The following is a 72,089-nucleotide window of genomic DNA, read 5'->3' as shown; positions in this document are numbered from 1 at the left end:
CTATGTTGTGAACGACAAATGAACTGTAATAAATCTACAATGAGCTGTAGTAAATCTACACCAATACAACACTCTGCACATTACTTTGAAAATCTGCACAACAGTCTGAAACTCTACACAATAATCTTTGATACTGCACATCAAACTGTACTTTATATAAACTCTGCAATTTGAATACTCTGCATAGTAATATGAAAATCTGCAATACTAATTTGCACAGTTTGCACCAGTCTTTGAAAACTACAATGAAATTTCTGCAAAACTGCTTCAGCAACCAAACTTCTTGCAAATCTACTCCAAGAACTTCAATATTTAGAAAAATAGGGCAGAGATAGAGGCTTAATAGATTAATAATTAGAAATATAAGCTCTCTAATCAGGATAATGCAAGAAATACACTAAAAACTAGTTGCTAAAATCTCTGTAAACCCTAATCTGAAAATCAAGAAAATCTTGAAATTCAAGAAAATCAAGAAGTTAAAGAACTTCAAGAAAACCAAGGGATAATGTGGATTAAGAGTTTTGAAATTAGGGATTAATGCAAATTCAAAAATTATTATCACATATTTGATTGCTAATCTTCTCAGAGATTAAGAAAATAGCAACTTTAAAAATTATGTAAAAAAGAAAATAGCAACTTTAAAAATTATGTAAAAATCAATTCCGAAAACGATTAAGGGTTTAACCACTCCAAAACAAAGGATCCAAGCAAAGAGCTCTGATACTAATTGGAATGGAGTGATCATAAAGCTCAGATTAGAGACAAATCATCATAGATTAATACAAGATTAAGGATAATCCCATACAATGGCCATGATGCCTAAGTGAGTTAACCTCCCACTAAGAGGATGGAAACAACCTTCCATAGGCCTAGGTTGAAAGCCATGAGGCTCCAAGAGTCATGAGATGACTAATGTCAAAAGGTATCAAAAGATATAAAAAAGGTATAAAGGGTACAATGATAGTCCACCACGAGCCAAAAATAGGTACCTTATCCTGACACCTCTAACACAGCGGATCTGAAGGAATCTTATCCCATGAAAATTAACAGTAAGATAATTCACGACGTGAACCATTTATGTTTCATGGCATGAACCATTCATCATTTCACGACGTGAAACGTTTCCTGTTTCACAGTGTGAACCCTTGCTTACTACTTCACGACGTGAAATTTCCTATGTGGTTTCACGGCGTGAACTGTCACAAATAGATCTAGTTCACGAACTAAGGGTTGTCAGACTAAAGTTAGGGGAGGACCTTAATTTCATAATTAGAGTCTAACTAGCTAACTAGCTCAGATCAAGGTGACATTGACCTGAAATATCGAGTGCCTATTTAACACGTGAAAGTGCAGAAAGAGTTCACGACGTGAACCATTTACGTTTCATAGCGTGAACCATTTCCTACTTCTTCACAGTGTGAACTATAGTCCGCAGTTTCACGACCCAAAAACTTGGTTTGACAGAAACCTATGAAAATCTAATTGCGGTAGTGATTTAACCTGTCAAATCACATTCTCATACACTTGAGGTCTGGTAAACTCATTGGAGACGATCTTACCCCTGACGAAAGTGCAACCAATCACCCAGGATCTTCCTATCAAAGGAGTGTTGGTTCAAGCCACTCGGCAAGCATTCAATTGAGTGTTTCAGCTCAGAGGGATCTGACCACTATTGATATAAGTAGTGAAGAGTCCATGGAAGAAGGGTTACAACTCTCTGGTTGTGGAGAGGAAGAAAAACCATCTTCCCCTACAAGATCCAGTGGTATCTTTGATATAGCCATGGGATTTTTTGGCTTCCAACCCAGCACAGAAAACGAAGCGCAATCTGTAGGTACAGGCCCGTCCACCAGCATCATCAGACAAGAAACAAGACCAGAATTACCAACCCAACCTTCTGGTTCCATGTTGTCTAACACTGTTAGGATTAGTGAAACTCCCAAGGTTAGGAGAGATAAGGAAAGTGCGGCCAGGATAGGTCAAGTATTCTTCCCTACATCAGAGGAAATAAAAATCAACTTGAAGAGGGTTCCATGTTGTCTAACACTGTTCGGATTAGTGGAACTCCCAAGGTTAGGAGAGATAAGGAAAGTGCGGCCAGGATAGGTCAAGTATTCTTCCCTACATTAGACAAGAAACAAGACTAGAATTACCAACCCAACCTTCTGGTTCCATGTTGTCTAACACTGTTAGGATTAGTGGAACTCCCAAGGTTAGGAGAGATAAGGAAAGTGCGGCCAGGATAGGTCAAGTATTCTTCCCTACATCAGAGGAAATAAAAATCAACTTGAACAGGGTTGAGGCAGAGCGACAACTGATGCTCTGCGATTATTGAACTTAAGGAAACAAGAACTCGGTATTCGAAGAACAAGGGCTGAACAAAAGGAAAGGGAGGATGTAAATCCCTTCCAAACACGTGGCAACAAGGAACCTGAAACGTCTAGAAACACCACTGATAGTATGGGGATGGGTATGACTGAAGGAGAAATCCCAAACCCATCAATGAAGAGCCAAGGGGGCGGAGAAAGTCTTTGATACTCAAAATGAAGGTTCTTGCAGGGCATATAGCTCTTAATCCAGCATAGGCGGGCTGAGGCTGCTAATAATGAGCCAGGCCATGATGAGTTGGCCAGACCTAGCCATAGACCTAAATTGCCTGGAAGAGCAAATGCAGGAAGAGGAAGAGGTATAGGTAGGGGGGGAGTAGCTCCTCAAAGACCAATTGTGGATCCAAATGTTGATCTTAACACAGTCACAAGGGCTGATCTGTTGAATATGGCCACGGGGTGAAAATGGACCGAGGAATGGATAGGGAGCTGCAGGCACGGCTCTAGAAACTAGACAATCCCAAATGAAGCCACATATCATTTCCAAACTTGTACAAAAGTTCTCAGGGGATGGGGACCCGATCCAACATATTGAGATCTTTGAGTCAACTTGCGAAACCTATGGGCCAGTGAGTGATTTGACCATGGTCCATGCCTTCTCATTGACCCTAGAAGGAAAGGCACATCAATGGTATCAAACCCTAAAGCCAGAGGATAAAGTCAACTTCACTAGGCTTAAGAATGTGTTCGTGTACCAAGCTTTTCTCGAAGTGCTGACAGATGGAGTCCTATGGCTCAGCTTCACAATATTAAGCAAAAGGAAAATGAATCTATGTGAGACTATGTATCCTGGCTCAAGCACTTGAATTCAAGATGTAAGCTACGGGAGAGGCTAATTGATGATCAACTATTTCCTTGCTTTCAGAGATGATTCTGAGATCATAAAATGCATGGTTATCTAGTATTAGCCTGACTAGCTACTTTAGATGCATGTGTTGGAAGCTGGCAATAGAATATAAAGACAACATGCTTGAATTACCACAACATGAGGATGCTAAGGCATCATCAGTAGCAACAACATCTCGTGAGTCTCAAAAGTCACCAAGGACATAGGATCCTGGAGTAAGCAAGTTGGAAACATGACTGTAGATGAGCTCAGAAATGCTATACTACATAAAATAAAAGTCAAGGATGGAAGAGAAGCATCAGGGCATGCTCACCTCTACCCCCGGAGGGATCTGGTATGGTGCTCCCTTTGCAAAATGAATTACACCACTACCGAATGCCCTCAATTAAGAGTAAGGCAGTTACTTTATTGTGATCACTATGTGAGATTAGGGAACCATGACACTTCCATGTGCAGGTACCCAAAGGCTCCAGCCTCCTGTAGCACAACTATCGGCACCTAGAGTGCCACTAGCCTTACCAGCACCACCAATGTAAACCACTACGGCTGTGCAGGGAAGCCAAACCCATCCTACTTTACCAAGAGAGATGTTCCAGATACAGGATACGTCGTCCTTACCATCCTTGGAAGGTAAACAAGAGGAGAAAATTATACCACCAAGAGCCGGAAACGCCCAAACTTACAAAAGCAAGGTGATGAAAATGGAACAAGGCTTTGGCTGAGGCCAAGCGCGCAAGGCTAGAAAGGCAATGGCTCAGACAAAAAAAGAGGATGAAGTTAAACGAGACCTACTCTCAGTGCCTAACCATTTCAAAACTTACACTATTGATGACGAGCAAAAAGTGGTCCAATTGATGGCTAAAAGAGTAAAGGAAGATGGTCTATCCACGTCATATGACGGTCCTGCTAGCCTACCATATGTCTAGAATTTTGAATGGAGAACCTGCAAACAACTGGTGTGGAGGATGACATTCTAGATGCTTGTCTGTTCAAACTAGACATGGTGCCTGAGTGGAGTGAGAAAATATATGACTATCTAGCTCATAGTTTTCCACAACAAGAACGACCCGTGAACAAGGACAAAAGCTGGCCACCCACACCTTATCAATTGATTGCTAGAGAATTATATAAGTTAGGCAAGGATGATCTCCTTAGAAGATGTGTGCAAGAAGATGAATTTGTCTCATAATACTAGAGGAAGCACACTTAGGTATAGTCGGAGGACACTTCCGCTGGAGAAGTTATAGCTCGCAAGGTGCTTCAAGCATGCCTACGTTATTCGGGGACGCCATAGAGTTTGTGAAAAGATGTGAGGAATGTCAAAGATTCGCTATTCCACAACAAAGAGACAGGATGCCGCTCACGCCTGTGATTGTAAGACAACCTTTTAAGAAGTGGGGGATTGATTTTGTTGGACCTATTAGTCCAGTAGCACATCCGTCACACAAGCAAGATATGTGATCGTAGCCACAGACTATTTCAACAAATGGGTAGAGGAAAGAGCCTCTAAGCGAGTTGATGCACGCACCACAGCTAAATTCTTATACAAGAAGATCATTTTAAGATTTAGCTACCTACTTGAAATAGTCAGTGTGACTAGATGGTCAAGCAGAGAGTACAAATAAGATTCTATGTGCTATCTTTACTAAAACATTAGAGACCAATTGCATGGATTAGGAATATAAATTGACTGCAGCTCTATGAGCGTATTGTACATCATGGGCGTATTGTACATCGTATAAGGTGGCCATGGGGTATACTCCCTTCCATCTAGCTTATGGCGTTAATGCCGTAATGCCTATGGAGTACTTAGTTCCAAGCTTGCGAATCACAGTACAGGAAAGACTTACTGAAAATGCATTAGCCAAGAGATTGGTTGACTTAGAGAAACTTTATGAAACCCGGCTAATTGCATCGCATGGGCTTATGGTACTACAGAAACTACGAAGAAAGCGTTGGTTTAACCATAACCTGAAACAAAAAAAATTAGAAACGGGGGACCTCGTCCTCATGTATGGTGTTGGAAGCACCAAGAAAAAGAAACTTAAATATAGGGAGTCAGGACCTTTTAGGGTGTCTGAAATCACACCTCAAGGGTCGGTTCGAGTTGAAACCATTCAGGAAGTGCAGATGCAAGGATATATCAATGGGAGCAAACTTAAAAAATACTACGAACCACTGACCCAAGAGATGCTCACACAAGAGCATTTACTGAAACAAAAGAAAGAGCTGGCCAAAGAAAAAATCAGACAAGCTCAAGAAGAAGCCAAGGGAAGAGAAGCAGAGACTCCAAGAAAGAATATTGCATGTGAATATGACTTCACTCACGCTTCCTGATAAGATTGACCTAGACATTGAGCTAGCACGTCTTAGTGTCAAAATCTCTACTAAAGAGTGTGAGCATGGAAACAAGCTCTAGTGGAGCATGGGTTAGGACTAACCTTAAGGGTTAAGGTTAGGGTCAGGCATCCAAGGTTCACACATGGGAAATAGAGAGTCAAGAGTCACTCGAGGATCCTCCTATATAATAGGGGGATGGGGCACACTCAAAGGAGGCTTGAGGCTTGGGGGCTTGGAGGCTTAGGCTATGGTCTCTTGTGTAGAGGTCCATATCTACTCACCTACCATTTCACACTATAGCTTCATGCTATTGGATTGGGGTTATACCTCTTGATGGTATGGGACATCAAGGTAGAGGTATGATGTATTTCATTATATTTCATGTGTGCATCCCTTGGACTCAGGGGTGGTTGGGTGGTTGAGTTTATGCTTGATTTATACACGTTTATGCATAACAATTATCTAGAGAGATCTTAGGGTTTTAATAGTGGTATCAGAGCAATCTCTAGTTAATTATTGTTGATTTTTTTGAAGTAAATTTTAATATTTACTAATAAAAATATTATTTTATTGATTTGTGTTGATGATTTGCACGTGGATCATTGATATGGCGATTGGAACGCGTGTTACTACAATTCAATGGACGAATCGACGTTGCGGGGGAATTCCGTGAGTTTAATGCTATTTTTTCTTATTTTTTATGGTTTAAGCATTAATGGAAATTTTTACAAAAATACCACATAGTTTATTGTGGATATTTTTGGTAGAATGGATTCCCTAAATTTCTAGAATTTTAAGGACTTTCTTCCTAATTTTTAAGGAATTTTTTGTGTATTTTTATAGTTAAAAATATATTTTTTATAAATTTTTGCGAGTTTTTCCGCGGGTATGCGATCAAATTTCTGTTGATTTTCTGTTGAAATGCAGTAGGGGAGAGGATGTTGATGCATGAAATGCTCTCCCGTGTGCGTGGGACCCTCTCCGCGTCTTAATTCTAATTTTCCCGTGTGAATTTCTCTTAAAAGGGATTTTTAATTAAAAATTAATCATAATTAATGTTAATTATGATTAAGTAAAGTTTAATTAAAAACTTTAATCAAAAGATTAAAGTTAATCTCTCTGTTAACAGAGAGAGAAGAAGGAGTGGGAATTGAGTAGGAGAAGATGGAGAGGAGAGAGATGGAGTGGAGATGGAGAGGAGAGTTTTTCTCCATCTTTTCTACGCACAGGCAAGGGGGGGGAGGGGGGGGCGCAGCAGTCTCGTCGGCGAAAAGAACGCCCCCCCCATAAAAACTTTCAATAAGCTTTTAATTAAAGCATAATATTGTTTTTTTATTTTTAATGAGTTTTTTTATTAAAAAAAAGCTTTTGAAATCTTTTTCAAAAAAGCTTGGAAAAAAGCCAAAAAATGTGAAATTTGAGATAAACATTCTTTGAAATTTTTTTGAAAATTTCTTCTTGAAACCTTTTGGCTTTTCATCTTCCGGGAAACCTCTTGGCTTTCCGTTTTCCCGAAACCTTTTGGCTTTCCGAATTCCGGGAAATCTTTTGACCTTCCGGAAACTTTTGACCTTTCACATTCCGATTTTTTTTGTCTTTTCATTTTCCCAAAACTTTTGGCTTTCCGTATTCCGGCAAAACTGTTGGGATTCCAAAAATTTTTGACCGTTCGTATTCTTATGCATTCGGGGTTGATTAAAAATTAGTATTCTTATGCATTCGGGGTTGATTAAAAATTTTGAAAAATTAGTGGAAAATTAGACAAAGGTTATTTTAAATTTCAAGAAAATGTGGGATTGGTGTTTGGCATGTGGTGTGTCCATTCGGGCGCCTGTGACCATTCAAATTCCTTTAAAAATATATTTTTTGACCCAAAAAATTAAAAAATCTATTAAAATTATAAATTTTCATTAGATTTGAGAATTGTCGGGCAGAATTGGAAATTTCGTGAACGATGGGATTCTTAGGAAAAATTAGGAATATTCTAGAAATTATTTATAGAAATCCTAAAAATTGGTATTTTGGAAAAATTAATTGCTGAAAATTTTCTGGAAAAATATAGGTTTGAAATGCCATAAGATAGATTTGGTGGAATTTAAAATTATCGTATTTTGAGGCCCTATAAAATTAGGAAAAATTAGAAAAAAATTATGATAATTCTTTCTCTCGAGAATTTAATATTTTTGAGAGTTATTTAATGTTGAAGTACGTTTTCTTGTGCTAACATTAGATAGATGCGAGTTATTCGCATATTATTAACACGATTGTACCTCGTATTAGTAGTTATTTCTGTTTGGATTAATTGTAAACGATATTTTCATGATTTTTCAACCTTTGTTTAGCCATTCTTTTTGGACATATTCCTTAAGTTTTTCTTTTGATGGCTATAATTTGCGTTCAAAGTGTGTTTCACCTTTGACACTTTTTCATGATAGTTTATTTTGCACTTATTTAAGTGTGGTCTATGCTTAATTTCTTAAGCCTAAGATAAATTCTATCATGGGTTAGTTGATCGGTTTATTTTGGTGGATTTTATTGGATGTTTTCCAAGTTTTATATGGACTCATCAGGTTTTGCCTAGATCACTTGTGTCTAGGGGTTTTTTATTGAGTGTTACACACATATGTTTCACTTGCTTACTTTGGAGTTTTGTTTGAACAACACTACGTTCATATACTCCGGATTGATGAGTTAGCCACCAATTTTAATGCTTCTTTTGACATGATTAATGACCATTAGATGGTATGCATTGATTTTTATGATCAACTATGGTTTTCATGGATTTGAGGAGCTTCTATGCTTTTATAGTGTGAAATGGTAGGTGAGTAGATATGGACCTCTACACAAGAGACCATAGCCTAAGCCTCCAAGCCCCCAAGCCTCCAGCCTCCCTTGAGTGTGCCCCATGCCCCTGTTATATATAGGAGGGCCCTCAAGTGACTCTTGACTCTCCATTTTCCATGTGTGACCCTTGGATGCCTGACCCTAACCTTAACCCTTAAGGTTAGTCCTAACCCATGCTCCACTAGAGCTTGTTCCCATGCTCCCATGCTCACAAGCCTAATGTGGGTTAGCCTCCTAGTATATGCACACATAATGTGCATATAACATACTTCCCCTCTCTCAAAACATTGCACTCTTGCAATGAAAAGAAGGAGAACTGCGCTAAACAATCTCAACCGACTCCCAAGTCAAATCCTCTATTTTCCTATCTTTCCACCTAATTTTAACCTCAAGGATTAGTCAACTTGAAAGTTTCCTTTCCCTGAATTCAAGTACCTTATCAGGTTCATGTGGAACATAGGATAATTCTTCAACTTCAACGAGTTCTTGAGGAGTAACTATGTTATCCTCACCTCCCAGATTCCCTTTCAATCTATTGATATGAAAGACTGGATGAACTCTAACAATTGGAGGTAGTTTTAGTTCATATGCAACCGTGCCAATCCGATGTATAACTCGAAATAGACTATAATATCTAGGAGATAAATTCAAGCATTTTCCTATCGACAAAGTCTGAGAATCTTTAGGAACATTAAAATAAACCAACGCTCCTGGTTCAAAAGACCAAATTGAGCGTCCTCTATCAACATAGAACCGTGCCCTATCCTAAGCACTCCTAATAGAATCCCGAGCTTCGATCAGCATTTCCTACATATCATGCAAGAAATCCCTCGATGCATCAAGCTCGATGTCCTTAAGACCGACATCAATAGGTGCCCTAGGTTGATACCCATACATAAGTATGCACAGACTAAAACCAATAGCCGTATATTTAAAACTGTTATAGGCAAATTCCATTATTGGAAGATATTTTTTCTAATATGATGATTTTCTAGAGACATATGCACGAAGCATATACTCTACAATCTGATTCATATGCTCTGTTTTGCCCCATCAGACTACCGATGATCAGAGCAATTCACATTCAAAGTAACTTCCTCGTTGTAAACCATCTGGAATAAAGTAGAAAAACATGGCATTATAACAGTAGAAACCAGGGAATCATCGGCGCCCCGACATACCCACATCTGCATATGGAATAATCGACGTCCCGAGTTATCCATATCAACATAGAGAGGCATCAACGTCTCGATGAGTCACATATGTTCATCCGTAAACCATCAAGTTGACTGTATAAATCACCTAAAGTACAGAACTAGAGAAAGAAATGCCAATAAAGGAAAAATCTAAATTTCCTTAATCCGAACACAACAAGATAAACTCATTGAACTCTAAAGAAAGAGATTTCAACAAGTGAAAATGCCGACAAGATTACACTCATCAATACATGCAAGCTATAGATAAAAGAAGTTTATCTAGAGAATTCCCATAGTATAACTTCTAGTGAATTTAGAAAATGAGATTGTCTTTGAATGTTGAGGTCATCATGCTAAGTAATGTAAGCAAAGCAACAATCTTGAGCCCAAATTATCCCATAGATAATATATGTGAGGGATCACTAGCGTCCCATACCACCATGATACCACCCATATATACCTTAATAATGTGAAACTCCCTAGTATGTCGTCTAGGAAATATTAATAAAATCCTGTATAAAAGGAATAAGATGGCCTTATCCAGACTTTCACATACTAAAACCTGTCTCTATATACCTAAGACTACATCAAGGAATAACTCTTTCCGAGTACATCATTAGAAAAGAAATTGAATTATTGGTGCCTTTCTAATGATAACTACCCAATAAACACAATAAAGTTGGGGTAGAAAAATAACTCACTTAGATACATAAACAACTAGGTATCCGAGTTGGAATATGTACAAGAGTACAAGAAATATACTCTAAAATTACGTGCAAAAAACGAAGGCAAATGCTACCTTTAAAGCACATAGGGGTCTAGGCTCTTGACCTAAACTTGGTCCCTGGAACCCAAGGGTGTAAAAACACAAAGAGAAGAAGCACTATTCTTCATTAGATTCTAGAGTAATATTGTCAAATCTACTATAGACGGATGTGCAGGCATGAAAGCATCATTAGACCCTCACCACATCGGATCTCATCTATAATCTTCACTTCAATGACACAACGATCTGTACATCTTACGAGCAAAATGTCTACTCACTTTACCCTATATTTCTTTCATAAAACTTGCATGTCTCTATTATGAGTGGCCTTATTAGTAGCCACCTTGGTTGCATCAAAGGATCACTTGACAGGGTGTGTGATTACTCGCTCAGCATAAGCTTGATGGGTCCAACTACATGTTATGGTCCTATATGATACTGCATGTATTAGTAGCCAAAGGGGTATAGATCCCTATAACTTCAAATTGCAATTTAGAGATGGTTTGATACTCTAACCATTCCGTACAAATTGGTTACCCTTGATTTAATATAATTTTTGGTGATTTTATGTTGATAAATCTGTTGTAATCATCTCCTAAACACCAAATTGAGTTGTAAAAGGGTAGACACTGCCCTTGAATCTTGAAATTGGATCAAGAGGTAAGACCCCTTTCACATTATCATGAGTACGGCACAAGAAATAGCCAAATTTAATGGGGAGCAGTTTTACACATGGCAGACAAAAACCATGTATCTGCTCATGAGGAAAAATCTGTGGGGGCTAGTTGAGGGAAGAGATGAATGCCCAGAGATAAGAGGGGAAAATGAGTGGAAGAGCAGGAATGAAAAATCATTGGGACTTATCGCACGCAGTTTAAATGATGAAATCATTCATCACATCACAGGGATACAATGGGCAAAAGATGCATGGGATGAACTCAATAAATTATTTGGCACACAAGCTAAAAATTCAAAGATAAATGTGTTGATGCAATTCTACAAATTGGATATGAAGGAAAGTGAACCTTTAATCACACACGAACAAATATAAAAGCATTAAGCAACAACTGACAGCCATTAGCAAAAAGGTAGAAGATGATGAGGCACTAGCAGTGCTTCTGAAGAGTGTGGACAAAGGAGAATATGAAAACATTCTAGCAACACTAAAGAATGTACCTAAATTGAAGCTACACGAGATAGAAGGAGCTCTACTAGAGCAAGAGAGCAGAGGCAAAGAGAAGAAATGGCTTGACTCAACAGCAGGAGAAGAAAAAGCATTTTTCACTAGAGGAGGATTCTCTCGAGGACGAGGACAAGGAAGAGTCTAAAGTACCACATTGGCTTCTATGTAAATAAATCAGAGATGATTACAAGTGGTATCCATTCCCCAGTAAATGGGTATGAGGTGAACAAGTATCATTTTTCATGCCATGAAACATGTTCATTTGTTTCATGTGTATTAATTTCCTCTCTGAATGCATAAATTGTGGCTTTGTGTGTTTGAGCATATAGGCAATAATAAGGTATCAAAAACTTACATGCATTAAGGATCGTAAATTTTCATGTCATGAACCAGTTAGAAAGTTCACGTCATGAAATGAACAAAGAGGGTTCACGTCATAACAACCTTTACGCTGTGAAACATTTCAAATGGTTCATGTCATAAATAACCTGAACGCTTCAAGCCGTGAAACATTTCAAAATGGTTCACGTCATGAGCTGCCCTACCATTTCACGACGTGAAACGGTCACAAACAAAGGTCGAATCGTGCATTGACACATTGGTTGACTCATTAATGTTAGCCTCTAGGACTGGCGGTTACATCATAAAGGTGTCTTCTTTTTTTTTTTTGTGCATTTGCTTTTGCCATGCTCAATTCTCCTGTCTACGTTCTTCATTGCGCTCGTCGGCATCACCATTGGCATTGTTTGCAACCCTTGCTCCCAAGTAGGAGCTTACTCCGATTGTTTCTTTTCTTATTCTTTTCCTTTGTTTTTTTGGTCATGCATACAACATGTCTTCATAGGAACATCATGCTATCAATAATCTTCGTAGGAACATCAAGTGGATTCACATGAGCTTGTATATAGTTGTTTAGAAATTGTGCAAGTGTATTAACCCGTAGCACCTCATAATGGTGAGGGTTCCCCAAATGTTTATGACTATCTGCTACTTCCAATCACACCTTAATGGTTAAGATATGTGGCACACTCACTCCGCTTCCTTCAAACATCTAACAGTTCACAGTTTCAGAACCTAAACTTTCACGGGTTAAACACCCGAACCTGAACTTTCACGGGTTAAACACCTGAACCTGAACTTTCATCAGAACCTGAACTTTCAAGGGTTAACACCCAAACCTAAACTTTCATGGGTTAAACATTCACGTCTTGAGCATCGCACTTGCACTTTTACGGCTTGGGACTTTCACGTGCTAACACTTTCACGGGTTAACACTTTCACATGTTAAGCTTTCACCTCTTAAGCCTCGCACCTGCACTTTTACGGCTTGGGACTTTCACGTGCTAACACTTTCACGGGTTAACACTTTCACATGTTAAAACGAAGCATCACTCCTGAAGAGATGTAAGAATGCCAAGCATTATTAAAGGACACAAAGGATATCATGCAAGAGATGAAGAAGGGGCAGTGTAAAAAGAAAGACAGAAAGATGAGGGAGATGATACAACCCGTTTTGCTGAGGAATCCCAACGTTTGCTGTCATAACTCTTACTAAGACACGCCCATACCAACATCTAGCATAACTCTTACTAAGCCATGCCCATACCAACATCCGAAGAATGCCCATTCCTCTACTAAATGAATGGCCATTCCTAAGCTCCCAGAGGGCAAAAATTTCCCTGTTTAAAGTGTGATTCTGCACTGTCACTCAACACATTGATGCAGCTACGCTCAAGGAAATTGGTGCAAAACGACCCTTTATTTGACGACGCTAAACCATCCTATGCACACTCACTTATTAGATCTGACCCTTTGTTCAATAGAGCATGGAGTCAAATGGTGTTGATCGTTGAAAGCACCAATGAAAGTGAAGAACATCTAAGCACGGGACAAACCAACGCCGACTTAGAGATAGGAGGATTGGCTACCCAGAGCATGGATAGACCATTGACTTAAGACCAAGACCCAGGATCCCTTTCACATTCACAAAGGAGTCTTGCCTCAAGATTGAAAAACTTTATTCTAAGTAACACATGATCAGAAGCGCCCCATCCCAGGGACACGAGCATGGATCGTCACACAAGAGAGAACTGTCACACCTCAACTAGATCCTAGACCGAAGGCAGGGAAGGGCCCAGATAACCCAATCCAGACTGATCCAACAATCCAGGGAGCCTTGCCAGTTGCTTGATGGTAGATTCATACTAGGACCATAGGCCAGCATTAAGCCTAGGTCAAGAGCCAGCTTACCAAGGTCTAGAGACCTCCTCTCAAAGAGAAAGATCCCACTCTGAACAACACACATGTATAGCCACTACCTGTCTCACAGGAATGTATCTTGGATACCATATGGATCCTTACAAAGCACACACCGGCCCACCATTAAGGCATGGTTCACAGATGTGATACTATCCTCCAAGCCTAGCTCCCCCACCTATCATACCCCAACCCACACCAGCCCCTCCTATGGTAGGCTGACATTGGAAATGTTGAGGATAGTCATGGAAATAGGGAGGGGGTAGCTTCAAGAATTGTACCACCTACACCTGCACAATTGGTGCAAGGGCCGAGACTAGAAAGGAATAACCGGCCCACATCTCCAAACTTATCATTAAGTTAACACCTTCCTGCCACCCATATCTGTCACTTCAAGCATATTCCAATAGGGGGGGTTTGTGCATATCTTGTGACGGGTCTGAAGACCCAATACCTCATATGGAGATTCTTAACTAGATTTGTGAGGCATTTGGCCATGTGGACGATGAGGTTAAGATGAGTGCCTTTGGCCTTACCCTTGATGGGAAAGTAGGACAATGGTTCCCATCATTAAAAGTGGAAGACAAAGTTATTTTTGACACCTTTGAAAGAGGCTTTCAAAGTAGGATATTCAAGATAAGGAACTCGATGGAGTCCGATTGAACACTTGCATAATATAAGACTAAAAGAGGGATAATCCATCCAGGACTATATCAACCGGGTAAGATATCTTCACTCTCGCTCTGTAGTAATGATAGGGATAAGTTCTCTGACAAAATATTGGTTGATCAATTCCTAGAGGGACTTGAAAATGTAGCCCTACATAACTCTCTATATGCTCTAGGGCATACCTCCTTTGAGAAATGTTGTAGAAGCACCATGGATTTCGAAGACAATTTCAAGGGAACTTGTTCACAAGCATTACATGAAGGCACTTCTAAAGCTTCCTTCAAAACCACAAGTACAAATTCAGAGGGAAAGGGAAAAGAAACCTCTTCAAGACAACATGTGGAGAAACTACCAGCTGCATTAATGCAGCAAATGATTCAACAATGGAGAGTAGGCCAAAGCCATGATACCAAGTTAGGCAACCTCATCCTTACCCCAAGAGAGAACTAGTGTGGTGCCTGATTTGTCAAGCACACCACACTATAGTCAAAACTGCTACTATCACTAAAGAGCTGCTCAAGTTAGGGCTCTACCACAGGCCTTACCACCTAACATGAGGTAACTGCTAGCCTTGCCAGCCCCAACATGACACAATTCATCTCAACCTAGCTAGAAAGTAGCCCTGCACACAAGGAATCCTCAAGGTACCTGAAGTACCCTTGTTGCCACCCCTAGCCCTCCCATCACAACCACCATTACCTGGAGTGACCCCTATTCACTAGTTGACCTTAACGAATTTCTTTCAAGAATGTGAGGAGGGAGAAGTTATCAACAACACCATATTTGACCCCACTGAGCTAAGCAGTCCAACCCCACAAATCCTAAGTCACTGTGTGAGGGAGGGTGAGCACATGTACCCTATATACCTAGTATACCTAGCAACTGTAACACCACAGGGACGAGGGGATGGTCATTGAGGGAGCTTGGTGGAGGGAGCTTTTCTTGGCTACCCTCTCTCTCTACTTGAACAATCTCTCTCTAACTATTTCCACCACTATCTCCACCCACCACTACCTAGCCCAGCCTAGCCCCCTCCACCACCAACCTTGCTCCTTCCTTTCTCTCTCTATCTATTACCATCATCACTTCCTATCCTCTCCTCTCTCCAACAAACATTCAAGTCTTTTTGTTGCTCTTCTCTTTCTATATCTATCTCTTTGCTCACTCTCTCTATCTATCTCTTTGCTCACTCTCTCTATCTACCATCCCTCTCTCTCTCTCTCTCTCTCTCTCTCTATCCTTCTCTGTATCCCTCTCTCTCTCTCTATATATCCTTCTCTTACCTCTTATTCTCGTCCTCTCTCTCTCTCTCTCTCTATATCCTTCTCTTACCTCTTATCCTCGTCCTCTCTCTCTCTCTCTATCCATCTCTTTTCTCACTCTCTATTTCCTACTCTCTCTCTCTCTATCCTTTTCTTTACTCACTCTCTCTATACTCCCTCCCTCCCTCCCTCTCTCTCTCTCTCTATCCATCTTCTTGCTCACTCTCTATAGCCTCCTCTCTCTCTTTGCTCACTCTATCCTTCTCTTTGCTAACTCTCTCTGTCCTCCCTATCCCACTCTCTCTATCCTTCTCTTTACTCACTCTCTCTATCCTCCCTATCTCACTCTCTCTATCCTTCTCTCTCTTTTCTCTCTCTACCCTCCCTATCTCACTCTCTCTATCCTTCTCTTTACTCATTCTCTCTACCCCCCCTCTCTCTCTATCCTTCTCTTTGCTCTCGTTTGCTCGCTATGTCTCTCTCTCTCTCTCGCTCTCTATCTATCTATCTATCTATCTCTCTCTCTTTCTGTCCTTCTCTTTACTCACTCTCTCTATCCTTCTCTCTCTTTGCTAACTCTCCTTGTTCTCCCTACCTCACTCTCTCTATCATTCTCTTTACTCACTCTCTCTACCCTTCTCTTTGCTCTCTTTGCTCTCTCTCTCTCTCTCTCTCTCTCTCTCTCTTTCTCTTTGCTCACTCTATCCTTCTATTTGCTAACTCTCTTTGTCCTCCCTATCCCACTCTCTCTATCCTCCCTATCTCACTCTCTCTATCCTTCTCTCTCTTTGCTAACTCTCTCTGTCCTCCCTATCTCACTCTCTCTATCCTTCTCTTTACTCACTCTCTCTATCCTTCCCCCTCTCTCTCTATCCTTCCCTTTGTTCTCTCTCTCTCTCTCTCTCTCTCTCTCTCTCTCTCTCTCTCTCTCTCTCTCTCTCTCCTTGTGTTTGCTCACTCTTTCTATCTTTCTCTCTCTTTGCTAACTCTCTCGGTCCTCCGTATCTGGTTTGGATTCCCAAGCAGAATTCCTCGAATTCTGTAATCTTGATCCTCAGATCAAAATCAAAGGTCTCAACTTAGTTTCAGATTCGGTGGGTGATTTGAGTGCATTTTTCCTAAACTGGGCACATCGTCATTGATCGAAACTGACGAAGGAATTAGGTCTTGGTCAAAAGTCTGAATCAGAGTTTGAGTCTGGAAAGGTTCTTCCTAAACTATCTTTTTCGAAAGGTAATATTTCAATTTCTCTTTTTCTAAATTTCGTTCATTGAATATTTGCTTACAGATTTCTAAACTAAACATGAATTCCTAGGAGGAATAAATAATCATTTATCTCGATCTCCGACTTCGATAGTTTATTTGAATTTTCTCATTCCCATCTTAGTGAATATGAAATGGTAGAATTTCCTCTCACATATTATCTACTTATTCATTTTTCCAATTTTTATGAAAATTAACAGAGGATTAAAGAGAACCCTTATTTAATTATAAAAATTCTATATGCATCAGATTAGTAAATGTGAGTTATCTTAAATTGCTTACTTTTTCTACATAGTGTTAAGTTTTTTAAAATAAATTTAGGAATAATTAGATTCACTCTGTGATTGTAGCATTCATCATCAATAATTGTATCAAGACATCCATGTGTTGACTCTATCCTTATTAAATTCAATAAGGATAGCGAGGGGGAGGTCCTCACAGTCATAGCTCACTTAAAGAGGTAACGGAACATACACATTACGAAAATATATGTCTTAAGTCTCTTTGACATGGGATGGTCCAAGTGTAGTATGTTTTATCTTTTATCATAACTCATTATTTTTTGCCATAGAATGAGTGAAGTGGGATATGTTTCTTAGTCTCTTGTAGAAAAAGTGTGTCTCATTAGGGTTCTTGGATTAGAAAATAAAGAAACAATTATAAGGCATGCTAGAGTGGTGAACAAGGTATGGATGGAGAAGCATACCTCGATGTAGGAAAAAAAGGGTCACCCATCCTGGTACAATTGCGAGCTTTCAGAACTTTCCCAAATAGTATTCCAAGTAAACCTTCAATCTTCTAACACTTGAAATATATGATTAACATTTACATATGATCATAACATGTGAATAATAGGATAAGTACCTCCCACAGCCACCTCCCACAGCCACCTGAGATATTGACCCCCTAGTAGATAGCTTTCCTACAAATGAGTTTGAAGAGAAATGGAGAACTGTATTTTATAAAGATGAAAGAAAGTGGAGGCATGCTACAAGACAGCTGGTGGTGATTGCAAACCCTGCACAAGGGAAAGGTTTCTTTGACTAAGAAAGCGTACACTCTTTCCTCTGTCTATTTGGTAGGCAATGACATTTTATGGTTTTAATGTTACGGTTTAATTTTGGTTTTGTGTTATAGATGACCAATGCAAGTTAATTGGGACAAGAAACCGCATTGTTTGATAGAGAATAGGTTGTATTATAGACGACTAGCGCAAGTTAATTGGGATGAGAAATCGGATTGTTTGACAAAGAATAGGTTGTACAGCTTGGCATCTCACTCATTGCCAAATGACCAGAAAGCATAGATTTTAGATATTTTGATTGATGGCAATTTGCAGAGGATGAAGGATTCACAAATCCCTAAAAGTAAGTAATAATTACTTTCCTTCTCTTCTTGATATATATGTAAAGCATTGTATTTTGTTTGAATAACAATTTCAATGGAAATGCAGCACAAATGCAAGTTTATTTAGGGATTGGCTTCAAAGAGAAGTCATATGGCATGAGATTAGAGCACATGGTGTGGCCATCCTTGTAGAAATATCAACAAAAAAGTATAAGATAATTTTTCCAAATACATTTCAGGAGGACCTTGTTGATCTTAAGAGACTGTATTTTGGAAAGATGTTTGAAATGGTGGGATCCCTGAAAAAACAAGGCATGGTAACTTCAAACCCTACTATCATCAAGGCTACCAAGCATGTTGTGTTCATGTGCATAACATTATACAAAGCTTAATTGTGCTCATATATTCATAATTTGAACGAAAACAATAATGTGTAGATGGATTTGTAAGTTCCATGCGGAGAGATATATTGCAAATGTGCCTGCAATCTTAAAATATTGGTGCGATCCACAACATGAGAGCACTATGTATACACAGCAGCAACTTCGAGATCTTTGAGATGCAAGGATTTACAAGAGATGCCCATTATTCCTTGACTTTTTAAGTATACAATTAGATATTTCAGTTCTTTTTTAATATTGTTTCTTATAACTTCTTGAATCGTGATTTCTATTGTGAAGCCTAGAAGTCTACGTGACCAATCACATGTTCAAGGCTCTTAAGGGCAAAGGTCTTATGAAAGATGAAGGGGATGATGAAGATGAAGAGGATGATGATGATGAAGGGGTAAAAGTGCCAAAGAAGAATGCAAAGAAGGAAAAGAAAAAAGGAAAGGCATGAGAGAAAGAGGATGACTCTGATGACTCTGCATGAGAATATGGCAAAAGCGATTCTGATGATAGTACTCGCAAGATCAAGGCAACCCCAAAAGTTGAAGAAGTGAGTCATGCAGCAACACAGGCAGGGCACTCTTTTACTTGTGGTTCATTGGTTTTATTGTTACATTATTCGGATACTAATGTAGATGAATAAGTTATGGATGGATAAGCTTGGTAAGAGGTGAAGCGCCAAATGCACCATTGCAACATAATAATCCTCCTAGCCTAGGTGTTCTCACCCCAATCCAAATGAATTTTCCAGGTATGCTTTTACTCATTGTGGTAATGATAATGATAATGCATATATCTTGTGCATGCACTTAAAAAATGTACGCTTTATAGGAGTGTCTCATCATACAGCCTCGAAAGTAGTCCTTGGCATTCTGAGCGAACATCAAAGTGCTAGTTCCTCTACTATTATAGAAGCCTCGCTGCTAACATGTGTAATATTCAATTGTGAATGCATGTGAAATAATTGTAAAGGTGTGTCTTTTATATCTTGTAATAACAATTAATGTGTAACTCTTCTCAACATGGTGTGGCAAGACATGATTTTACAAAGATGAGGGCATTTGTTGGGGATCATGGAATTCAAAACCAGGAGTGTCCACATGAGCTAGTATGTCTTTTTGATATGTTGCAGATGGTCAAAGAGGGAGACAAGACCTTTAAAGTTAAATGTGTCAATACAAGCAAAGCATGTGATTGTACTATAGCGAGGTTTCCCCAGGAGGTTCTGTTTATAGCTACCCTAATGACATTGTCCCACCATGGAATCTCTATACATGTGAGTGATGAGATGATTTTTCCTTCATTTAAGACCTTAAGTGTTATTGTGTATATGTTGTGTGTATATCATACTTACGTTTTTTGTCTATGCCACGTTGATGGAGAGGAGCCTTTATTGCTTCAGATTTATGAGACCATCTTAGACGACAATGGCTCTATTATTGTCAATGGTATTATGTATCAAGTGGCAACCATTATAGCACACGCCAAGAAATCTGGCTTCTTCTTAGACACCCTAGTGAATGTGTGGCATATATAATGCAGATTGGAAAGGTGTTTGGACAAGAGGCAATCAACACTAACCATATAGGTTGTCATTGAACGTCAATTTTTGCTACAAAAAATCATCTCATACTCTTGTGCAGACAAATATCCTCATCTCGCTACTACATTCACGAGAAATTGGAGTAAACCATACACAACCTTTCTCACCTGATTATATCATTAATCCTTGCACTGTGATGCATTAGGGAAGATGCCTAAATGGGACAACATGGCAAGGTATGGAACAAACATTTTTATGCTCCAAAATAAGGATGTTACATTTTTTTGTGGAATTAAGAGATGTTTTCTTTGCAAGTGGATGTCAACACGGATATGACTTTTGGGATAGCATGTTGAAGCATCATGTAAAAAAAGGGCAAGTGATAGTAGAGCTTTATGCATGATGTGGAGATTGTGCTATGGTAACATAAAAATTAGGCATGAACATTGTTTGTATTCGGAAAGCACATCGTGCTTGCCAATGAGATCACTCCATGCCCTGTGTAGACCATATCGCTAAACTTCCTTCATTTGCAAAGTAAGGACCATGAACATGCAATATATGCTACATCAATAAACAACGTAATCATAGTTAGTCTCTAAAACCATATAAATTAATTGTAATGTCACACTTACCATGTAACGTGTTATACTACTTGAAGTCCAGGCTTCAACAACTGATGCATAGAATCATCTGGTCCAAATGTCATCTTCTACAAAAGCATTGCCGATTTGTAAAGAGAAATCCACACATTTGCTTTTGCTACTCTAGTCTTTCCTCCATTGCTTCGATCAAGAACGGCCATATGTAACTTTTTCCATGCTTCATATTTCTCTGATTGTTGTACTAGTAGTTCTCCATTTTCATTTCGTGGTGTAGAGAGGAATTCCTTGCTTTTGAGCCACCAAAGCAAGGCTTGCATGGTACATTGCTCCGAAATTTTTTTCATCCTTCTTTATTTCTACCTAGCCTCGATGTAAACCCATCCCACATAATACTTCTTCCACTCTTTTACATGTTTCTTGGGCATCAGAAGTTGGCTGCATTTTATAAGCAAAACACACATATTCATAAACCAATTTGTCTATGATCCTCACTAGTGCATGCAAAGTGCAAAAGTGTACTCTTGTCAGGGGGACATCAAGAATAGGATCCCACTTAGGATCTACTCGTACCATTTGGCCCCCACAGCAAACAAATTGATCATGTGTAGGACACCCTTCTCTGCCCCTTTCTTCCCATTGTTTCTTCCCATTCTTACCTTTCTTTCTAGACCGCATACAATATATGCAAGGAAACTCTGCATTTGCTGTATTTGACACACTAAACATGCACTTCAAAGTTTTGAGATCCCCAGCAAGGTGACATTCCACTTGATACTCACCCCATAACCTTTCACGTGCAAACTTTCACCATGATTTTGACGTTGCACTATATTAGGTATCTCAGTCAAGTTAAAGAAAATCTTCAAAATCTCATGATCTTCCCTTGGTACTTCAAATGCAGCAAGCCACCAAATTTCATTCTCATACTGTACACTAAAGTAATCAGGATGACCAAGCAAGATGTTAGGATCCAGTGCTCTATTCATGAGAGTTAGACTAACACGTTCTAACTTCTAACCTTTGATAACCTCACTAAAGTAATCAGGATGACCAGGCAAGATGTTAGGATCCAGTGCTCTACACATTCTACAACAGATATACTGTAAAATTTTACCATTACAGATTGTAACTTGCATACATTTAATACAAAATTGTTATTTGTGTGCAAGACAAACGGCACTTCCTTTGAACCATACTTGCATACATGTCTGTGACATGTATGCATTGGCTCAACAATTAATTGTTCCACCTTATTGTTTAATGATTGTCGTACTTGCACCACATGAAATGGTTTAGGAAGAGGCAATACCCTTTTCTTTTGCAACACTTTTTTAAACCTTGTATCTAAATGTTTGTATATCATGCCATAAGACTGAGAACTTATTCCTACCTTATCACATATTCCCTGCATATCATTTGATGTGAAGGAATCACTTACCTCTTGGAAGCATTGTATGATAACTTCATCACCAAAACTGACTTAAACTTTGGGCATTGAAGCGCGGACTTCACCATATCTTTAGTGAGTACCTTTTTGATTCCTTGATTCACTTCATTTTCTAGATTGCTAAACATCTTTTGCGTGTTATCACATTGTGCATAGATCCTTCGCCTGTATTGTCCACCTGCTGTCTTTGCCAACATGTGCATAGGTTTATATGACCTTTGGCGTTCACGTACCTCCCGTGTTGTTGTGGGCCCATAAGTGATAGTCTTCTCTAACATTGTCTTCATCTTCTTATTGCTAGCCTATAAATCATTAACCTGGTTAATCAAACTGGCATTTTGCATTACCATGTCATGCATAGCATCTTGCAAAACATTGTTCTCTTCTTGTTTTACCAATAATAATCTATTAAGTTTCATGATCTGTTATGCAGAAACATGGGCTTGGGTTGCAAGTCTCCAAGTATAACCCTGTAACCTTGCATTACCCTCACAAACATACTTGACAAATGGTGTTAGTCCTAAGAAACGGGGAGATTGTTGTGTAATAGGATCAGGTGGATATATAGACCCATCAACCCAAAGACTGTTGTGTAATAGGATCAGGTGGATATATAGACCCATCAACCCAAAGATCTTTATTTTTTTTCTGTGCTATTCTGTGTTATTGCATCATCGATGGATTCATCATTGAAACCTCAATTCTCTTGTACAATGGGGCATACTCTTCATCTAGCTGGAAGTGTATACTTCTCTTCTTAGAGCTTCTTGCTTTCTAAAACATCAAAAAACTAGAAACACTTAGATACATCACTATCTCATGATTATTAACACATGATTATTAACACTTAGATACATCACTATCTCATGATTATTAACACTTAGATACATCACTATCTCATGATTATTAACACATATGTGTAACTTAACACCAACTTTAACACATATTATTATTATTAACCAACAGTAATACACATATTATTATTATATTAACCAATAGTAAAACATATCTTTCTATCAACTTTATTATTTACAAATAGTAATGCATATAACCAACATGAAAACATAACTTATAGAACTCAATTGAACATAACTAACATCAAAACATTGCTAACCTCCATTTTTGTTCTCTGTTGCTTCTCTGTGTTAGCTCTGCATTGTCTCTTTATTGCTTCTTTCCTTGATAGCAAGATTAAGGAAGAGGGAAATGGTTTGTTGGCTCCAAGAAAATGGCACCAAAAAATCAAATCACTCTTCATTCTCTAGCTTTGTAGTGAGAATAGGTGCAATAGAACAGGAGGGAAATACAAACTGTTTGGAGATGGAGGGAAATACAAATTGTTGGAGATGCAAATTTGAAAATAGACGACGAAGAAATAGGCTATGGAAAAAAGAAATGACCTAAAGAGAAGAAGAAGCTCTATCACAAAAAAAGGAAAATTCGTAAATGCACTATTCTCTAAAATAATAAATCTAAACACATTCTTAAAATCTTAAAAAATATCTATTTTCTTCAAATCTCTATGAAAAAACATAAAAACGCACTAGAATGTAGATAAAGCACGGATCTATGTACTTGTAAAAAGAAATTATGAAATAAAAAGTACAAATCAAGATATTCCATTTTTTAGATAAAATCTTTCTAGAATCACGAAATGATTGTTTCTTCAGTCTCATAAATGAATCTGGGCATTTAAGAATGTCATATCTTTTGAGATATTCAAAACCAACTCAAATAAAAAAATAGTTTTTGAGATATTCGAGTTTTGAGCAGGTCTAGTACAGTTCTTGGATAGTCAATAAAATAATAAGTGAATCTATTATAAAACTAATATTTTGAGATGTACAAGATTCAAAAAGAGAAGAGAGAGGAGAAATATTATAACATTATTTTTGCACTTTTCCTTTGATTCATAGAAGAGAGAGAAAGCCCTTAGAGGGTCAGTTTGTGAGTCCAAATTTTTCCTAATGTAAGTTTACTTTCCTCCCCTTTTACTTCCTCCTTTATTCCCAATTGCCATAACCTTTTTATTTTTCATTCTTTTTCCCTAGTGCAGCTTCCTCAAAAGTCAAAGGATTCTTCACTTCCACCTTGAGTTAAAGATCTGACCTAAGGCCCATTATGAAATGTTCCTTTTTGAGCATTTCTGGAGGGGCTTCATTTTCCAAACCTTCTTTCCACCACTAGTTCCAGAGCCTCCCAAAGTGGGTAAGATAGTAATCCACATCTTGATTTTCTTCTTGCTAGTAATTGAGCAATTCCCTCCAAGCTTTTTCAGGATTTTTGGTTCTTGCATATCATAGTAGGAAGGTTGCTTTCACATCATCCTGATACTCAGGATCCCGTGGTTGGCAAAGTAGTAGCTCCACAAAAAGATGCTACATAAGTTTGCAACCACATTTTTTCCTCCCCTTGCAAGAAAAATACCAAGAGTCCTAGCAAAACATCTCTGTTTTTATCTTTAACCAATGTTGTGAATTCCAACTTTTCTAAAAACCCGAAAACATATTCAGTAAAGAAATCCCCAAAATTCAGGAAAATCTCGATCCATGGTATCTTTTTACTAGAAAAATAGTCTTCTCTCACCGTGCTTTAGAAGGCATCAAAACAGTGTTAAGTTGAGCAAAACACAACTAGAAGCCTCTATAGCAACCTAACCTACATGGTGACATATTGATAATACCACAACATCTAGTCATAGGATATATGCAATCACATTTTTAACTTCCAACCAGAAGCCTCTATAGCAAACCTAACCTACATGGTGACATATTGATAATACCACAACATCTAGTCATAGGATATATGCAATCACATTTTTAACTTCCAACCAGAAGCCTCTATAACAAACCTAACCTACACGGTGACATATTGATAATACCATAACATCTAGTCATAGGATATATGCAATCACATTTTTTACTTCCAACTTCTAGAGATATAATAGATTTTAGACATGTATGGCAAAAAGATGGAAGTAATAGTTTTCATGAGGATATATTAACACTGCAAAAGATATTTTAAGTACATGGATTACTAGCAAGTATTTATTTATGTATAATAGTTCAAGATGGATGGATATTTCAGTCTATTACATCATCACTATACAACTCAGCATCTATAATCCCTTCAAGTAGCTCGATATGAATAGTAACAGTCTTCATCCATGAGGGGAGCATGATCAATACAAACCATTCAAACTCTATCCGGAATCAACCAACCACATCCATCAAGAATCCTTCACTTCTTATACTTCGCACCCATGGTTCTAATACAAGAGATAGTTACATGATGTATTCTTGTCACAATCCCACACCCACACCACCACTGTTTGGGAAAAGTAGGAAGGAGAATCATAGAGCTTAGTTTTCTTGACTTACTTCCTCATGTGAGTTGCCTTCACACATTGAGCTCAACAAAACACACTCCCCATAACCAAGGCAATAACTGTAATCTTGGGCTTACTGGCTATCACCACACCAAGGTTACTATGGTTAGAATAATCTTGTTCACAATTCAAACCTTTTTCCTTTTAAGAATACCAAGGAAGTTGATGGCACTCATTGCTTCCCCCACCAATCTGTTGGTGCTTGACGAACTTGGAGCTTTTGATGTTCTGGTCTTCTCCCAACAAATTTGTTATTATAAGGCCTGCTCCGTGATATTTACCTTGCATGAATGCATGCTTCTTCGTGGATTGCAATAGGGCATTAATGAGATCTGAAATAGCAACATCATATAAAGAGATGGTTCCCTTGAAACCCTCTCTTAACCAACTTGCATGTTTTGTTTCTACTAGATTGGTGGTGGTCGGCATGTACGATAAACTAGCATCATCAACCTCCTATAACAAAAGATTAGCTGATAAGAATCAAAGTTGTAAGCTCCAACCACATTTTCGACAACAAAATATTAGATTAAAAATTCACATTCCAAATCCAAGCTATTAGTTTTCAAATCCAAGAAAGTTATACTTAAAAATTCACATTTCAAATCCAAGCTATTAGTTTTCAAATCCAAGAAAGTTATACTTACCCCTACAAGGTGCTTCCTCCAATAATGGGGATATCTAGTATGCCACCAACTAAGCTAACAATCCATGGCTGGTAAGTTTGCATCAACAACTTTACCATTCATCTACCATGATCTAATGTCTCTGTATTTCAAGAGTGCCTCTTCTTCACTCAATGCACAACACCAATGCTGACAGCATAATCGCTTGTGCTCTTCTTGAAAATTCTTGACTACATATTGTAATATTTGGATGTTCAAGCTTTATTCCTAATGAAAAAGGAAAGAACGCTCATGATATTCCATTATATTTAGGTTTGGAAAAGGATTTATCACCACAACATTGTTGATCATTTCCCAGAAAAGAACTTGTGTCAATGTGTCCTCTTTCATTTTGTAAGTTGCAATCGTCATGAGCTCTTGCAAGCTGCATGCCATCATATAACAGTTGGAAAGCAGCTGAAAATAAGTTCAAAAATTTTAAAGAATTTGACAAGACCAAAATGTACCTTGGATCATATACATGTGCAGCCATTGTTGTCCATCCCTGCACATGCCTGACGTGATCAAAACAAACCTAAGTCCTCCTCAAATCACTATCTCCTGTTTGGCGCATACGGTTTACCAGATCCAAATCCGATGGGGTAGGCCATGTGGTTGACATTTTAAACACGTAACACAACTCTGACTCTTGCCCAGGAAAATGGCTACCATGGAGGTGCATTGTCTCTTCAATTCTAGGATACTGCACTCTGCTCCTTACACTAAACTGTTGATCCTAGAAGCACATACCATCCTCCTGAATCTACAAGAGAATTGGAGATTTTAACAAACTATATAAACTTAAGTTGATAAGAATAATCAAAAAATTAAAATCCTTATGGAATACACATTACCTTGGACATTTGAATTAGGGGATGCATGTGTTCCAATAATAGCGACAACTCCATGCTAATATTTGATCCATCCTTTGTATGCCTCCTAGCAACAACTACATCTAATACAAGATCCATCCTTCGTATGCCTCCTAACAAGATGTTTGGTGATATCCATTTGTATCTTCCTTGGACCACTTGTAGGTAGCCACCTCTGAAACTGCCTCTTGCACAAGTTCTCTTATCTTTTGCAATGCCTACCTTGATGTGCCCCTTTGCACTGCATGCAAATGTTCCCCTTGATGTATCATCAATCTAGTCATATGTGGGTCAGCAGGCATACAATAGTACACCATAGCACCACACATTCTTCTACGTATAGGTATGTTCTTGCTATAGAAACAAGCTAGAGAGACATATCCATCAATTGTTAAGCCTGTGAGGTCCCTCTGCCCCCTTCCGTGCACCACCAGACTCCCGGTAGCTGACAACAGTGGAAGCAACCCCCTCATGCACGGGGGGTAGGGTTTCTCACTTGGGGCCTTGCCCACGAATGGACGAGACTAGGCTGGTGGTCACTCCAAAAACCGAAACCGGGAAAATTTCCCATGCCCGGAAAGCAGGGATGATTCCACCTTTTTGAATTTTCTTAAACGAATTTTTCTAACGAGATCAAAACCTAAACTATCCTTCACCTGAATGAACCAGATAGAAGGAAACTATCGCTGATATAATTTGATCATCTGAGCAATTCAATGCTTTTTTCCTAATCAAGATCAGGCACAGCTGTTGATCCACTCAATTGAGAAATTTATCAGGGAATTAACTAACTACTCGAATCCTAGTGTAATCCTAAGATTTTTCAGTTTGATTATTAAAACTCCACTGATTCTTGCCTACTACATCCGGCCCATGGGTTAGCCACCACCCTACCACTGGAATCGGTAGAACCAAACAAGTACTCACCCACCCATAATTGAATGCCTTTCTTAACTTTAGCTTTAGAAAACAGTTACACACACACTCCTCTTTAAAACTTTAATATAAAAATAATCCATTGATAAAACAGATATGGTCACAGATTTCATAACTCAAAATTTCCATTCAATCCCTTGCTTCACAAAAAGATTACCACTCTGGACTCTGTAAAGAAAACCCTTATTTAATTATAAAAATTCTATATGCATCTAATTATGCATAAAATCCAATTCTGATGAAAGTCACACTTTTATCATCATAAAAATCATTTATGATGAAAATCACTCTTTTAATATAAAAAAATCTTTTATGCATATATTTATGCATAAAAATCATTTATGATAAAAATCACACTTTTAATATATAAAAAATTTATGCATATATTTATGCATACAATTCATTTATGATGAAAATCACTCTTTTAATATAAAAGAATTTCTTTTATGCATCCATTTATGCATAAAAATCATTTATGATGAAAATCACACTTTTAATATATAAAAAATATTTTATGCATACAAATCATTTATGATGGAAATCACTCTTTTAATATAAAAGAATTTCTTTTATGCATCCATTTATGCATAAAAATCATTTATGATGAAAATCACACTTTTAATATAAAAAAATCTTTTATGCATACAATTCATTTATGAAAATCACTCTTTTAATATAAAAGAATTTCTTTTATGCATCCATTTATGCATAAAAATCACTTATGATGAACTTTTATTATAAAAAAATCTTTTATGCATATATTTATGCATACAATTCATTTATGATGAAAATCACTCTTTTAATATAAAAGAATTTCTTTTATGCATCCATTTATGCATAAAAATCATTTATGATGAAAATCACACTTTTAATATTAAAAAAATCTTTTATGCATACAATTCATTTATGATGAAAATCACTTTTTTAATATAAAAGAATTTCTTTATGCATCCATTTATACATAAAAATCATTTATGATGAAAATCACACTTTTAATATAAAAAATTTATGCATATATTTATGCATACAATTCATTTATGATGAAATCACTCTTTTAATATAAAAGAATTTCTTTTATGCATCCATTTATGCATAAAAATTATTTATGATGAAAATAACATTTTTATAATCAAATTAAAAAATTTCAATATGCTTCCTTCTATGCATAGAATATAATTCTAAAGAAAGTAACATTTTATTAATAAAATATTTTTAGTATGCATTTTTCTATACCTAGGATGAAAAATAACACTTTAAGAATACATATACGATAGGGATTACTCTTTTTGAATTAAAAAAAAGTAAAACTTATTTTACACAATTTTAAAAAAATTCACCATAACCTCCTTTGTATGGCTGACCATTTTTCAATTTTTAACTCTCTAAAATTAATTAGAAGTTCACCAAGAGTATTTAAATCATTCTAATGTAAACATTTTCTACTTATTTAAGAGAAACATTATGAAAAACTTGATTTTATCCATTAATCATTCATCTAGGATAAAGAATGGTTGGATTTACTAAAGAAGAGAGGGAAATGCCTTTTTTCAATGAGGCATAACATCATATTCATTTTAGAGAAAACAAAAATCATGAAAACCATAAAATGAAATATAAAAGAGGAGAATCTCCAACTTACAAGGAGAATTTGAGAGCTTTCCTTTGGCTTGATGGTTTGAGGTATCTACTATTGTTTGAAACAAGAGTGGCCACCAATCTTTAGAAGAGGGAAGGTCAAAAACTAATGAATTATGAGTAAATTCACAGTTTTTGGCTCTTGGGAGAAGTAGGGTAACAGTGCCAAAAACACTATTGAGCTTCAACAAAGGGAAAAGCTTCTATTTATAGGAAAAAGTGAGCTTCTAACCAAGCCAACTGATTCTAGAATTTTCCAGATCAGTTTAGTCAATTTTTTTACCATTTTTGGGTCAGTTTAGTCCACTTTTTGGATCTAGTTGAAACAGGAGAGAGAAGAGATAAAAATATCTCATTATTTGGGAGTTTAAAACTCACCCACACATGTGAAATATGTGCCTCTTTCATGAGGGGAATTCCCCCATACTGAGGTGTCAAAAATGCATCATTTCTTCTAAATATCTCTCTTTTTTTAACTATTAACCTTATCCTTAGTCAACTCTTCATCTTATGTGAGTATTTACTCATTTTTGGGGGATTTTCCTTTTATTCTTCCATTTATCTCCTCCCTACATTTGGATGAATCTTATTGGTCCATAGGAACCTTAATTTAAACTTTCAAAAAAATCTTGACCCCTAGGATAAGGCCTCTTGAACAAATTATACTTGATTTCTAATGCACCTTCTGAAAATCTTTTTGAACTTCTGTTTTGGGGGAACTTATTTTAATAAGAAGAGATATTTTTCCATCCAAAAATATTTAAAAACTGAATTACCACTCTCTAGAAGATTTTCTCTCTCTAGGCCAAAACTGGTAGAAACAAGATCTTTTATATTTCTGAAGAGGGATTTGATTACAGGGGAAGATGCTGGACATCTTGAGAGACTGGGGAGGAATCTTACATTCTTTCCCACTTGAAGAACGCGAGATGCCCTCATCTCGCAAACTGGGGGTAACAGATCGGCTTCATTATCCCAAGTGGCATCTTCAAAAGGATAGAACTTCCATTTTACCAATAATTCCCTGAGAATTTTGTTTCCTGAGAATCTTTTCTCGAACATCAAGAATTTCTTTAGGTTGGAGTTCCATCTGCCCTTGGATTGAAGAGGTTAGGATTTCATCATCAAGCACATGATTTGGGCTTGGCACATATTTCTTTAGAAGGCTTACATGAAATACATTATGAACTTTGAGATGAGGAGGTAGAAGAAGCTCGTAGGCTAAGTCACCTACTTTCTTTGTAATCAGATATGGTCCACAATATCTGGGGGATAACTTCTTGTACTTCCCAAGAGATAGAGAACTTCTTTTGGGCCGTACTCTAATGAAGACCATATCTACTTCTTCAAACTTTCTGTCTGTCCTCTTCTTATTTTCATACTGCTTCTGTCGATCTTGGTGAGCAGCTTTAATATCTTTACAAATTGACTGCATCTGCTGCTCCATGTCATCAAGCATCTGTCTGGACATCTCGACCCTAATCAATGGGTCGGACCAAGTTAATGGAGTTAAGCAATCTTGTCCATACAGAGCTTTAAAAGGGCTCATCCCGATACTTCGGTGATAAGAGGCATTGTAGGTGAACTCGACTAGGTGCAGATAGCTTAGCCACTTCTTGGGTTCCCTGCCCCACAGCATGACCGAAATATATCTTCGATTACTTGGTTTACCCTTTCAGTTTGACCATTGGTCTCAGGGTGATAAGCTGTGTTGAGATCCAAGAAAGTTTCCACTGCTTCAAAAAATGCAGTCCAGAACCTTGAAGTAAACTTGGGATCTCGATCACTTACTATTCTCCTGGGTAGGCCATGCAATCTGAAGATTTCTTTGAGGAACACTCTGGCCACATCCACTGCAGTGTAGGTTTCTTTTATTGGAATCAGATGGACAACTTTGGTTAGTCTGTCAACTACCACGAAAATGGAGTTGTAACCTGATTGCACTGAAGGTAATCCAGTAATAAAATCCATACTGATACATTCCCACTTCATCTGGGGGATGTCCAATGGATGTAACTTCCCATGCATTTTTACTCTTTCAGCTTTGACTTTCTGGCATGTCAGACACACTGACGTACATGATTCAGTACATCTTTTTTCAGACCAAGCCAAAAGAAGCTTTTCTTTACAGACATGTAGGTTTTGATGAAACCTAGATGTCCTGCTATATAAGGCTGTCATGGGCTTCATTCAGAATTTGACCCTTGGTTCCCTCATCATTGGGAATACATAGCCTGCGATTATAATACATAATGCCATCATCCAAGCTGTACCCTTGAACTCTGTTCAACTCCTGTGGAGTTTTGCTTTCCTGCATAAGTAGGGTAGAAAAAGGGCCAAAGAATCTATCCTGCATGATTTTCTCTCTTGCTTCAATAATCAAAGGATTTGATACTACAGTAATTGCAAGCAAGGAGGCTTTTCTGCTGAGGGCATCTGCTACCACATTTTCTTTGCCTGGACAATACTTGATTTCAAAATCAAATTCCTGCAGGGTCTGCATCCACCTTCTTTGGCGCATGTTGAGATCCTTCTGAGTGAAGATCCACTTTAAGCTCTGATGATCTGTCATCAAAGTGAATCTTTGTCTCAGTAGGTAATGTCTCCACAACTTGAGGGCATATACCACTGAAAGTAGTTCCAGGTTGTGGACAGCATAATTCCTCTCATGCGTTCTGAGTTTTCGGGATTCATAGCCACTGCATGACCTTCCTACATGAGTGCACCTCCCAGGGCAAAACCACTTGCATCAGTTACTACCTCAAAGGGTAGAGAGAAATCTGGTAGCTTCAGAACGGGATTGGTTACCAAGGCGGTCTTCAGCTTATCAAAAGCACTTTGGCACCTGGCAGACCATTGAAACGGAATATTCTTCTTGAGAAGATTAGTCGAGGGGAGGCTATGAGAGCATACTTTGGTATAAAAATTCTATACCAACCAGTCAATCCCAAGAATCCTCTGACTTCTTTCACTGTCTTTGGTTCAGGCCAATCTATGAACTACTTGGACTTTTGCGGAAGCTGGAGAAATTCCATCTTTGGATACCAGAAAGCCCAAGTATTCAACATGGTCGGCAAAGAAAGTGCATTTGCTCTTTTTTTGCAAAGAGTTGGTGCTTCCTTAGAATCTCAAGAACTTTTTTGACATGAGCTTCATGGTCAGCTGCATTCTTTGAGTAAATCAGAATATCATCAAAGAAAACAAGAACAAAATCATCCAAGTATTCTCTGAGAATGTCTTGCATTAAACGATTGAATGTAGCTGGGGCATTTGTCAATCCAAATGGCATGACAGTGAATTCATAATGCCCACACTGAGTATTGATGGCTGTCTTCGAGATATCTTGCTCATTAATCCTGATCTGGTAATACCTTGATTTGAGATCTATCTTTGTGAAGATCTGGGCTCCACTTAGCCTGTATAGAAGCTCATCAATTCTAGAAATAGGATACTTATTCTTAACTATCAGCTGATTTAGACCTCTGTAGTCCACACAAAGTCTAAGCGTTCCATCTTTCTTTTTCTGAAAGAGAACTGGCGCACCCCAAGGTGAAACACTGGGTCTTACAAACCCTTGTTCTAACAACTGTCTAAGCTGTTCCTTGAGTTTGATGGCTTCAGGAACTGGCATTTTGTACGTGCGGCAGGGCTATTGGCTGAGCTCCTGGGGTCAAATCTATCACATGATCTACTTCTCGAATTGGAGGCATCTCTGTTAATTCTGCTGGGAATAAATCATCATAATCACTTAACCATTCAGGTTCTTTAGCTTTTAACTTTGAGTCTACCAGATTCATTTTGACAAGATAAATACACTGCTTCTTTCTAAGTCCTTTTAGTAACTTAGAAGCCTTTACTAACTGCAGACTTGGGGATCCTGAAATTTCGGTTCCTTGAACCTTGTTTCCGTGAAGGTCACGGAAGGAAATGGTTCCATTATGACAATGAATGTCAACTTGATTTTTGTGGAGCCAATCCATTCCAAGGATCCCGTCGAAAACTCCCAAAGTTATAACTCTGAATTGACAGTCATCTAAACTCCCATCTAGGTTGAACTGAATACGTTCTGTTTCAAGGTGAGTGAAAAGAATCTTCCCACTTGCCAATTCAACTTGCATAGGTTTCCCTGATTTTTGATCTAAGACTAGCTTACGCAAGCATCCAGGGGAAACAAATGAATGAGAACTGCCTGAATCAATCAAAAGCTTACAAGGTTTACCTTGATACTCTACCGAACTATGGATGACTGAGACGGTTAGGCCCTTGGTTTTCAATTGCAGCATAGGTCTGCCCTCTTTCCTCTTCTACTACATCTGAAATTGTGACTGCTCTGGCTGCTGCAGTCTGAGGCGGGACTCTTTCTCTTTGGTTGCCCCAGTTCTGGGAAGGAGTTCTGAGGTTACTCTAGATAGAGGCAGATGGCTGAGCTGGAGTTCTTATGGGGTTTCCTTGACTTGGGCGAGACGGACCCTAATTAGATTGGTAAGAAGGAGTTGGTCTCTGAACTCGAGGTCCTTGACTTCCCTGTCCTCTCGACATGGTAGGAGTCGGGCAGTCTTTCAGCTAATGACCAAAACCTTGGCATCCAAAACATTGGTTTTCACTTTTGAGCTCATCCCTCTGATTTCTTGAAAGAGGTGGGGCTCCTGAGAAAGTATTCTGGGGGAAGGGTCTTCCTTCACTTCGAAATCTTCCTGTATCCTGATTCTGATTCGGGCCTTGCTGCCTCTTCGGGGGTGGAAATTTTGAAGTACTTCCCTGGGTTTGGAATCTTTTAAAGTTAGAGGGTGCAGGCTTCAGCGGGACCTTTACTACAAAGGCTTTGGCAAAATCCTTTGCCATTCTTACAGCTTCAGCCATGGACACTGGCTTGGCATTTTTGACCAGTGTGTCCAAGGGTTCGTTCATTCCCCGAATGAACCTGGCCATGAGTTGTTCTTCATCTAGAGAGGTGGTGAATATTTGAGTAGAAGAGCAAAGGCCAGGTGATATTCCTTGATGGTTTTGCATCCCTGCTGCTTTAGCTCTAAGAATTCGTTCATTTTGATTTCCAAAAATTCAGGGGGACAAAATCTCTTTCTCAAATAGGTTTTTAGGTCATTCCAGGACTGAGTATTTCTGTCCAGACGGTTGGTGTCACAGTGGTTCCTCCATGCTACTCTGGCTGTTTCCACTATTTTCAGCCTAGCAAGAGCCATTTTGCTCTGCTCATTGTAGCCTGTGACGTCAAAATATTCTTCCATGGCTTCCACCCATTTCTCCACAGCCTCGCCTAGGTTCTCTCCTTCTCCTTTGAAGGGTCCTGGTTGAGTCCTATGAAGAGCCTTGCGAACATCAGGGTCAAGCTCGTCACCATCTTCAGAGAGAGGGTTTGGCTGACAGCCACAGTTTCCTCGTCTCATGATTCTGCCAAAAATTTATATATTATTGAATTTTTATTTTGATATCATCCACGAGATCCTAAGATTTATGAGGTTTGAAAAACAATTTCTTAAACAAGACAATGATCTTATTGGAGATCTATGACATATGTCCGATAACAGATTTTTCTTTATCAGATCGTCCATAAAAAATCACTTATACAACAGGGAATTTTTCTCCGAAAAATATTTCTTTATTTATATAAAAGTTGCAATATGTACAGCTCGGCTCCAGAATTCAAAATCTCATCGAAAGTCGCATAAGACGACGGTACTGGGCCATAGCCATGCCCTGATACAAACGTTCACTTACTGACAAGGAAGCTATTATTTTCTCCTTAGGAATAAAACAACTAAGGAGTCTGTAGACTTGGCATGAAAGTCTGAAATTCCGAGGCGTCGAATGATATAGAATGATGCCACGCACCATTTTCAGCTTTAACAGAATCATTGCCAAAGAGAGGTTCTGCCATAGCATTGCACGGCGGTCGCAAGAGGCGTGGACATACTGCCCTGCAAACCACATATGCTGTTGTCTCTCCGTCGTCGCTGGGTTAGGAAAATATAAATCCTCGAAATGGCGTGCGAGTCTTGCTCGGCTTGTTCGAGTTGAGGCGGAAGAAATGAGATGCTCAAAGGCGAACACAATCATATCTTGAGACTGGGTGAGGTCGGGAATACCAGATAAATAGGGAACTTCCATCTATAAAAATAATTTCTTTGATTAAAAATTCTTCATTATTAAAGAAGCTTACGGAATGAAAATACATTATGAAAAATACTTTTTCTGAGTTTTTATTATCAATTTCTGATAAGAATTTAATTATCCTTATTAGCTTTCAACAAGGCTCTCATACCAACTGTGAGGTCCCTCTGCCCCCTTCCGCGCACTAGACTCCCGATAGCTGACAGCAGCGGAAGCAACCCCCTCATACGTGGTGTAGGGTTTCTCACTTGGGGCCTCGCCCCCACGAATGTCCAGGCACGAGACTAGGCTGGTAGTCACTCCGAAAACCAAAACCGACAAAATTTCCCATGCTCAGAAAGCGAGGACGATTCCACCTTTTTGAATTTTCTTAACGAGTTTTTCTAACGAGATCAAAACCTAAACTATCCTTCACCTGAATAAACCAGATAGAAGGAAACTATCGCCTTATATAATTTGATCATCTGAGCAATTCAACGCTTTTTTCCTAATCAAGATCAAACAGAGCCGTTGATCCACTCAATTGAGAAATTTATCAGGGAATTAACTAACTACTCAAATCCTAGCATAATCCTTAGATTTTTCAGTTTGATTATTAAAACTCCATTGATTCCAACCTAACCCCATTCGGCCCATGGGTTAGCCACCACCTTACCACTGGAATCGGTAGAACCAAACAAGTACTAACCCACCCATAATTGAATGCCTTTCTTAACTTTAGCTTTAGAAAACAGTTACACACACACTCCTCTTTAAAAATAATCCATTGATAAAACAGATATGGTCACAGATTTCATAACTCAAAATTTTCATTCAATCCCTTGTTTCACAAAAAGAGTACCACTCTCGACTCTCCGTTGGGACCAGCTGGTCAGCCAACGAGATCCAGTAACAGATTACAATAATCATTTCGTCAACATTCATATATATCTTCCACGACATACGCATGGGTGTCCTAAGCACCGCGAGCCCGTGCATCGCCTGGTCAGAACCCTCCAGGATCCTCCTTAGGTGTCCTGGTACTTCACTCAGGGACCGCTTCGTCGGTCGTCGCCCATCGTACCGGAAGCACACCATTTTTTGCCATACCCAGGCTGGTCAAGACCTGGGTAGGTTTTTGCCACGTGAGCTGTCCCTTGAACACTCCCTGCCAGCTGTTGCAACCGAACTTCCCTTAGATAAACACATATGCCAAATACTCCATCTAGTATTCTGGCGTAAGACAGTCCTTTAAGAAAACAGGGTTTCTATGCAAGTTTTTAGTTTTGATTTTTTTAATACAATGGTTATATCTTAATTCCGTATCCCAATACTTCTTTTATTTTCATTCTATTCTTGTTTTATCTTCTTCAAGAACATGGCTCGCACCAAGCAAATTGCCAAGAGGAGGTTTGATCCAATGAAGGTTAGGCCCCTAGCACCGCCCACACATCGCAAACGTCGGAGACCTGGCACCGTCGCTCTTCGAGAAATAAGAAACTATCAAAAGACAACAGACATTCTGATCCCGAGGAGACCTTTTTATCGCCTTGTTAGGGAGATCATGGATGATTTGAACGCGAGTCGGATATCTCGATGGCATCGTCGGGTCAGTAATAGTGAGGCTCCCACACGATGGACAGTAGTAGCTTTGGAAGCTCTTCAAGAGGATGCTAAGCTTTTTTGGTGGACATGTATGGTGACACAGTGTACGTAGCAGTCCATATGCCAAGAGAGTCACCATCACTGACAATTGTATGCGACTAGTTCTACACATGCGAAAGTGGAGGAAAGATTATGGTGATGAGTCATAGGTTTAGGGAGATCTTGTAATCTCATGTATATGCCACAATGTAATCTCATGTGATCATGATGTAAATGCTTTACTTAATGAAAATAGTTTTTTTAATCCTTGCCAAGTGTCTACTTGATTATATATGGCAATCATAATTGTATTGTATTGCTTTTTTGGTGGACATGTATGGTGACACAGTGTACGTAGCAGTCCATATGCCAAGAGAGTCACCATCACTGACAAAGATATGCGACTAGTTCTACACATGCGGAAGTGATCATGATGTAAATGCTTTACTTAATGAATATATTTTTTTAAATCCTTGCCAAGTGTCTACTTGATTATATATGGCAATCATAATTGTATTATGATTTCAATTTCAAATTAATGATGATTAAATATTATTTGTTGATCGCATGAATACAACAAAACTTCAAAAATATATTTTTAATAATAATATAGAAACTGTTACATCATGACATAGAAGCAAGTACAAAAACCATAAACTCTATGCCTCTTAGTACTAGGCTCAGCAGAGTCAGTAGGAGCTTTAAGCGAAGGAATTACAACAAAATTTCCATCGAGCTCGAGTTGGATAGCATGAAGATTAACCTTCCTAGTAGCAAGGCCTAGGCCAACAAGTGAATGAATCTTCTCTCCATGCTGAGCTTCGAACAAATATAGGAGCTTGGAGCGCTTTACAAGCAACACCTTCTCTAAGCTTGATTTCATAGGCATGGACTTGAATGCAGCACCCTTTGTTAAAGCCTTGATCTTCATGAGAGAGACTTGTCCCCATCAAGGGAGCATACTTTGTGAAAGACAATGATGTCTTGGAAGATCTTGCTAATATACTCCTTCAGAGCTGCATCCTGGACTCTTCCTCTGCCACCCCTTGTTCCACTAGCTCTTGATGCAAACTCATCGACATAGACAATTTCCTGAACAAAATATTTGCATGCAAAAATAAAATATAAAAAATTATTCTAAAATTTAATTTCATGAAAAAAAAATATTTTCAAATGAGTTGAAATTGTCTGTGCGGGGCCTCAGGGGCTTGGGGGGACAATCTGGCATGCATCGGGTCCCTCCAGGCAGCATGCCAGCCCGAAGGCTGGCGAGGATGGCCTTGATTCTGCACGGGGCCTCAGGGGCTTGGGGACCCCACACATGTAATCTGGCATGCATTAGGCCCCTCCAGGCATGCCAGCCAAAGGCTGGTGAGGATGGCCCTGATCCTCGCCAGCCTTTGGCTGACATGCCTGGAGGGCCCCGATGCATGCCAGATTACATGTGTGGGGTCCCTAGGCCCCTGAGGCCCTGCACCAAAATTTTCAGGAAGATTTAAAATTTTTTTTACGTACCCTCTCAGCCTTATCATTCTGTTTTCTGACCGGTGCATCTAGGCCTACCCCAGTGAAGATCGCTCTATCACCATGTAGAGGGTACGAGAGGTCAATGCGTGGTCGAGGTCCAAAGAGCTCCTCTTGCAACCTCTCAAATTCTGCAAACTGAGATATCATAGTCAGGAGAGCAGCTTCTGCAGCACTTCTTTTTTGGATGTGGATGATTGTAAAGACATCATCCATGCTCATGCCATCATATTGGGTCAATCTCAGTTACTTATGGAGGGACATCCACAGTGTCAAAGTCAATGAGGTCTTCATCAACATCCTGGACAAGTTGGCAGTACAACTCTTCCTCCCTCAAATCCAAGACCTCAAGGACATCCTGCATGAGCAAGTACTTAACACCATCTATAGTGATGGCACTCAATGATGCAAGTTTTGCATTCTCAGTAGGATGGGCTCCCTCCTGGTGGATAGTCGACAAGTCCAAAGAAAAGCTACGTTCCTCCGCCTCTTGCTTATCCAGGACTATCTCTTCTCTGGCTCCTTCTCTTCATAGGTGAGAAGAGGCATCACTGGCTCCTCATCATTCTCCTCTTCAAAATCAAAGCATAATATACAAATAGCAAAGGCAATATCCCGTTGTCGATGAGATCGATCGGGTTTGCCTCCTCAAAAGTGAGGGGCACATAGGTAGATCGGAAGGGGGGGGAACATGTGCAAGTTCTCTTTGTGCAACCTTTCTATGGTTGTCACCACTCTTCATGGAGAAGAGAAACTCTAGGGGTATCCACCGAGCAGTGGAGTCACCACTCTTCATGGAGAAGAGAAACTCTAGGGGTATCCACCGAGCAGTGGAGTCAGAGATAAAAAATGTGATATCATAACATCCCATGTAAAAATATGCAAGCACTAAGCTATCGGGCTCTAGAGTCCTAAATATATTCTCTAGCTCAACACTATAAAAAAACCTAGGGTAAATCTGGTCCTGAACGGGTTTCACTCATCCACTGTGCGAACGTATCATGATGAGAAGCCATGGTGAAGGCGTAAAGGGAGCAACAAGCAAGGTGGATAGAAAGTGAGAGATAGAGAATGCAATAGAAGTGAATGAAAATAACCCCTAGTTATACTTATAAATATAAATTTATATATTATTTCATTAAAACTTTAATAAGGTAATATATATTTTATTAAAATTTTAATGGAGTAATATTTATTTCATTAAAACTTCAAGAGCTCCAATGCATCTTGCATGAGGAGGTACTCCACCCCTTCAATGGTGATGGCACTCAATGAAGCTAGTGGTGGGTCATGACTTTGGGTTTCGTGAGGCTAGATGGATGTAAATTATACTTATGTTTATTATTGTACTTAAAGTATCTATAAACTTATATTTATTTTAATACCTTATGTTTATACTTTAGTAAATAAAGAACACTTCAATAAAATATAATAAATCATAAATCATACTTTTATTTCTTGTTACATATTATTATTATTATATTATTATATTATTTACAAAGTTACTTATATTATTATTTGCACTTAAATATATACTTAAAGTTATATTTATTTTTATACCTATATCCATAGAATTAAAATTAATAACACTTCATTAAAATATAAGAAATCATAAATCATATTTATATTTCTAGGATAATTAATTATATTATTATTGACACTTAAATATATATTTATACTTTTATTTACAATTGTACTTACTTATACTTATCTTTATGTTCGAAACACAATAGACTTTAAAAAACCACTACAATTTATGAAAATGAAATAAAATTAAATTTATAACACTTTTAGAGAAACATTTTTTAATATTCACTTGGAAGAATAAGAATTACATGGACTCTACAATTTCAAGGATGTGTGGAGCAACACATTGCTTGCATGTTTTTCAATGTTCACTTCGGCTCCCAACCTTCCTACCATCCAACTTGAAATAAAAATTACAAGGGGGATCATTGAACATGAGTTGGATTTTCTACCTCAGAAAACTAAGGGGACAATGACTTTCTACATTAACGCTAAAAGGTTCATGACCCTCTCAAAGAATATTCACATCAATGAGTGTGCTGAAGGCGCGCCATCTCACATGTCTTGGTCCAAGTTGAGACACTCCCCTCGTAGAAGATACTTGAAGCGAATGCACAAAGTTTGTCTTGCAATGAAGAACCTGTCATAAAAAACAAACAACCAACATAAAAACATAAAAATAACAATAAAAAATCAACAAAAAACATAAAAACATAAAAACAACAACAACAATCAACGATCGGTGTCTTGTAATGAAGTACTTATGAATAAAAACTATAAACAATCAACAACAGTGTAATCTTACCTAAAGGTAACATCTGACACAGTGATTCTGCACTCAATGATATCATCATGGTGGTGAGTTCTCTTGAGATGCCATGACCCACCTAGTAACCGAGTCATCCAATCCTCAGATGGGCACTTGCATTGATACGTAATCTTAGTTTTCTTTACTACTTCACAGGATCCAAACAAATGTGCAAACAAACTAACTGGAACAAACCAACTTAGATGCACATCTCTAGAGCCTGTGGAGGGTTTCATGGCAGCATGAACATCAGTTTTTATCTTTACCCTACATGCTTCTGATATGTCTAAGCTAAGATTATACCATTCCTGGCTAGACAACGGTGGTAGTGGAATGTACTCCAAACTGTGTCTCTGCACAACATATGTGGAATCATAAAAGTAAACATTATGAGATACCAATTTGCTTGCACTCTTGTTGTCATAGATCAAGGCACCTATCTCTGCATATAAAACATTTAGCTTTCCACTTAAGCACTCTACATTTTGCCATTCATGCAGAGTTGATGGATATACAGCTACAAGCAACAAACATGCTTGTATTAAAACTCTATCTAATAACCATGGACTCAAATCACAAGAACACAAAGCATAGAGATATAAACTTACTATTAGGCTTATGTCTCACACTACTGAAGTTTTTATGATGCACTCGAATCTCTTTGTGCATATAAACATGCTGAATGAAAGCCTCTGTTATTATACCATTGGTGCGTCTCCTGAACTCTATGATTCTACCTTTCCATTGTTTGTTGGGGTCTGTTACATCTTTGAGCTTGACCTTGAAACTCCCACGAGTACTTGGTCTCATTAAAATCCAATTTAACTTATTGTATTGATCAGGGATCCAATTACCTTCATCATCTCTCCTATTAAATACCTCCACTATGTGAATATTACTTGGTCTCATTAAAATCCAATTTAACTTATTGTATTGATCAGGGATCCAATTACCTTCATCATCTCTCCTATTAAATACCTCCACTGTGTGAATATTACTAATATTCCTCCTCCTTTTGAAGACATCTACAATAAAAAACAAAGCACCAAATTAATAATATCTATGTTAAGATTGTAAGCAACAAATAAACATTATAACAACAAGAAATAAACAGCAACCTATTGCTTTGATTCACACAACCTTGTTGCTTACATTAAAATCAAGATAGTTATCTGTGGTGTAGAGAAGATTATAAGCAACAATAAAGATTAAAACAACACGAAATAAACAACAACTTACTTCTTTGATTTGCACAATCTTGTTGTTCACAACCTTGCTCCTATGAAAATAAACAACAACACATCAAGAAACATAAACAAACCTATCTTACATCAAGACAAAACATAGACAAACCCTAAACATATGATCATTACTCATAAGAATTTGATGCCACTTCAGATCAAGATAGCTATTTGTGGTGCAAAGAAGAGAAAGTTCATGTGAGAAAACGTACATAACTCATAGAGGTTTTGTCCAAATGAGATGAAATTTTATGAGGAGAGAGCTATGGTGGAGAACAACATACCTGTAAAATTTCGTGAAGAAAGAACTAGAGTTGCAGAAGATATGGCAAAATTGAATTCTGCTAAAAAAAAAGGGGGGAAATGAAAAGGTAGTGAAATGCAAAAGGAGGGAAAGTAAAAAGTTAAACATTAAAAAAAAGAAAAAAAATGAAATTCGGTTTTCAAACTTTCATGTGCGGACCACAAGGTTTATTTGACATGAAAGATATGGAATCTGACATTTCTCTATTTTTTTAAGATATGGGCTCTATTACTTTATTGTCTTAAGAGATTTGGGCAAAGATATGACAAAAAGATCCATGTTACATGGATCTAGAATCCTAGCTCTCTCATTGGTCAGGCCAATATTTTTTTATTCACTCCTTAAGGGGAAAAATGGAGAGTCCATATTTCTCCTAATGAGAGTTTCACAGCAATCCAACAACAACCTCAACCTGATGATTCCCTAAAAAAGGAGCTGCATGAGGTGGTCGAATTAATGAAGACCATGAATTTGAACCTAGTAGAAGGAAGAGGTAGAGTAAGGGGCCGAGTCAATGGAAGAGGAGGAGCCGATATAAATCCTAATCAAGGTGGTCAAAATCAGTGGTATATAGGAGGAAGAGGGAGAGGTGCATATCTCATCAATGCACATTGTTTCAACTATGGTGAATAGCCGGGGTCACATTAGCACTTACTGTGATAAACCCCCTCATTTGGGGAGGATATATTTCCACTACCCCAAAACCTCAGCAAACAAAGCTAATGATTATGAGACTGAGAAATTAAAGATCCATCACGCCATCCGTAGTACAAGCTTCTGCAACTTCTTTGTTGATTCATGTGAATGTTCCTTTCCTCCCTGATCCTTGCTCTTTCTTATAGACTTGGCTTGGCTCCCATTATATCCTTAAGTGAACTACACAAGCAGTACTTGGAGAACTCACTTGTCTTTGTCAAAGCAACGTGTGGAAACTCTTTATTCCAAACTCTCCCAAAAGAAGACTTGGATAGCTTTTTGTCATATCCAATTGATCAAGTGTTGTGTTAATCTCATCTAACATGTCCACTTGCTTATATGTTTTTGGTATCTTTAACTGAGTCTCCCTTGAACCATCCAACATAGTTCTAATCTTGTTAGGCATCTGCTATGAGTTCATGTCCACAAAGTCTTGAACTAGTGCTCTAGCCACACCATTATGCTCTAGGCTTCTACTCATTATTCGTGTGTTTCCATGCACATGTTCACACACACCAGCCCATTGAGCTTAAATTCATATTTAATCTTTCGAGTTTTTGAGTCTTGAAGCCAATATACGGAGAGCACTTCATATACATAGTTTGTATGGGTTTCTTGAGACTACCCCCAAAATTCTTGGCATATTCTAAGTACGTTCGCAAGATGACAATATTTACTTTGTAGCAATCAATAGTGGAAACCCTTTGTACTGATTCAACTGACACATAAAAACTACAAGTTGGTGGTGCTCTCTCTTTTGGAATTCTATTTATGAAAGTGTAGGTCCTTTTTTTAAAAATGTTGGGGCATCATTAACCACCATTGGAAACTCATTATTGGTCTGTTCTCCATCAACCTGCATGGTCTCAATGGCTACATAGCGTTGTAATAGACTATTGTCTAGCATTATAGTCTGTTTAATGGGCCACTTAACTAAGCTGATGCTATCCGCATCGCGGGTATAGTTCAGCTTGATGTACTATTATGTGCCCTTTCAATAGCCGCTCCCACACAATTCTCACCAAGTTGCTCAAAGTTGACACAGTTGTTTCAAAACACATACAAGATCAACCCCTTGTACATCATTTGGGTCTTGCTCTCATCTCATAAAAGGACCTTTTTGTTCTTCCAAGATTCCCGAAGTTTTAGATCATTCTCCAAAGACGTTACTAGAATTGCATCTACAATTGAAGGTTCCATAAGATCCATTTGTTCATCTTCACTTTCAATAGGCCCTCCAAAACTCATAAAGTCACCAAAAGGCCTTAACAACATCTTAGGCCACTGGATGGTACTCCAAATTACACCTCTTAGCTCACTTGTATCCATTGTAGGAAAGGGAAGATGTGCATCCTTCACACACTCCTCTATAAACACAAAAACATTCCCCTACCCAATCTCTATACCGCTGCAAAAACAAGTTGGATCTACTCTAGACACGCAACCAGTACCAACACATTTGTTTGCTAGCATCATATAGACCTTGACTTCAGGTTTAACATCCATCCCTGCCATTTTAACATAAGATTGTTATAAAACATTCTCTACATGTCCGTGCATAATATAACAAGAATATGCATGGTAGAATGGCCCTATGGCCAACCTTGCAAGCACAATGTGTTTTAGAATGGCCACACGGTCATTCTACCATGCACAATGTGACTAAAACAATGGCCTTAGGGCCGATCCAAAGCACATTATGGATGGTAGAATGGCCTAAGGTCCATTCTATCACGTAATCTTGAGAGAATGGCCCTAGAGAACATAAGATAATCTAGAGTGACCCTTGCAAGAGAATCTATCTTGGCCCTAGGGCCAAGCTACCAAGAACAAATCTACATCCTCTTTACTGGTAGCTTGGCCCTAGGACCAAGCTACCATCAACAAAGTAACACCATCTTTGCTTGTAGATCCTAGACTCTCTTGTGTTCCCTAGGGTCATTCTCTCAAGATTGCATGGTAGAATGGCCCTAGGGCGGCCAAGCTACCATGAACAAATCTACATCCTCTTTGCTGGTAGATTGGCCCTAGGGCCAAGCTACCATCAACAAGGCAACACCATCTTTGCTAGAGATTGGACCTAGGGCCAAGCTGCCAGCAAAGATGATGTAGATTTGTTCATGGTAGCTTGGCCCTAGGGCCAAGCTAGATTCTCTTATGTGTGGTAGCTATATTATCCTATGTTCCCTAGAGCCATTCTCTCAAGATTGCATGGTAGACTGGCCCTTGGGCCCATCTATGCATGTGCATGGCAAGAGTGACTCTTGCAAGAGAATCTAGCTTGGCCCTAGGGCCAAGCTACCTTGTAAGAGAATCTAGCCTAGCCCTAAGGACAAGCTACCCAAAAATAAATCTACAGTCTCTTGCTAATAGCTTTGCCCTAGGCCCAAGCTACCTTGTAAGAAAATCTAGCTTGGCCTTAGGGCCAGCAAAGATGATGTAGATTTGTTCATGGTAGCTTGTTGGCCCTGCCCAAGCTAGATTCTCTTGTGTTCCCCAGAGCCATTCTCTCAAGATTGCATGGTAGATGGCCTTTGGGCCCATCTATGCATGTGCATGGCAAGAGTGACCCTTGCAAGAAAATCTAGCTTGGCCCCTAGGGCCAAGCTACCTTGTAAGAGAATCTAGCTTGGCGCTAGGGCCAAGTTACCTTGCAAGAGAATCTAGCTTGGCCCCTAGGGCCAAGCTACCTTGCAAGAGAATCTAGTTTGTTGGCCCTAGGGAATTGTACAAGTTTTAAAAGCACAATAATACATAGAGTGTCTGAATATTTCTCATTGTGTACTATCTGTCAAAATTATGGGGAGTATGCACAATGGAAGCAATAGTTGATGGCAAGATAGAGCAACATATATGAGAGAGAGCAAGAACACAACATGTATAGAAAGCTTCTATATTTCCTTCTATTTCAGCCACTCCAAATTTGTCTTAACCTTCATCTTCATGTGTTGGTTTTGTTGTCTTGTGTTACAGAAAGTGAGGCCTCCTACCCTTTATATACAAGGGCTAGGGTTGGGCCAACCCTAGATCACTTTTCCACACACATGCCCACTTTATTTGGGGTGTGTTCACCCCTACATGACGTCTTTCTCTCACCCTTTACCACTTGTTCACACCTACACTATCCGAGTCAACCAGTGAGAGCAAGCATCTGTGTTTTTTGTGTGTTATCTGATCAGTCCTTGAGTCTATAAGTTTTGAACCCATTGGGCTTAGGCATTGATAGATCTGTTCTCAATCAATAAGCGATTGTTTTGTCCATCAGATTGACCACCCACACCTTCATTATTCTATAAACATTCTAACAACATGCCCATCTTCCAATCATGCCTTTAGATAAAGGTGACATTATCCACATAGAAAGAAGGTCCAAGCCTTTGGGAGGGTCTTAATAGGAAAGAAGTGGTGAATAATAATAGCTCACTTTTTTATTCACGTTTTTTTTCCTCTTATGAAATATATTTGTTTAAATCTTGACCTATTTACTCATATGTGCTCAAATCCTAGAATTTAAATAGTCAAATATAGAACGACCTACCTACCTACCTACCTTCTATTCTCTTGTAGCACATTACAAACTATGTAAACTAAATAATTTTGTAATATAAGACTCTTGAATCACCACATGTGTGCTTAGAGAAATATTATCCACTTTATACATTGATAAATATTGTTTGAATTTAAATATGTAGACTAGTGAATCACGACTATGTGTTCTTAGAGAAATATTATCCATGCTACACTATTCATAATGATGGATCCTCTCATTCAACTATAATATGTCTCTAAGTAAGGAGAGTAAATGCTATCTTAATTTTGGTAATATACAAAGCCAATGTATCCATTTACACATGTACACATGCCAATATACAGAGACACAACACATGCACACACACACACATAAACCATACATGTGTACAAACACTACACATGCACACATGCCAATATATAGAGACACAACACATGCACACACACATACACATAAACCATATACACTATACTAGTAACCATACTATTGTTAATTAAAATCTAATTATACCATTATTGATTTTAGGTTAGCTATAGGTTAGCGCATAAGCAAAGGAGGCGGTGATTGTTGTGGAGGACGAACAAGCAAAGGCAGTGGAGCTGTTGTGTGGAGGATGAACAAGCAAAGGTGGGATGGCTTTGCTGGAGAGGAAGGCTGCATGCACGCAGCGAAGGGAGTGCAGGAAAGGAAGGCAACAAACAACTCTCTCAATCTCTCTATCTCTCTCACACACACAGTCAATCTGTGTGTGTGTGTGTGTGTGTGTGTGTGTGTGTGTGTTGCACTCTCTCTCTCACACAATCTCTCCCTCTCTCAGTCTCTCTCTCTCTCTCTCTAACTGTTTTCCTCAACCCCCCCCTCTCTCTCTCAAACACCCACACATCCCCTTCTCTTTTTCTCTCACACATACAACTATCTCTCTCTCTAATTAGTTTCAAATCTAATTAATGTTAGGTTCTAATTTATCTCTAATTAGTGTTTACAATGTAGTTAATTATTAACTAGTTTGGTTTAATTATTGCTTAATTAGTTTAGTTTAGAGTTATTTAGTCTAAAATTAGTTTATGTATACGAAATAACCGTACTTTAGTACATAAGAAAATCAAACTAGAAAGAAGTGCACCTTTCGTTTATTCGATTGGATGTTGACGATGCCGACAAGCTACCACACACAAGAGAATCTAGCTTGGCCCTAGGGCCAAGCTACCATCGCTAGGGCAACACCATCTTTGTTGGTAGATTGGCCCTTGGGTCAAGCTAAATTCTCTCAAGATTGCATGGTAGCTTGGCCCTAGGGACAAGCTACTAGATCAATAAAGCAACCCCATCTTTGCTAGTAGATTGGCCATAGGGCCAAGCTGACAACAAAGATGATGTAGATTTGTTCATGGTAGCTTGGCCCTAGCGCCAAGCTAGATTCTCTTGTGTGTGGTAGCTAGATTCTCTTGTGTGTGGTAGCTAGATTCTCATGTGTTCCCTAGATCCATTCTCTCAAGATTGCATGGTAGAATCACCCTTGTGCCCATCTATGCATGTGCATGGCAACAGTTACCCTTGTAAGAGAATCTAGCTTGGCCCTAGGGCCAAGCTACCAAAGAACAAATCTACATAATCTTTGCTGGTAGATTGGTCCTAAGGCCAAGTTACCATCAACAAAGAAGCACTATCTTTGTTGGTAGATTGGTCCTAGGGCCAAGCTACCGTGCACAATTTGAATTTTGAATTTCCCACCAAGATTTGAGATTTCAAATTTCCCGCCAAATTTTAAAATTTGAGCTTACCGCAAAATTCAAATTCCCCCCCAAGAATGGCCATAGGGCCATTCTACCATGAATCTAGCTTGGCCCTAGGGCCAAGCTACCAAGAACAAATCAACATCCTCTTTGCTGGAAGCTTGGCCCTAGGGACAAGCTACCATCACCAGGGCAACACCATCTTTTTTGGTAGATTGGCCCTTAGGAAAAGCTCGACTCTCTCAAGATTGCATGGTAAAATGGACCTAGGGCCAAGCTACCATCAACAAAGTAACCCCATCTTTGCTGGTAGATTGGCCATACGGCCAAGCTAACAACAAAGATGATGTAGATTTGTTCATAGTAGCTTGTCCCAAGGGCCAAGGTAGATTCTATTTTGTGTGGTAGCTAGATTCTCATGTGTTCCCTAGAGCCATTCTCTCAAGATTGAATGGTAGAATGGCCCTTGGGCCCATCTATGCATGTGCATGTGCATGATGGAAAGAGTGAACCTTGTAAGAGAATCGACCTTAGCCCTAGGGCCAAGCTACCTAGAACAAATTAGCATCCTCTTTGCTAGTAGTTTGGCCCTTGGGCCCATCTATGCATGTGCATGGCAAGAGTGAACCTTGCAAGAGAATCTACCTTAGCCCTAGGGCCAAGCTACCCAGAACAAATTAACATCCTCTTTGCTAGTAGCTTGGCCCTAGTGCCAAGATACCATCAACAAAGCAACACCATATTTGCTAGTAGATTCGCCATAGGGCCAAGCTGCTAGTAAAGATGATGTAGATTTGTTAATGGTGGCTTGGCAAGATTTACCCTTGCAAGAGAATCTAGCTTGGCCCTAGGGCCAAGCTACCATTAACAAATCTACATTATCTTTACTGGTAGATTGGTCATAGGGCCAAGCTATCATCAACAAAGCAACACCATCTTTGATAGTAGATTGGCCCTAGGGCCAAGTTACAAAATTAAAAGTTCCCCCCAAGAATGGTCATAGGGCCATTCTACCATGAATCTAGCCTGCCCTAGGTCTAAGCTACCAAGAACAAATCAACATCATCTTTGCTAGTAGATTGGCCCTAGGGCCAAGCTATCATCAACAAAGCAACACCATCTTTGCTCGTAGATTGGACCTAGGGCCAAGATACAAAATTTAAATTTCCCCCCAAGAATGGCCATAGGGCCATTATACCATGAATCTAGCTTGGCCCTAGGGCTAACTTACCAAGAATAAATCAACATCCTCTTTGCTGGTAGCTTGGCCCTAGGGCCAAGCTATCATCACCAGAGCAACGCCATCTTTTCTTGTAGATTGGCCCTAGGGCCAAGCTGCTAACAAAGATGACGTAGATTTGTTCATGTAACTTGGCCCTAGGGTGAAGCTAGATTCTCTTGTGTGTGGTAGCTAGATTCCCACAAAATTTAATTTTTTTTTCAAAATTTTAAAATTCGAATTTCCTAGCAAAATTTGAATTTGTCATGGTGAATTTCAGAATGGTCCTATGGCCAATATTTTCATGTGTATGGCAAGAATCGCCATATGTGAAATTTGTCTAAACAAGGATCATAAAACTAAAGCATGCTAATATATGTGTGAGCCTTGCTGTAAGGGAGATGGATGCAAATATTATTACATGGTTGATTTAGCAAAGGAGTAATATGGGATCATTAAATCTTTCCGCCGAAAAGCATCTTTATCTAAAAATTTGGACAAAGCTAGAGATAAATTGTGAGAACTTTTTGACACATTGGATGATGCTTATGATTATCATTGAGAGGGGTAGACGTAAGTCTTGTTCGAGTTTAAGGAGGATAGAAACCTTGCAATCAGTCCGTCTCATAGAGGAATTAGAGGAAGCTTATGAAAGTGAGTACTCAGAGTCAGATAGTGATGATGATATGGACATTGATAGCCATTATGTTGGGATGGATACGGTGGGGGTTGAGAGTGCATGGGAGAACCAAGAAGGTTGTAAGTGCCAGTAGGAGTTCTTGGATGTACCTAGCTTCGCATCAGATGGGTCCCAAAGGTTGGCAGATGGTCCACATTTTGGTGATAATAGTATGCATAGTTTTACTTTCTCGGTTTCTTAGGTGATGATGCTATGTCACATGGATATGTGGATGAGCATCATGAGTATATATGTATCGTTCGAGAGCAATCTAAAGATATGTAGATTGCGAACCCCGCCTAAATATCAGGGCTTGGAACATCTTCAAGATATGGTTATGTTCTTACAATCTAGAGAGTACCCAGTTGATTGCTCCAAAATGGAAAGGTATAGGTTTGCCAAAAAGTCCCTATCATATGTTTGGTTAGAAGGGATGTTATATCAAAAGGGTTCAGATATAATTCTGATAAGGGTGCCCAACAATGATGAAATTCCCAAAATTCTCAAGGGTGTGCATGATGATATATGTGGTGACCATTTTGCTCATGATCTCATAGTGAAGAACATTCTACAGATTGGGTATATTTGGCCTAGCATGTATGTTGATATGCAACATTGGTGTAGATCATGCCATGCTTATCAATTGCAGGGGATATAAGACTTACCTATGGGTTGAGACAACCTATTCCTGCTATGGGGCCTTTTGAAAAATGGGCCATAGATGCTAAAAGACCATTACCTAGGACCTAGAATAGGAAAGTGTATATTTTACTTGGTGTGGATTACATGACTAGGTGGGTTGAAACTATGTCCACTACCAAGATCACATGCAAGGCTATCAACAGATTTATCTACACTCATATTTGCTACTATAGGTTTGGTGCTCCTTTGGAAATTATATCTAATAATGGTCCGAGATTTGTTGGGGAAGAGCTAGATGGGGCATTAAAAAACCTCAATATTAGACATAGGCATGTGACTCCTTATTACCCTCTAAGTAATGGGCTAGTAGAGAAAGTCAATGGTATTATTTGTAAACTTTTCACCAAGCTGGTTGAGGTAATCCCAAGCTTTGGGATAAAGCTTTGGATGGAGAACTTTGGGCCTATAAGTGTAATGATAAACAAATTATAGGGTTTACTCCATTTCAGTTATAGTATATGGGTAGGAGGCTTTACACCCTATGGAATTGGATGTATCTAGTTTTCATGGTACCTCAAGAAGAATAGTGTTATACCTGGAGAAGAGATAGCAGACAAAATGCTTAGCTTGGTTGACTTACAGTTGAAGAGGCAAGGAAAGAGAATTTTGATCAGCAGTTCTCAAGAGAAGGATATTAAAGAAGGGACATTGGTGCTCATGTATAATAACAAGTTGGATAATAGACATGATGTGAAGTTTCAACAAAAGTGGGAAGGTCCATTCAGGGTTCACACTGTGTTCCCTTCAAGTTATTATCACTTGGAAGACTTAGATGATACTTTGAACAAAAGGAAGGTCAATGATTGGAGTCTTAAATCCTACTTCTAGATACTGTGGCCAGTCAACTGGGATTTTTTTGAGAAGAGAGCCTAGAGAGAGGAATATTTGTAGCTTGTCAGAGTAGGAAAGCATTCAGATCAGGAGAATAGACCCTAGAGAGAGGAATATTTGTAGCTTGTTGGAGTAGGAAAGCATTCAGATCAAGAGATATTAGAATCAAGGAGTCATCTAAAATAGATCTGATTAAAGTAAGAGGTGTCAAAGTCAATGTTGACTGAAGTAGGATGAGTCAGGAGGAGAGCTGATGACTGAATGACTGGTCAAAATTAGGAGAAGTGTCAGAAATCAGGAGTTGTCTGAGTCAAAACTATTGGTAGAAAGTCTCTTAAGAGTTATTTGAAGTCAGAACTGTTAGTGGCAAGTCTCTTAAGAGTTGTCTAAAGTAGGACTAGTCAGAGCTATGTTGGTTAGATTAGGTTCTGAATTAAGTCAGTGCTGTCAGGTTTAGTGCTGACAGTTGTAGAGCTAACTAAAGGAAGAAGTGATTGATTCAGTGCTAACTAGATCAATGCTGATAGATTCAGTGCTAACTGGATCAATAGTGAGAGAAGCATAGCTGAGTGAAGAAAGAAGTGATTGGTTCAGTGCTAGAAATGTAGAACTAATTGAAAGGGAAAGTGTTGGAATCAGTGCTAACTGAATTAAAGATGACTAAGAGAGAAGGTGATAGGAAACAATGCTGACTGGATCAGTGCTAACTGAACCATAGCTAATCGGAGGAAGCAAAGGAACCAAGCTGGCATATTCAAAGCTGACTAATTGAGAAGCTGACTAACCAAAATAAGTGCTGACTAAATCAATCTTTTTTGAGTCAGAGCAGATTGAAGGAAGAAGTGGTAGGATGGGAGCTGACTGATTGAGAGTTGACTAAATGCAAGCTGGCAGACAACTAGCTAAAGGAGGAAGAGATAGGTCCAGAGCTGACTGAATTAGAACTATTTGAAGCAAGGGTACCAAGATCTGAAAATGTTAGAAGCAGGTTCAATCTAAATCAAGAGAAGTATTTAAAAGGGTTTAGAAGTAGTCTGGATCAGGAAGATGTTCAGATCAAGAGCTGTCGAAATTAGGAAAAGAGTCTGAAGAGGTTTAGGAGAGCTGACTAAATTAGAAAGGTGTCTAAATTAGGAGTTGTTAGGATCAAAGGTGTCCAAAGCTGCATTTAAGCAAAGTCCACTGAGCTAAAGCTGTAAGGATCGGGAGGTGTCCAAATTTGCATTTAAGCAAAGTCCACTGAGCTAAAGAGAGGCAAGCCAATACCTTCAGTTTGTGTGTTTGTTTTGTTTGGTGTTTGGGGGTGGCTCCTTGTATACATGATCTCATCTTGCCTTCCTATAGTGATAGCTAGATATAGCTAGTATGGGGGAGTTGAAAAATCTCTCAGCATTTTGCACAGTACAAAGAGCATGGCTCAAAAAGTGTTGTTGTATGTTCAAAGATTTTTGCATGGCATAAAGAGCATGGCTCAAAAAGTGTTGTTGCACATTCGGAGTAATGCTAGCCAATGTGGTTAATAATGTCATCACTCTCAAACTAGTGGCCTAATTTATTCACCGTTACTTTTGGAAAAGCTTGGTGAACTACCTCTTCCTAGTTTCATCATCATCAAACTCACGTGAGGAGTCTTGAGGTGGTCATTGTTCCATGCCTACTCTTAATCTTCCATCCATCCAATCCGGTAGGTCCTTCCATAGACTTGGGGTTCCTTGTTGCAGCAAGGAGCGAAATGAAATCTGGACTTGTTGGGAGAAGATGAAGGCATTGAGTCCTACTATGTCTTACAAGGTGTGTCTATTATTATCATTTACATATAGCTATCAGGTTGTTCAGTAAATGGTATATAAAATGTGTACGGGCCCGTTTGAGTGTGGAACTCTTCTATCATCTCCTAGGATTTTGGAGGCAATGGCTTTAAATATTTTGTCCACTTTGCCTAAGTCTTGTTCCTAGTCTCCTACTAGTTCTTCCCCTCGTCTTCTCTTGAACAAAGTGAAACAGGCATATGTTCGATAGTGGGAGCTACTAAAGGTTCACCATCCATGTTAGCAAAAGAATATATAACTAAACTAGAATTTGAGACAAAATCTAATGAAGAGTAGAATTTGACTCTCCCATACACAAAATATCACACACATATGCTCTCACACATAGAAGGTTCAGATACACATAGAAGGTTATACACATGTGAGTACTCTCCCATACACAGAATATCACACACATATTCTCTCACACATACTCTTGAGACCACACGTACAAGGTCCCACATACATACTATTGATTCATCTGTCAAAAATGGTCACAAGATACACATACAAGGTCACACACATGTGAGTACTCTCCCATACACAGAATATCACACACATATACTCTTGCACGTACTCTCCAAACCACACTCCAAACCACACGTACAAGGTCCCACATATCTGTAATGACATGCATACTATTGATTCATCATAAATAAGTGATAAAAAAACAATGCTAAGAGAACACATACTTTCAAAAGAATGATGATCGCTCATCCCCTCCAAGATATGGACCTCTTAGACCAATAATGCACATTGGATTAATCTTAGGTGGAAACTCCAAAATGAAGCTTTTGGTTCAAAACACTTGTGCATCCATCCTCTCTCCTTCTTTTGTGTCCATGGCCTTGGCTATCCTTCTCGATGGAAGAGACACACCACTCAATTAACCACCTACATGAGAGGCACACCACCAAAGTAAACTTACCTAGGTCCCATCCACCAGTCTTGCGAATCTCGTTCCCACTTTCAATGTGAGAGTGAATCCAATCCTTGAAGTACTCAAAGACTCCAATAAAGGGAATACAATCCCCGAAGTAATTAGTCTCCAAGAATAACTTATATTTTGGATTCTCATCTTCACGATATCTTGTTACATAATTGACAAACATTGGCCAATAGCTTATTGTGCATGATTGACAAACATTGACTTATAGCTTATTGTGTATGATTGAAAAATAATTTATCTAAGTTTTTATCTCCATAATCCTCTCTATAAAATTAGGCCAACCCATTGGGTTATTCTTCCGTGTTTTAAAAAAATTCAAGGTTCGATCACCCTTGTTAACATAGATGTTATCGATGTCGCATCTTGCATATAAGTCTAATCATGTTATAAGATCCAAGTCCATTACCAAAAATGATGAATAGGAGATATACTAAACAACGAGTGAGTGGGAAAGACAGGCAAAATAAATAATGAGTACATCCCATCAATACAATCCCGAAAGGAAAAGACAATGCCATCTACAATGCCTGTTGGGATGAGCAATTCATGTGTAAGATTCCTCCCCAGCCCCTCAAGATGTCTCAAGCATCTGTCTGGACATCTCGAGACCCTAATCAATGGGTTGGACCAAGTTAATGGTGTTAGGCAGTCTTGTCCATACAGAGCTTTGAAAGGGCTCATCCCGATGCTTCAGTGTGATAAGAGGCATTGTAGGCAAACTCGACTAGGTGCAGATAGCTTAGCCACTTCTTGGGTTATCTTCAATTACTTGGTTCACCCTTTCTGTTTGACCATCGGTCTCGAGGTGGTAAGCTGTGCTGAGATCCAAGAAAGTTCCTACTGCTTCGAAAAATGTAGTCCAGAATCTTGACGTGAACTTGGGATCTCGATCACTTACTATTCTCCTGGGTAGGCCATGCAATCTGAAGATTTCCTTGAGGAACACTCTAGCCACATCCACTGCAGTGTAGGTTACTTTTACTGGAATCAGATGGGCAACTTTGGTTAGTCTATCAACAACTACCACGACGATGGAGTTGTAACCCGATTGCACTAAAGGTAGTCCAGTAATAAAATCCATACTAATACATTTCCACTTCATCTGCTGGGGGATGTCTAATGGATGTAACTTCCTGGGCTTTTTTACTCTCTCTGCTTTGACTTTTCGACAATTCAGGCATTGACGTACACGATTAAGTACATCCTTTTTTAGTCCAAGCCAAAAGAAGATTTTCTTTATAGACATGTAGGTCTTGATGAAACCTGGATGTCCTGCAATAAGGCTATCATGGGCTTCATTCAAAATTTGACCCTTAGTTCCCTCATCATTGGGAATGTATAGCCTGCTATTATAATACATAATTCCATCATCCAGGCTGTACCCTTAAACTCGATTCAACTCCTGAGGAGTTTTTCTTTCCTGCATAAGTAGGGTAGCAATAGGGCCAAAGAATCTATCCTGCATGATCTTCTCTCTTGCTTCATTAATCAATGGATTTGACACCACTGTGATTGCAAGCAAGGAGGCTTTTCTGCTGAGGGCATCTGCTACCACATTTTCTTTGCCTGGGCGGTACTTGATTTCAAAATCAAATTCTTGCAAGGTCTGCATCCACCTTCTTTGGCGCATGTTGAGATCCTTTTGAGTGAAGATCCACTTTAAGCTCTGATGATCTGTCATCAAAGTGAATCTTTGACCCAGTATAGGTTATGTCTCCACAACTTCAGTGCATAGACTACTGAAAGTAGCTCTAGGTCGTGGTGGACAGCATAATTTCTCTCATGCGTTCTGAGTTTTTGGGATTCATAGGCCACTGCATGACCTTCTTGCATGAGTGCACCTCCCAGGGCAAAACCACTGGCATCAGTTTTACTACCTCAAAGGGTAGAGAGAAATCTTGCAACTTCAGAATGGGATTGGTTACCAAGGTAGTCTTCAGCTTATCAAAAGTGCTCTGACACCTGGCAGACCATTGAAACGGGATATTCTTCTTGAGAAGATTAGTCAGGGGGGAAGCTATGAGAGCATACTTAGATATAAAACTTCTATACCAACTAGTTAATCCCAAGAATCCTCTGACTTCTTTCACTATCTTTGGTTCAGGCCAATCTATGACTGCTTGGACTTTTACGAAATCTGGAGAAATTTTGTCTTTGGATACCAGAAAGCCCAAGTATTCAACATGGTCAACAGAGAAGGTGCATTTGCTCTTTTTTGCAAAGAGTTGGTGCTTCCTTAGAATCTCAAGAACTTTTCGGACGTGAGCTTCATGGTCAGCTGCATTCTTTGAGTAAATTAGAATATCATCAAAGAAAACAAGAACAAAATCATCCAAGTATTCTCTGAGAATGTCTTGCATTAGGCGATTGAATGTAGCTGGGGCATTTGTCAATCCAAACGGCATAACTGTAAATTCATAGTGCCCATATTGGGTATTGATGGCTGTCTTCGGGATATCTTGCTCATTAATCCTGATCTGGTAATACCCTGATTTGAGATCTATCTTTGTGAAGATCTGGGCTCCACTTAGCCTATCCAGAAGCTCATTAATTATGGGGATAGGATACTTATTCTTAACTGTCAAACTGATTGAGACCTCTATAATCCACACAAAGTCTTAGCGTTCCATCTTTCTTTTTCTGAAAGAGAACTGGCACTCCCCAAGGTGAAACATTGGGTCTTACAAACCCTTGTTCTCTAACAGCTATCTAAGCTGTTTCTTGAGTTCAATGGCTTCAGGGACTGGCATTTTGTACGTGCGCTGGGCTACTGGCTGAGCTCCGGCGGGTGGTCAATTCTATCACATGATCTACTTCCCGAATTGGAGGCATCTCTGTTAGCTCTACTGGGAATAAATCATTATACTCACTTAAGCATTTTGGTTCTTTAGCTTTTAACTTTGAGTCTATCGGATTCATTTTGACAATGTAAATGAGCTGCTTCTTTCTAAGTCCTTTCAATAACTTAGAAGCTTTTACTAGTTGCAGACCTGGGGATCCTGAAATTCCGGTTCCTTGAACTTTGTTTCCGTGAAGGTCACGGAAGGAAATGGTTCCATTATATGATAGTGAATGTTAGCTTGATTTTTGTGGAGCCAATCCATTTCAAGGATCCCGTCGAAAACTCCCAAAGGTAGGACTATGAACTGACAGTCAGTTATATTCCCATCTAGATTAAACTGAATATAATCTGTCTCATGGTGAGTGAAAAGGATATTCCCACTGGCCAATTCAACTTGCATAGGTTTCCGTGATTTCTGTTCTAAGACTAGCTTACGCAAGCATCCAGGGGAAATGAATGAATGAGTACTGCCTGAATCAATCAAAAGTTTGAATGACTTAACCTTATACTCAGCTGTGTTGAGATTCAAGCTCGATGTCAGTGTGAACCAGCTATGCTATGTGCTGGCAGATTAGGTAGGAACATGTGTGAGACATAAATGACCGCGTGTCCAGCTGGTCATAGTGTGTGGACATTAGCTAGGGTTAGTAGAGTGTGGACACAACTCATTGTGTGTTGTGTGGATTATGGATTAGTGCATTATGCTTTGTGTGAGATTGGACATGGCTTCCCTCTATGGTTAGGGTTTGCAATATACTTTAGGGTTTGCTCCTGTGTGTGTGTCTCCTCCTCCTCTACCGTTCTTTCAACATGGTATCAGAGCCTTGTGCTGTTTATTAGGGTTTATGAGTGAGTGAGTGAAGAGGGAAGAAGAAGCTGTGAAAAGAAGCTGTGAAGCTGCCATTGGAGCTGTGAAGCTTGGAGCACACCAAATACTATCAGATCTGAAAGCTAGGCCTACTGGGTAAGGTCTTCTAAACATCCTTGAGCGGATTGCACGTGAAACAGGCAAAAGCAAAGCATTTTAGAGCAAATCAAAGCAAGGCAAAATTCTGGTTTTTGAAGCTTTCCATTAAAGCTTGGGGAACATTGATGTATGGTGAAAATACAAGTGATTCTGGCAAAAGACATATGCATTTGTCAAAGAGGGATGTATTAGCAACCCATGTGCAAGCCTTGAACAAATTTTGGAGCAATTTGGATGTATTTAATTGAGTGGAAAACTCTGGTTTTTGACCTCTCACAAAACAGTGAATAAGAAGCCCAAAATTGAAGCATTTGGAGCATGTATTTGGCAAAAATCAAAGCTTTGGTGGATTGCACATGTGCCTAGGTGTGTTGGGCACTCAAATACCTCATCAATTAACACTTAAACAACTCCCAAATCCTCTAATTACAGGCGGCGCAGCTCACAACAGAGAAACAGAGCTGTTTTCTGGTTTTTTCACTACGAGGAGGTTGATTTCTCATTGGTTACTTGACATCTTCCACAAATTTCTTAGCAATTGGATGCTTTATACTTTGGAGAAGAGGGCTATATGATTTGTTTGGCCAATGATGCTTAATTGAGCTGGGAATGAGCTGATTAAAACAGGCTGTCCACTGGTTGCAGAGAAACAGAGCATTTTAATCGAGCAATTAATCTTTGGTGTTTTACAGTTGGACAAATTCCTCTTACATGGAGTTGATGGACACTATTGCTAAGCCAATGAATGCCTGGTTGCTCAATTTGGTAAAATATTGAAGGAATTAGAGCCAAATCATTACTGGTTTTTCTGGTTTTTCTGGTTTTTCCAAAAACAGAGAAAGGGGTTTTCAAAAATTGATAATTACACATGTCAAATGGAGATGATACTCAACATTGTGGTTCATTAGGTGTCAATGCAAGTTGCCTAGACTTGATTGCACCATTACTTTGCGATTTGGAGCCTTGGAAGGCGTGTCAATACAGGGTATTCCGCACTGCGTGAGTCAGTTCATCTTGGATCATTACAGGTTGATTTTCTACATCACATTTGGAGTTTGTTGGCTATCTTGGAGTATCTGGAACATTCATTGGAGTGTGGTTGAGCTGAGGAAGGCTCATTTACAGATTTGAAGTGTGCGGAAGGTGTACGCATTGAGAAACATGTCGGATAATCCAGTTCAGATTGTTGGTGAAAAGCTGGATAGGAAGAACTTCCAGGCATGGAAGTACAGGATAAAGAGTTTCTTGAAAGGGAAAGGATTTTGGAATCTCATTACAAGTGCTGAGCCAGAGCCTGAGCTACCTCGGCAACCTACACAACAGCAGCTTATTGCTCATAAGCAGTGGTCAGAGAGAGCATTCAAAGTGCTGCATTATTTGTCTATATGCATTTCTGATGCTATGCTCATACACATTCAGGATGCTGAGAATCCCAAAGATGCATGGGATACTTTGGTTAAGATGTTTGATACAGATACGAGTGCTCGCAAGTCTCAATTGCGACAGCAGATACACAATGTGAAAAGGAATAAAAGGAGCATACATGATTATGTGCAAGAAATCAAGAAGTTTGCAGATGTATTGGCCACAATAAATGCCCCCATGCCTGATGATAATTTGGTGGATATTACCTTGCGTGGTCTTGGCAAGGAATACAAATCATTTGATACATCTATCTCAGTGAGAAGTACAGGTTTACCCGACTTCGATGAGTTGGTTTCCCTCTTGTTGGTTGAGGAAATCAAGCTCAGTGATTCATTTTTGGATGCATCTTCTAGCCATGATGATGGCAGAAATCAGGTTTTTTACTCGCAGAGAGGCTTTAGAGGCAGGGGGAGATTTGCATCACGTGGACGTGGTGGTAATGGTCGTGGATGGCAGGATAGGCCTCCACAACAGAATTTTCAGCCTTCTTATGGTGCTCGAGGTGGTCGTGGTTATGCACCTCAGCGAGGCAGAGGTACCCCCCGTGGTCGAGGACGTTGGCAAAGCCAACAAAATTCTATGCAAGATGTTGAATGCCATTATTGTGGCAAATATGGTCATATGGCGAGAGATTGCTTTCGCAAACAGAATGATTTGAGAGGGGGAAGAGCACAACGTGGTGGTCATTATGGTGGAAACTATGCACAACATGGTGGCAACTATGCATCAAGTAGCAATGATGGAACTGCAAATCATTTGTTTGCCATGAAGCATGTTGTGGGTTCTATGACAACAAATGCTGAGAATGATGATACATGGTACATGGACTCAGGAGCATCAAACCATATGACATGCCATGGTGAATGGTTTGAGCACATGAAGCCAATGGATGTCAAAGGCTATGTGGAAACAGGTGATGATACCCAGCATGTCATTACACATGTTGGAAGTGTACCATTGGTCATGCATAATGGTCAGACAAAGTCTATGTCAGATGTGCTGTATGTGCCTTCGATCACTAAAATCTTGGCCTCAGTTGGTCAAATGGTAGAACAGGGATTACAGGTTAGATTCAATGAGCATGGATGCTTCATTGAAGATTTTAAACATGGATGTAGAGTGATTGCTAAAGGCAAGAAAGAAGGAAGACTGTTTAAGCTGGATGCTAGAATTCCTGAGCTAAAATCAGCCATGTTCTCAAAGAGAAGGAATGTGGTACAGGATATTGATATGTGGCACAAGAGGATTGGCCATGTAAATATACAGAGATTAAAGAACATGCAAACAAGAGGCATTGTCAATGGATTGCCTAGGTTCAAATATGATGGACATATGCATGTTTGTGAAGCCTGTCAGTTTGGGAAGCAGGCAAGATTGAGATTTCCTAGAGAAGGAAATATGAGTAACAGGCCACTTGAGATAGTACACAGTGATGTATGGGGTCCTGCACAAAACCCATCTATCAAAGGCAGTCTATACTATGTTACATTCATTGATGACTTTAGCAGGATGACATGGATATATTTTCTGAAAGAGAAGAGTGAAGTATTGGAAAAATTCATGGATTTCAAAGCTTTTGCAGAAAAGCAGTATGGCTGTTGGATTAAATGTCTGAGGACAGATGGAGGTGGTGAATACACCTCAAAAGCTTTTGAACATTTCTTGAGGAAGCATGGGATAAGGAGACAATTGACATGCAGGTATACACCTCAGCAGAATGGTGTGGCTGAGAGAAAGAATAGAGTTATATGTGAAGTGGCAAGGGCGATGCTTAATGAAAAGAGCATGCCAGATTACTATTGGGCAGAAGCATGTGCTACTGCAGTATACATATTGAACAAAACACCTACAGCAGCCATTCATGGAAGCACGCCAGAGATGCGGCTCACAGGTTACAGGCCAGACATTGGACATCTTAAAGTTTTTGGATGCATAGCTTATGTTCATGTGCCTGATGAAAGAAGAAGGAAGTTGGATCCTAAGGCAGAGAAATGTATATTTGTTGGATATGCACAGGATCGAAAAGCCTACAAGTGCTATAATCCACAAACTAGACAAGTGGTCATCTCACGTGATGTGGTGTTTGATGAGCTTGCTAGTTGGTATAAAGCAAAAGATGAAGGTGTTATTGAGTCACTTGAGGCTGATGTACATGTGAACTTGCCACCACAAGCAAGTTCTAGCTCTACTACTATGTCTAGGCCAGCAGGCAGAAGCTGAGAGTAGCAGTGTACGTCCATGGTCAGGACGTTTGAGGCATGAGAGTGTAAGCACTGGCAGTAGTGCTATGGATAAAGGCAAAAAGAAAGTCGAAGGAATTGGAATCACAGGATATGAGTCATCCAGTTCTGAAAGTTTGGATGAGGAGCTTGGCATACCTGTTTTACGCACACCTGGTGCTAGACAGGACAGATATGTGCCACCACATGCTAGACAGGACAGATATGTGCCACCACATGCTAGAGTCACAGGTGTACAGAGTGACCCGCATGCATTGCGGAGATCCCAGAGGGTCAGATATCCTGTTGACAGGTTGACATACAGAGATTTTGCTATGCACTATGCATACATGACATCTATGGTGAAGCATGTGGAACCTACATGCTATACAGAGGCTGTTGGAGAGCATGTATGGGAAAAAGCAATGGATGTGGAGATGGACGCATTGGTCCATAATGATACATGGGACTTGGTTGCACTACCAAAGGATAAGAATGTTATTGGATGTAAATGGGTTTACAAAGTGAAGTGCAAATCTGATGGTTCTATTGAAAGACATAAGGCAAGATTGGTAGCAAAGGGTTATGCACAGACCCATGGATTGGATTATGATGAGACGTTTAGCCCAGTGGCTAAGATGGGCACAGTGAGAGCAGTCATTGCTATGGCTGCAGCTAATGGCTGGGAAATGCATCAGATGGATGTTAAGAATGCATTTCTGAATGGAGATCTACAAGAGGAAGTATACATGGCACAGCCAGAAGGGTATGTACACCCTAGATATCCCACTCACGTATGCAGGTTAAAAAAGGCACTGTATGGTCTGAAGCAAGCACCACGTGCTTGGAGTGATAAGATGAGCAGATATCTTATCTCACTTGGTTTTCAGATTTCTACAGCAGATTCTTCACTGTATGTGAAGAAGACAGAGCATGGGATTGTTTTACTAGTCATCTATGTGGATGACTTGATTATTACAGGTGATCATAGTGCAGATGTGATACATGTCAAGAAAGCTTTGAGTGGGCAATTTGACATGAAAGATCTTGGTGAGTTGAGATACTTCCTTGGCATTGAAGTGGTGAAAGATCATGCAGGTACTTGGTTAGTACAGCGCCAATATGCATTGGATATGTTGGCAAAGTATGGCATGACAGGGTGTAAACCTATGAGTACACCATTGGAGCAAAATGTGAAGTTGCGGGCTGATTATGGCGAGGAATTGGATGATCCTTCTATGTACAGGAAGATGGTTGGTAGTCTCATATACATGACTATCACACGCCCAGATTTGAGTTATGCAGTGGGGCTGGTTAGCCAGTTTATGCAGAGCCCCAGGAAACCACATTTGGATGCAGTGAGACACATCATGAGATATGTGAAGACCACAACACATTATGGTCTATTTTATGAGAGTGGTAAAAGCTTGGACATTCATGGCTACACAGATGCTGATTGGGCAGGTAGCGCATATGACAGGAGGTCTACTAGTGGATATGCTTTTACACTTGGAAGTGCCGTGGTGAGTTGGAGTAGCAAAAAGCAACCTATAGTTGCTTTGTCCAGTACAGAGGCTGAGTACAGAGGTGCAGCCATTGCTACTTGTGAGGCTATATGGTTAAAGAGTCTCTTGGCAGATTTATGTGAGCCTCTTGATGGCAAAGTTGTCATACATTGTGACAACATGAGCAGTATGCAGTTGGCAAAGAATCCAATATTTCATGCGAGGACCAAACACATAGAGGTCCATTATCACTTTGTCAGAGAAAAGGTGCTGGATGGTACAGCTGATCTTCACTATGTGAAGACTGATGAGCAGGTGGCTGATATCTTTACGAAGCCACTTAGCAGGGAGAAGTTTGAGTACTTCCGGACTATGTTGGGAGTACATGGGATGAGCTTGAGGGGGAGTGTTGAGAGTGTTGATATCCCAAGCTCATCTACATCTTCATCGGTAGTACATCATGAGCTTGAGAGGGGCTGTTGAGATTCAAGCTCGATGTCAGTGTGAGCCAGCTATGCTATGTGCTGGCAGATTAGGTAGGAACATGTGTGAGACATAAATGACCGCGTGTCCAGCTGGTCATAGTGTGTAGACATTAGCTAGGGTTAGTAGAGTGTGGACACAACTCATTGTGTGTTGTGTGGATTATGGATTAGTGCATTATGCTTTGTGTGAGATTGGACATGGCTTCCCTCTATGGTTAGGGTTTGCAATATACTTTAGGGTTTGCTCCTGTGTGTGTGTCTCCTCCTCCTCTACCGTTCTTTCAACAAGCTGGAGTATGTATGACAGAGAATTGACAATTTGGCCCTTGGTTCTCAATTGTGGCATAAATCTGACCTCTTTCCTCTTCCACTACTTCTGCTATTGTAAGTGCTCTGGCTGCTGTGCAGATTGGGACGGAACTCTTTCTCTTTGGTTACCCCAGTTCTGGGAGGGATTTCTAAGATTACTCTGAGCAGAGGCAGATGGCTGAGCTGGATTCCTCTTGGGATTGCCCTGATTTTGATGAGATGGCGGACCCTGGTGGATAGGAAGGGGCTGGTCTCTTCATTCTAGGTCCTTGACTTCCCTGTCCTCTTGACATGGCAGGAGTCGGGCAGTCTTTAAGCTAGTGACCAAAACCCTGACATCCAAAACATCTGTTCTCACTTCTAAGCTCATCCCTCTGAATCCTTGAGAAAGGTGGGGCTCCTGAGAAAGTGTTCTGAGGGAAGGGTCTTCCTTTAATTTATGAATCTACCAGCATCTTGATTCTAATTGGGGCCTTGCTGCCTCTTTGGGGGAGGAAAGTTTAAGTACTTCTCGGGGTTTGAAGTACTTCCCGGGGTTTGGAACCTTTTAAAGTTTGAAGTACTTCCCGGGGTTTGGAACCTTTTAAAGTTTGAGGGTGCAGGCTTTGGCGGGACCTTGACAACAAATGCCTTGGCAAAGTCTTTTGCCATTCTAACAGCTTCCGCCATTGAGACTGGTTTGGCATTTTTCATTAAAGTGTCCAATGGCTTGTTCATTACCCGAATGAATCTGGCCATCAGCTGCTCTTCATCCAAAAGTAGAGAATATTTGAGGAGAAGGGCAAATGTCTGATGGTATTCTTCAATTGTCCAGCTATCCTGCTTCAATTCCAAGAACTCACCAGGAAGCCGAGAGGACAAAACCTTTTCCTCCTGAGGTATGCTTTACGATCTGACCAGGTCTAGGTATTTCGGTCGAGACGGTTTGTCTTGCAATGTTTCCTCCATGTGACCCTGGCCGTTTCCACAATTTTTAATCTAGCGAGAGCCATCTTGCTCCTCTCATTGTAATCGGTTACATCAAAGTACCCTTCCATTGCCTCGATCCATTTTTCCACTGTTTCTCCTAACTGTTCTCCTTCACCCTTAAATGGACCAGGTTGGGATCGGTGCAGGGCTTTACGAACGTCCGGATCTAACTCTTCATCATCGGTAAGAGGATCCGATTGCCTAGCACAGGCCGCGCGCCTCATGATTCTGACAAAACAAGATTTTTGTCAACTTAACTTCGTCATCAGATTTATGATTATTTTATTTTTGAGATTTATTTCTTAAACAATAATTACCCATTATAATTCTTAAAAACAAGATTCACTCTGATAATTTTGTTAACCAATATTCACAACCACGAAATCAATTTGGAATCTTTTACAAAACATCATTTATTATCAAAATTTTTTGATATATACATAGAGCAGCATCTCGGCTCCAAAAGTCACTGCCTCAATTGTGTACGCATAAAAAGGCGGTACTGTGATGGAGACATGCTATGATGTACACGATCCATCACTGGATAAAGGTGTTGTAATTATACTTCTAGGAATAAAGTCTAAAAATTCGGTAAGAATTTCTAAAATTTCGAGGCGAATGATTAAAGAGTTGGACATAATTAACAACTCCTAGCCTTATTAAGATCATGGCTAGAGAGATATTCTGCCTGAGTCTTTGAAGCTGATTGGTATTGACGTTAATACATCACTCTCCAGAGAACCACATGTGCTGACGTTGCTCTACTGGATCAGGGAAGTATAGATCCTTAAAGTGACGAGCGAGCCTCACTCTGCTTTCTCGGGTTGTAGTAGCAGAGTTGATGAGATTTTCGAAGGCAAAGGCGATCATATCCTGACCTGGGAAAGTCTACGAATGCTAGATAGATTTGGGGTATCCATCTAAAAATCCAATTTAATTTCTGAGTTTTTAATTTATGAATTCATCTCAAACATAATCTTAGCAAGTAAAAACATTTTTTTCGCAGATTTACTTTAAAATTTTTGGCAATTTTTGCTGTTGTTTCATAAGTTTACAATAGCGCTCTGATACCAGCTGCCTGTGAGATCCCACTGTCCCCTCCGTGTATTGGATTCCCGATTGCTAGAAGCAGCAGCAGAAGTAACTTCCTCTTGCACGGGGCAGGGTTTCCCACTCGGGGCCTCACCCTCGAATGTCCAGACACGAGACTAATCTGGTGGTCATTCCTTCTAAAATAAAAAAAAACCGAGAAAATTTTTCTTGCCCGAAAGACGGGGACGATCCCCTTTTTTATTTTCTTAACGAATTTTCTAACAGAGTCAAGAGACTAAACTAACCTTCACCTGATTAAACCAGATAGAAGGAAAACTATTATAGACTGAACTTGAAGAAATCAACGCTTTTTTCCTAACTGAATCATCAGGCACAACCGTTGATCTATTCATTTGAGAAGTCTTCAGGCTTTTATTTAACTACTCAAGTTCTAAGCATTTTCCTATTAATCAATTTTATTATTAAAACTCTACTGATTCCAGCCTAACCCCATCTGGCCCATGGGTTAGCCACCGCCCAACCACTAGAATTGGTAGAACCAGACAATTACTCACCCACCCATAATTGAATGCCTTTCTTAACTTTTGCTTTCGAATACAGATACACACACACTCCTCTTTAAAACTTAACTTATAAAACAATCCAATGACAAAAAATTACTGGTTACAGATATCATAACTCAAAATTTCCATCCAATCCTTGTTTCTCAACAAAAAACAGTATCACTCTGGACTCTTCGTTGAGACCAGCCGGTCAGCAAACGAGATCCAGTAAAACAGATTACAATAATCATTGGTCCATCATACAATATCTTCCATGACATACGCATGGGTGTTCTCGGCACCACGAGCCCGTGCATCGCCTGGTCAAAACCCTCCAGGATCCTCCTTAGGTGTCCTGGCACTTCACTCAGGGACCGCTTCGTCAGCCCTCATCCATCGTACCAAAAATGCACCATTTTAACCATACCGAGGCTGGTCAAGACCTGGGCAGGCTTTGCCGCGTGAGGCTATCCTCCTTTGAACACTCCCCGCACCATTTTAACCATACCGAGGTTGCTCAAGATGTCCAGTTTCTTCCCCTGTAATCAATCCCCTTTTCAGAATAATAAAAGATCTTGTTTCTACCTGTTTTGGCCTAGAGAGAGAAAATGTTCTAGAGAGAGATAACTCAGTTTTTAGATCTTTAGATGGAAAAATATCCTTTCTTATTAAAATAAATTCCCTCGAAACAGAAGTTTAAAAAGAATTTCCTAAGGTGCATTAGAAATAAATTATAATATGCTCAAAAGACCTTAGCCTAAGGGTCCAGATTTTTTGAAAATTTTGGATTAAGGTTCTGAGGGGGCCAATAAGATTAATCCAAATATAGGGAGGAGATAAATTGAAGAAATAAAGAAAACCACCCCAAAAATGAGTAAATACCCACATAAGATGAAGAGTGGACTAAGGACCAAAGAAAATAGTTAAAAATTTTATTTTTGACACCTCAGAGTGGGGATTCTCCCTCATGAAGGAGGCACCTTTTTTCTTGTCATTGCTTTCCATTTTAAATCAATAAAATGAGATATTTCATCTCTCCTCTCTCCTATTTCAAGTCTAGTTCCAAAAAGTAAGCTGAACTGACCCAAAAATGGTCAAAATTGACCAAAATAATTTGAAAAATTCTAGAATCAGTTTGCTTGGTTTGAGGCTCACTTTTTCCTATAAATAGAAGCCTCCCCCTTTGTAAAAGCTTAATAGTGTTTATGCACTGCTACTCTACTCCTCCCCAGAGTCAAATACACTGTTACTCTACTCCTCCCTAGAGTCAAATATATTGAATTCACTTGATAATTCAATTGTTTTTTGACTAAATCCTCTCCAAAAGAATTGGTGGCCACTCTTGATCCAAACAAGAGTAGAACCCTCAATCCCTCAAGCCAAAGGAAAGCTCACAAAACTCCATGTAAGCTAAAAACTCTACTTTTTTTTTTAAATTTCTAATCTATGTTTTCTGATTTCTTTGCTTTTTTAGTGAATCTTGATGATATGCCTTGATGAAAAGGCTACCCTCTTCTCTTCCTTAAGAATTCAGTTCTTTATCCTAATATGTGTAACAAATAAATTGATTTAAACTTTTCTTATTGTTTACTCTTTAGAAAGTGAAAATTGAGTAGATTAGAATACTTTACTTCAAATTGAGATTAATTTTAAATTGATTTTAGAATGTAAAAATTAAGAAATGATCATACAAAGGAGGTTATGGTAAAATAAGAGGAGTGTGTGCGTATGTGTATTCGAAAGCAAAAGTTAAGAAGGGCATTAAATTATGGGTGGGTGAGTAATTGTCTGGTTCTACCAATTCTAGTGGTTGGGTGGTGGCTAACCCATGGGCCGGATGGGGTTAGGCTGGAATTAGTAGAATTTTAATAATAAAATTGATTAATAGGAAAACCCTTAGAACACGAGTAGTTAAATAAAAACCTGAAGACTTTTTCAAATGAATAGATCAATGGCGGCTGTGCCTGATTCAGTTAGGAAAAAAGCGTTGATTTCTTTAAGTTAAGTCTGTAATAGCTTTCCTTCACTACGCACCTATGTAATCCTCTTTTGCATAGTCTATATGGATTTAAAACTGCAATTCTCTGTGTATCTCTGTTTTTATAGACTTTTGGCCATTCTTTCTTCTTAATAATGATTAATTCCTCTTAATCTCTTATCAAAAGGCCAATCCCATGTGTCTTATCCTCTTATAAGTGATTGCTATATTCTTTTGCTTTAATATGTTCCGTCCAAATTGCCCAATTCGAACGGATGAACCTTACCAACATTCCCCGTATGTTTCCGTTTACATAATCCTGAGTCCGAAGATTTTCTTCCAACAAAGAATTGCCCTCTTGTTTGGAGCTCCAAGACTGGCAGAAATTCTTGCTGCTCTCCTGAGCCTTTCATCTTTCCTTCCATGAATTATGATCTCACCTTTGATGTGTATATCTTTATCTTAACCTAGGGAGAGAAAGGGAGGTGAGGAGGCTGTGAGGTTTCATACAAGTGTGTTTTGATTCTAAGAAGTGACCGAAGTCCAAACCCCAACTTTGTGTCACATCTTTTGGTGGAGACGGCGGGCAGGTTTTACTTAGAATTATTCTATTTTAACCTCAAGGTCCCACATGATTAAAGAAAAGTTATTTTGAAAAAAGTAAATTTTTCTTGTTGCTACTCATCTTTTGGTGCAAGATGTTCAACATTCCGGTGTTCCAAGGATCGGAAGGAGAAGACTCGGGAAGTTATCTCCGAGAGTTTAATCGAGCATCCCGCTTGACGGGTTGGTCTATGAAGGAGAGGGCAGAAATACTTCCAGATTTCTTGGAGGGTGTGGCCTTAACTTGGCATGAGGCTTTGCCAGAGGAGTCCAAGAATGATTGGGAAAGGTTGACCAAAGCAATGAAGAAGAGATTTGGGACAGTGGAGTCACCAAATGCTTTACTATTGCAATTGGATCAAATTTTCCAAAAGGAAGGAGAGTCAGTTTCTGCCTTTTCAGTGAGGTATGAAGCCTTATTCATTAAATATCAACAAGCTGCTTTACATGTTGTTGCTTCTTCTTCTTCACCTTCTATGGAAGATTCAAAGAGTTGCAGGTGGTTGCAGACTAGCAATGAGGTTGAGTATGTTACCTTGGAGTATGGGTTGCAACAATGTATCAAGAGGGGAATCAGAAGGCTTATCTCATCAAGGGAGATAGCTTGCTGGTCATTAGACAGTTGCAAACTGTTTGGAAAGCAAAAAATTGTAAATTGAAGGAATGGATTTTTTAAATAAAGAGGATGCTACCTAGGTTCCAGAAAGTATAGATACAACATGTGGAGAAATCAAAATCAAGTTATAGATACACTAGCAAAGGAGGGGTTGTGCAAGAACTTGGATGTATATTCCATCACTGTTGCCCATCCCACTTATGTTGGAAGAGAGGATTTATAGAGAATTGAAGATTTTCTACATAATACAAGTCTTGCACCTGTAGATTTGTCCAAAAGATAAAAATATGGTTTTATAAGGAAAGCTTTGCAGTATAATCTTTTGAATTATTAATTGCAAATGAAAGGTAAGGACTTGATTCTGAGAAGAGTTCGAAACTGGGAGGAGATATTTGCCATTATGGCCTCCTGCCACCATGAGGGGTCTGTGGAGGGCATTTTGCCTTGAAGTTGACACTAAGAAAAATTTTGACAGCTGGGTATGTATGGCCGAGTTTGAGAAGGGATTAGTATCATTGGTGTAGGAGTTGTGAGCCTTGTTAGAAACAAGGTAGGAAGGTCTTGCAATATGAATTGAGAAGAAGTATTGTATCATATGGGGATTTTGAGAAATGGGGGTTGGATGCAATTGGTCCTCTACCCACTACTGCTAGGAGCAAGACCTATATTTTGACTAGAGTAGACTATTTGACCAAATGGGCTGAAGCTTGGGCTGAAGCTAGATGTGTGAAGAATGTAACTGCTGCTAAAGAGGTAGCCAAATTTGTATTTGAAGACATATGTACTAGATTTGGCATTCCATTGGAGATGTTAACACGCTAGGGGCCTAGATTTAGAGGAGAGGTTGTACAAAAGCTCACGCAGAAGCTACATATCACCCATAGGTTTTCTACTCCTTACTACCCACAATGCAATGGGCTGGTAGAAAGATTCAATGAAGAATTGTGTACTGTGCTGACTAAGTTTTTGGAGGAGAATCCCAAGTAATGGGATTTGCATATTTCCTCAGCACTTTGGGCTTACAGGACATCTGTTAAATCAGCTCTACTGAGTTTTCACCATATCATCTTGTTTTTGGGAAAGAGGTTATGATGCACATTGAAGTTGAGATTCTCGTTTACAATTTCTTCTGAAGCATCAAGATAGTGGTTTGGATGTGTATAAAGAGAGATTACTGGATTTACAAGAGTTGCACTTAGCTAGAGAAGAAGCGTTGGACCACTATATCCAATTAAGCAAATGAGGTGAGCATTTTAATAAAATTGTCAAGAACAAAGGTATCAAAGCAGGAGCCCTAGTGCTCAGATACAGCAAGCTGGATAACACCTTCCAGACCAAGTTCTAGATTAAGTGGGAGGGTCCTTTCAAGGCTGTACATATATATGAAAATGGTACTTATCAGCTAGCTGACTTGGATGACCAGCTATATTCCAAGAG

Source organism: Cibotium barometz, chromosome 17 (genome assembly GCF_041138505.1).
Source record: "Cibotium barometz isolate CiBa-2024 chromosome 17, ASM4113850v1, whole genome shotgun sequence".
Classification (NCBI taxonomy): domain Eukaryota; kingdom Viridiplantae; phylum Streptophyta; class Polypodiopsida; order Cyatheales; family Cibotiaceae; genus Cibotium; species Cibotium barometz.
Note: the sequence above shows the minus strand (reverse complement) of the source record.